Source organism: Anticarsia gemmatalis, chromosome 13, assembly GCF_050436995.1.
Source record: "Anticarsia gemmatalis isolate Benzon Research Colony breed Stoneville strain chromosome 13, ilAntGemm2 primary, whole genome shotgun sequence".
NCBI classification, from domain to species: Eukaryota; Metazoa; Arthropoda; class Insecta; order Lepidoptera; family Erebidae; genus Anticarsia; species Anticarsia gemmatalis.
In genome coordinates, this window is record NC_134757.1 from 10,173,151 (window position 1) to 10,245,071 (window position 71,921).

General features: G+C 34.0%; 1 protein-coding gene across 1 annotated transcript; it reads left to right on the top strand.

Moving 5' to 3' along the window:
* The first annotated feature begins 26,473 nt into the window (after positions 1-26,473).
* Positions 26,474-60,454, top strand: LOC142977782 (putative cytochrome P450 49a1). The gene is made up of 11 exons (XM_076121872.1): positions 26,474-26,732; positions 35,400-35,578; positions 40,320-40,453; positions 48,703-48,794; positions 50,693-50,803; positions 52,553-52,705; positions 53,098-53,307; positions 56,345-56,492; positions 57,888-58,124; positions 59,019-59,181; positions 59,698-60,454. Exons 1-11 carry the CDS (start codon positions 26,698-26,700, stop codon positions 59,850-59,852), a joined length of 1,617 nt encoding a protein of 538 aa, XP_075977987.1. The 5' UTR covers positions 26,474-26,697; the 3' UTR covers positions 59,853-60,454.
* The last annotated feature ends 11,467 nt before the right edge of the window (positions 60,455-71,921 follow it).

Sequence of the window (71,921 nt, forward strand, 5' to 3'; positions counted from 1 at the left end):
GGAATACAAATTTAGGGTAGTTTATACTCCCAAGTCAGGGGTTGTGAACAGTTGCGAAGGGTCAGACACCTTGTAGGGTCCTCGAGTGAGGCAAATGTTTTCTATTTAAAAGACAGATTTGGTATTTCTTTTCCCTTTTTTCGGATTGGTTAGCGGAAGTGTTTTATTGTTTCAGACGAACAAAGTATCAGTATGGATAAATTATTAACTTAAACTATTCAATACCAGCATAGGAGCAATGATAAATAAAGTCAATCCACTTCACGTGTCGGGTTTGAATTCCATCGTGGACATGTATTTGAGTAAGCTTGATTATCTATCTGGCTATGTGGTTGCTACAGTAAAAGTTTTGCTTGGTTTGGAATCGGGTTACCGTCTGAGTGGTCCAAAAAATACACTATATTATCTATATCGCTACCTCTTGTCACTTAGACCTTTAAATTTCTAACTGTTTGTGTCCATCCTTTTCAAAACACGGTCCGCAGCTTATAGTGAGAGTTTTATGCTAATTTCTGACCACATAGATAGTTTTAGGTATACATTGCGTAGTAAACTTCGGTAGTGATTGTTATTTTGCTAGTGTAAGCAGCAATAGTCGTTATTTTGAATATGTTTACAGGTTTAGAATTTTATTCTGGTGAGTAGACAAAATTCAAAGTGATTTCATAAACAATTTTTAACTGTACATTTACCGATTATGCTGACGACTGTGAATACAACTTTAGACCATTTTTAACAGAATAAAAACATTTTTTTATAAATAATACATTCAAAAATTCTAATTCGTAGTGGCTTAACTATTTTCTAGAAATATTTTTTAAATATGACCGACTAAAACCGAACATGAATAACTTTTACAAAAATTTCAAATGACTTCGCCTTGTCATACCAAAAGACACATTTAATATCTCAAAAACCACAGATATTTTTATTAAATCTTAAGCGACGTCATTTCTCAAGCATCTGGCAGTAGCTAGCGCTGCAAAACTCTTGAATCAAAATGATCAAACTGCAATAATGAGTATATAAATGGAGTAATAAATCATTTTCATTCAAAAGAAGTGTTCTAAGAGTTTTTCGTCGCGTCAGATGCAGCGACGGCAATTTGTACGCAGCGGTAAACTGGGGCTAGGAAAACAGCGATTTTGTATAAGAGATAGCGAGTCGCTACTCCCATGCAACATTTAAACGATGAAACTAGATTAAATCGAACTGCAGTAATAAAATCAGCCTTTTATGACACATTTAACGGCCTTCTTGACGCTGTAGTTTAGGTTGTTGCTACGTCCACCACCTACCAGTGCGTCAAGAGTGATCGTGGGATCGAATTCCACACGCATTATGGGTCTAGGTGTTATTTGAGTCCACAACATAAAAGCATTGTAAGTGCAGGAGTGGTCTTTCGTTGTAATGAAAATGAGAATAAGCAGATTTGATAACACGACAACATCAGTCAGCTTCAAGTTTTAGCTTTGTGATATTATTATACATATAAGCCCTGACACATGTCTACTTAAACACCCATAAATTTACTCAACTTATTATTTCAAACCAGATCAATACAGCTCCACTAACTGCACACATGGCTCAAACCACATGACACGCTGTACATGTCTTAGTTTAAATGAAAACAATCTTAAACTCGCTTGTCTAATGGCCCATGTATCATTCAGTTTCACGGTTCTCGCGTTTGATTAATCGCTTGCATAACACTTCTGTCGTTAGCTAACTTTGAATCCTTCTAAATTAAGTGCTTGTTCACGTTGGAACTCGCGGGCGCGGTGGCGGGCGCGGTCGCGGGGACGTGGCGATTTGTGTTCACGTTGGCCGCCAGGCGGGCGTTTGGCTCAAACTGGCTCAAACTGGTTGATCTTACTTGACATCGCGCCCGCCACCGCTAGTTCGACGTGAACACACACGAACATCTTCACTTGTTTGATATTGGCGCGAGCGCGCCACGCGGGCCGCGCGCGACGCCGCTAGCTCGCCCGCGACTTAGACCGCGCGAACGGTTTGTACGTGAACACTTCGGTACATCGCCATATGTTTGATATTTCGCGACCGCGCCCGCCACCGCGCCCGCGAGTCAACGTGAATGAGCACTTAGTATAAGATGAGACTTGATGTGTTTTTGCGCGTGGCAGGAATAAATACGAGTGTAATGGTGTTTTGGATAGAGACTATTCTATAGAGACTGTTATAGAGACTTTCGAGTAATTTTGTGATTGTTTACTTTATAGCTGTAATATGGAAAACATGTAGGAGAAGACGCAATAATAAATACATGCATTGATTATATCAGTGATGTTCTTCTAAGACATTATTTTAAAAAAGCAACATGCGCGTGCTTTTCATTTACGTGTTCATTTCTTTAACTATGAAGACATTAGGAAATTTATTACGCTACTTATTACATGGTTTTCCTAAATATATTTTGAAGTTTCCCAAAGATTATTTCAAGCATATTTAAGAAAATTACTTCCATAAGAAATGCGGAGTTTATAATTATGCCCAAAGGCCCGATTTCATTAAGAATAACTTTAAAGCTACCATGGCTTCACACATGAATTAGAAGTTAGGAAAGTAAATACATGGTATGGTATACATTCAGTACCGTCGCTGTATACATATATACATTATAACATGTAAGTATTAAGTAACTTAAGTAAAAAAGACAATCGCTTATCGGGTTAATGTCCTCGGGAAAATAGAAAAAAGTTGTGACGTCAGAACTAAATTATTCATAAACAACTTTTGTATGGTTCCATCAAATAATCTTTGCTTTATTATACAAAGCATTAGACAATAACAATTTTTGTTTTAATTAAGCATACTCGAGCTCTTCGCAAAATAAAATAAAACTTACGAATTATCATCTTGTTTGTATATTTCCCCACGCCCTTCTTTAATCCTTGTCACCACCATCGTTCTAAAATAATTTACAAAAACATCGTTTAACATTCAATTTACCGCAAACCAAAATATTTTGTTAATAACTCAAGAAAACTTTCTCAGCAAATCTTTTGGAAAGCATAAGTTTTTTTCAATGAAAAATCGAGTTTGAAAATTAAAGTAATTAGTTGTTTAAATGATGTTAAAAGTACTTTATCAAGTGATAACGATTAACTTAGAATTAAAAGTTATTGAGAGGTTAAGTTATTAAGTTAGTTTGTTAAAGATAGATAACCATTTATCGTCAAGTTTGCAAAGTTAAAAGTGCGCTATTGAATTTAAATTGCACAAGTCTGTAATGTACTAAGAGAACTTTATCTTTGAGTTTTTCGTTGAGGTTATTGACCCCAGGTTTTTTAAAATAAGTTTGTATTTAAATATTGTGACTTTATTTTTATTAAACACCATGTTAGGCCTTATTAGTGTGTATGGCGCCTTTACAAAATATAAAATTTATAGTCCTTTTAAAGGTTAAGTTTTTATTAATTCTGTACACTGTGAGTTTCAAAGATCTTTTAAGCCATGTTTCACTGCAGGGCAAGGGTGTCTCTTTAAGTAAGGGAAGAGTTGGACATTGAGACTACCGCGCTGACCCAGTGCGGGTAAGTCTTTGCATGCCCTTAAAAAGCCCTTTTTATCATAAAAAAATTAAACAACACGTTGTTATTTGCAGTCTTGAGTTTGAAAAAATTGTGTACAATTTCCACAGGACAGCAAATGCATATATGTAAATGTAGATACATACACTCAATACTATGTAGTATAGAGGTACAGCTTTGCTTCATCTATTCTATGCTAACAGTCCTTTGACAGTGTCGTCCAACGACATATTCCCGAGAAACCCCAGAAGGCTTGCTACTTCAGAATGTACACGAGTTGACAAGGCTGTGCCTAACTGCACGTGTCAGCTACGTTTCTCAATCAAAGGAGATCATCCAGGTTTCATACATTTTTGGGCCTTTTTTCAAAGTGCTTTTTTTCAAAGTTATTTTATGTTTCACAGCACTTTTAGAAGTGAATAAATGTTTGAATATTATGAATATTCAAACTTCTATAACTCGGTTCAAAGCGATGCTACCGGTTTCGTGCCATACTAACTATTGCTTCAAATGGCTTGCTCTATCGATATATGCCACTTTTTTTTTGTTGGCCGACACTTTGAAAAAAGGGCCAAAATGGATGATCTCCTTTCTTAAGAAAATTCTCATGAATCGTCAAATAAATAGATAACTGGCCAAGTGCGAGTCGGATTCACGCACGAATGGTTCCGTACCAAAAAAATACGAAAAGAACACGTTTATTGCATGGGGACCCCCCTTAATATTTTTATTTTTTAGTATTTGTTGTTATAGCGGCAACGGAAATACATAATTTGTGAAAATTTCAGCTTTCTAGCTATCACGGATTATGCGATGCAGCCTGGAGACAGACAGACAGACAGCGAAGTCTTAGTAATAGGGTCCCGTTTTACCCTTTGTGTACGGAACCTAAAAAGGAAGTGCATGTAAAGTCAGCGGTCTTGAAACTGTTTTATTGATAGTCATGTTAGATACATAGATAACGCGCCATGTATAGCGCAATTCTCTGCAGTTGATGCTATCGAGTGAGTTTGACATTTAAAATGTACTGCCAAAATAGTTCTTACGAAGCCCCCTAGAGGCGCTATACAGATTTTCTCTAATTTCTCGATAGCTAGCCGATTGTCGGCGGTCGGTAGTAGTAAAGAATCGAGATACAGATTATTACAGCAAAACAGTAAAGATTTGAGGTGCTAAAAAGTCGGTTCCGGTTATTATTAAGATAGACTTAAACGACTTTGATACTAGAATGACCACTAACCATACGATAAGAAGTAAAAAGTGCCTTTGTATTGTGCACATACTCGGACATATTATTATTAAAGTAATTCTTACACCGTCTTCTAGTTTCAATTAGACTAACCAGCTTCTGTCCTCATCACTGTTTTATACAAATAGCCGTCTCCCGTCTTATATGACTACTAGCTGACCCGCGCAACTTCGCTTGCGTCACATAAGAAAGAATGGGTCAAAATTTTCCCCGTTTTTGTAACATTTTTTATTGCTACTCTGCACCTATTGGTCTCAGTGTGATGATATATAGCCTATAGCCTTCCTCGATAAATGGGCTATCTATTACAGAAAGAATATTTCAAATCGGACCAGTAGTTCCTGAGATTAGCGCGTTCAAACAAACAAACAAACAAACAAACAAACAAACTTCAGCTTTATAATATTAGTATAGATTCTGCCTTCTGCTTAATTCCGCAGGGTAGCCCCTCTACGAAATTCTCGTAGCATTCACCTGTAATACCGTAGCACGTGGCGCTACATATTATGCACATTTCGTGTTATGTAACTGATAAACGGTATGTTTATGTTATCAGTGTTGCACTGTGTAGTGTTATCGTTCCGTATATCCGTTGATTTGTTGTTCAATTACGTCATAAACTGACCGTGAAGATTGTTTATTGGACTGTTAATGTGTTTTGGAGCTTGTGTTTATAATAACAGCGTTATTTTATTGTACTGTTTTACTTAATTCTTCGTGCCTTGTTAAGGGCATGGAAAGTCCCCAACCCACACTTGGCCAGCGTGGTGGACTCAAGGCTTTTATAGACCCTAAATTCGGGATTGGCCCTTGCCCAGCAGAGGAACAGTAATGGGCGAACAAAATCTAAAAACTGATAAAATGCCGGAAACTGTAAAAAAATTTAGTAACTGGTTAATATAATAGGCTTTGTTAATACTCTGAATTGTCAATATCCAAATTCTTGGAGTATAAATATCACGATAACGAAATCATTGGCCTTATTTTGCATTTTGTGAAAAACAGACCCACATAACATATAACCATGGTGCAATCACACGAAATTATACAACTTTTACTTCTCGACAATCAAACTGATACTATCAGCATAGTCTCACCAAGTATCCTCGCTAACCCAACTTAACCTCCATATAACAAATGCTTACAAGATGTGTCAGGAAAACCAACGGTTACGATAACAAGATCCCCATGCCAATCCTTCTGCTGACTTGTGCTAAGATACCGAGAAGATAACGAAAGAAATGGGGCTAATCCTGTGTAATTAATTGAAGAAAGGAATATTGCACGTATTGGGTATTCTTTTTACAAGACTATACTGCCTCCGTAGCGCTGTGGTATAGGTCGCCACGCCGCTACTATGACGTTGGGAGGTCGTGGGTTCGATTCCCACACGGAATAATTACTTATGCGATCCTCTAATAACGATTTCGGGTCTGGTTATACTTTGTGTCCGTTGTCTGTATGTTTGTTAAAGGCCCAAAGTCACAAGGGCAATTCTTAGTGTGGAAATTGTATTTATAAAAGCAAGAAAAAAATATTTAGACTCGATTTTCTTACACTATCCCCTAAAGAGCAGATTTAGGAGGAATTTTAAATGTAAAATTATTGCATTTATTGCTATCTTTACAGCCTTATTATTTTTGTAACGATTGTACTCAGTGTGTTAAAATACGTTTCTTTCATCTTATATCTAATTGCTGGGCATAGGATAATACTTTGTTACTGAAAAGAGGTTACTTCAATATTGTACGGAGGGTTAGTAGTAGATCTCCCCACATTTGGTTGAAGACCACACCATTTTTCGCATACGGTTTTAAAGCCTACAACAAGATTAGCACACTACTAGTACATCAATGCATATTATTTATTTATTAAAAAACATCTTCAAACTATTAGAATAAATTTACTTTGATTCGAAGTCATAATTCGTAGAATAAAATATGTTTATGCAACCAAAACTGTCACCCTGAAAATGGTATATAAAAAGTAAATTGCATTTATAAGGAAAACCGCTTGGCAGTATTTATCGTCCGCTTGTGCCTCATAAAAACGTCAGAAACGATCATGGCGGACAGAAATGCTTATCAGTGTGCTTCACTGCATGCATAATATGAGATCTACGATTAAGATATAACTGAGTTCTTGAATTTTTAGATGACTTTTTTCTTTACTATTTATAATTACTACTTAGTTTAATTACTTTTGGCTCTATTCTGTGTTTGTTTAGATGAAACTTTTTGAGGTTTTCTTTTTACTTTTTATATTTACTATTTAGATCATTGTGGGGTGAATTCTGTCATTTTTGTAGATGAATAACAATTATAATCGATGAAGCATAATTACGTTTCTGTTATTTAAGTTGAGTTTTGTAAACTTATAAACGAAACAGCTGTCGGTAAAACGAGTGTGATGCTTTTAAAAATATATCTAGTCAAGAAACAGTTACTATTTTTCTAGATCAGGAAAATCTTAGATAAGATTGCATAATTTGATAAATTTTATAAGGAAAATGATATCGTTTTTTATAAATATCAATTGAATTAATTATCTCTGTGGAAATCCCTAGAAAATAAAAACATATATTTGTTTCCTTGTGATTTATTTGCTAGAAAAATGTAGGTATTAGTTATCATGTATAATAAATTATAACCTAAACTATTTTAATTACAAACAACATTGTTTTTCTATCACGATTCATGATAAAATAATAGTCCAACAATACCGATAGATTCGTATCATTCCTACTTATTAGTAGTTTATAATTATTTTTCATTTTATTCATAACATAACACGTATTTCACACCACAGTAATTGCTTTTCAAAGTATCTTCTCTGTAGCTCTTGTTAATATAAATAAATATTTATATGACTTCCACTTTCTAGTGTTCTCTGACTGCATAATTTTAATGCTTTCTTGGCCCATTAAGTTTAAAGTATTTAACATACATAAAATCACGTTTTTTTCCTACAGGCGTAGGCCTGAGAACGCCCGAGAGCATAACGATCCCACCAACTACTTTTGCTTCATTCACATATGTACCTACATAAATATTACAAGTACAAGTCATATTCTTTTACATTTCTGGACAAAGAAAAAATCCACAATCATTTACCATTCAACAATTTAGCCTCTCCGGTATTTAACAATGAATTTAGACCCATGTTTTGTTCTGATTCAGCAAACAATTTCAGGCCATTCAAAAACCCTTTTCAATCAAGCCTATTCCGGAGTTCGGAATTCAGGGTAACATTTCTTACGGAATTTAAATCAAGTTTGAATTACGTCGATCATTTTACAGCCTAGTTCATCTGTGTTTTGAAGTTTGACCTGAATATTGTCAGTAGAAATACTTTCGATAGGTGACAACAATTTTATTAACATTTTGATAAAATTCCAGTAGGCATTAGGATAAAACCAAAAAGTGGGTCGGGTACCAAACCCGACACTGCTAAAGTTAAGCTGAAAGCTTTAACTGCTAATTGTGTTAAGTATTTAATTTCAATAAAATAAGTTTTACATACAACTATATAAAAAATATAAAATTTGATAAATTGACGGAAGCAAAAATTAAAAAGGCCCACAAAAAAGTTTGATCACTAATAATTTTTTTCAGAATACCATTATTATTATAAGAATTGAGACATCCTAACAATCTCCAACATTGCAGGAACACAGTTTTTGCAAACAAAAAGCTTTCCAGAAAACACAGATGCTCCATCGCTCAATGAACCTCTAAATTAAGTTTGCACCGAAGCTCGAAGGTACACCAATTCTTTTGTATCTTCCTAATTCACTCAACAAGAATGTTTCTCATGTGTACAAAAAACATTTCCTCGAAACATCTTCACTTAAACTAATTGGAGAAGAAAGTTCTAGAAAAAGTTGAAGTTTCCTGACGATAGATGGCGTTGTTAATCTGACAGATAGATTGTCAACGGCGCGGGTAGTCCGCTATGTTTCACGCTGACAGACGTACCTACAGATGTGACTTTGTGAGGGAAAGTTCTTCATGTTTTATGAATATATGTTCGTTTCGTTACGCAATATACTGTTCTACTGAAGTCTTCTTATACTAGTTAATTAAACAAACTAAAGTGAAAACAGTTTGGTTAAAAAAATATGGCATTGCTTAGTTGGGTTAAAAAATATTAAAACCCATTAATATTTTTTCCATCATGAGATAAATTATCTTAAAAAAACGCACAAGATTACAAAACATTTAAACTAATACTTAAAGGTAGATCTTTTAATTTTTAATTAACGTTTAAAAACTTATTTTGTACCGTCAAAGGTATAATTTAAACGCCACTTCAATTTAAATTTAAACTCATTGCACACCCGTATCATTCACATTTAAATAAATAAGTAAGGCCTTATACACATGTGTATAAATTACTCGTGCAGTAAACAGGCTCTGTACAGGCTGTATTTACACTGGACACGATGATTGAAGGCTGCGACGTTCCCACGTGTGTGTTCCTGTCCTTTGTAAGTGTTTATTGTTAGCAGAGAGAAGGTTTATAGCAGACGTTTGTATAGTTGTGCAAGGGTTAATAGTCGTATTGTTATGTTAAGTACCGCTTGTTGTCCCGGAAATCGTGGGTTAATTTGTAATTTTTTTGGCAGTTGCTACAATTATTTTGCGATCTGAAATTTTCATAAAATTTTCAGCATGTTTGATGACACACATTACACTTTTCATTCAGAATGTATTAATGGGCATTTGATTTCGTTGTCTTCTTTAAAATTATCTGCTGGTATCCCACGCAAACATGAATTTCTCTCGATACACGCATATCACCTCAGCAAGACATAAAGTAAGTACCTATTTATAAAGTAACATCTCCACGAAAGTATATCACGTAAAAAAATACAAACAACCGCCAATCTTACCCTCTTAAAGTAAAAATCCAACTCCTAATTCCACAGTTCAATCTCTCAACAAAAACAACACTTATTTCAAAACAACATTGGGCTCAACAACGTAATCTCAATTCACAATTTATAAGAAAAATCTCCTCAGAAAATTATCAAACGCATCAGATTACATTGTAACTCAATTTCAAAAAGCCGGAAAATATAAAACAAACTTTCCCGAGGTCCCGCAGTTATCCTCGAAAAATGGAAGAACTCGAAATAATACAAATATCAAAGTGGCCGAGTCAGACTCGCGCATTGGGTTCGAAGTTCTAAACGAAGAAAAAATTATATAACATTCATATTTTTGGTCCTTTTAACAGTACATAATGAATGAAGTGACTTCTTAAATAATCTCAGCTTTATTATACTTTAGTATGTTAAAAAATATTGTTTTTGTAACGTTATAAAGTATCGTTTATACAGTTCATATGCGACTAATACGCATTACGCCTTTTACCTTTTTTACATACTTTTTTACAAAAACCTATTGCTATAATCTCCATTTATCTTTCAATCATCTAATTTTAAAAAGTTATTGCTCATTTCGTTTAAAAATCGCTCACGTTCATTAAGTGCCTAAATATTTTGTTCCCCTAAAAGCGAAGAATCGAGAATCCAGACCTGATCTCAAAATCAGTTTCCTGCTACTAGAGACCGGATCTACATCTAGGCAATAAATTCTTCTTCTGAGTTACATTTTAGCTAAAATATTTTAATAGAAAGACAAAATTCAAGGCATTTGGCTACAGAACCCCGAAAAGGGCACTTTCAAACCGCATTACGGTCTGTTATAAAATTGTACAACTCAATTTACACTCGTATAAAACTTGTTAACAGCCGAAGTGATGAATGCATTTAAGATGTCTGTAGCAATTTATCAAAGCGCTTTTCGCAGTTAAAATTTTATTATTTCTTTACTACAAGTGTCTAACATTGCAGTGTTAAAGTAAAACGATTTTATTTCTAGAATATTCTAGTTTAACATTTTTCATTCTGCGGTTAACTGCAAACGACAAGCTTAAAATGGTTTTAAATGTGTATTTTAGTGTCAATCTTTATAAAAGTTTGTGATTTTAATGCTTTTATTTCGCGGCCATCAATCTTGAAGTGTGAATTTTGTTTATTGTGCTTTAAATAAATAAAGATCAGCATTATGATCAATCATGACACCTGAAAGCCTGCACTTAAATTATTCTCTATTGTAAAGAAGATCGGACGATTGATGGCGTTCAATCATCTTACATATTAAATGAATATGTATTAAATATGCAATGAATTCTTATAAGTTTTGACGTTTCAAAGACTTTTCAGACTCTGATTTCTATTTAATCGTGTGGTCAAGCTGCGAAATAGGCTTTATTTATTCGTAAGAGTTTAACATCATTTTGACAAAACTTAACGACTGTCATCTTAATTGACAAAGTGCGGATATTCTTATAGATGGCTGGCCATCTATAAGAATATCCGCACTCAGATAGTTTAACCTACCGATCGGTTACCTCAATGTAACTGATAATTATCTACATCTGTCTATTCATATAAACAAAATGTAAGCGGAGTTTATGTTCCTTAAAGCATGTTGGTAACAACAACAAAAGAACAAAAACACGACGCAGTATAAGAGGCTTTTCTATTCTACCGAAGATAAATTTCCAGCTGTAAAATAAGGCTCAAAAATAACACAGTATTAACTTGTCTCTCCGTACTTTCGAAATAAAGTCTTCCAATAAAGGAAAAGTCTCGAAAATGAAGCCTTATCACACAATACTTAGTTGTACAATGAAACGTCTCATTTTTTGAAACCTCACACCGACTTGTGCCAATTTCGTTCATGTAACACAATAAACTTTATTGATAGCTATAGTCCGAGTTTTGTTCTGGAAATAGAAGGTATTTTTGTGTGTTGAGGTGTATGAGACGTAATGAACAAATGTTGAAAAGGATAGGGAATTAATGTAATGCCTGAATTTTCGTGATTTTTAATTAAGAAAATAAACAGGGTAGTTTACTGCACATTGTGGTACAAAACCTGCACAAACCAGACCATTTAATTATGGCTGCAACGTTTATTTAGGCTATGACAGTGTCCCACAGCTGGGCATCAGCCTCTCCCATAGTCTCCCCGACCTCCCCGTCACATGCTTTTCTTGCTCCTAGGTCCAAATCAAAATCCAGATAAACAAATATTTCGCATGGTTAACTCCTCGGGGTCTTAGTAGATTAATCAAAATCCTATTAATTTAGCCATAACCACGCACCTAAAAATGTTCTATGACAAAAATTACAAGACCAAATTAGGAACCGTTCTATGTCGAAAATTACTAGCCCAAATTAGGAACCCACATAACAAATTTACTTACATCAAGTTGATTAAGATGGGAGCACAAAAAACATCATGATTGTATCGTGAAGATAATCAGAGATACTAAATAGAACGTCAGACGATTCGCCTGAATCACTACAAATAAAGAACATTCACTAATAGACGGCTTGTTTAGGGTTATTGTACACTCACAGGTTCCCTACGAGAATATAAATAAAATGAAATTTAGAATTTAGTTGATGTGTGTTTTTGCATTTGGAGCCAAACTCCACTGTTTCAAGATTATTTACAAAGATAATGTACGAAAGTACGAGAGAGAATCTGTTAAAACGCCACAGTGATAGATCGAACAGCTGTCTTGATATTTTTTGCAATTCTGAACCAATATTACACACTAATACGTACATATCCTCATTAATCCTACATACATTTTTGACGGAAAATCAATAGACTGTAGCTAATGATAAGGCAAGTCACTTAAAAAAATTAATTCGATGTTAAGAATGATGAACAAAGGTGCATCATTAAATACAACCATATAATCACGTCTTTTTTCCATAGACACAGGTAGAGGCCAAAGAAAGCCACGTAGTACAATCCCTACAAACTTCACTTCATTCACACAGTATCGCGAACTTCATAACTATGCATATTATGTCACTATACTAGGCTCTCGCGTTCCACATCAGCAAGTCTACACAGACCCTTAGAGTGAGAGCAGACAATTCATCCGAGAAGCAGAGAGGGCGATAATTAATTAATGGCGCGTAATTACGACGCGAGTGGCGGCCACAGTGTCATCAGACCGACTAACAATCTTATGTTTTGTAAGGAAATTAAGAGATGTCGAGAAGAACGCTGAATGAAGATTGTGGAGGACTTTTGTGACTTGCATTGTGATGGTAGATTGGCGCGAAAATTTGATAACACGTAGAATAAAGTATGGATTTATATTTCTTTGTGAGTATCACTTGTGCCGTTGGGTCTTTAAGTTACATACGTATATGTATATGTATGATGCAATCAAAAGCAACAAACTATAGTACAATTAAAATAATTTAACAAAATATTGTTATTACAAAATACGAGATAGTGCTTAACCTTTTCATATTTAAGTCGAAAGCTACATACTGTAATGCTATTTCCTATTCTGGAGACTATTGTATTGTCTTTATTTCCAGCGTTTGACATTTAAAAATTGCTCAAAAACTTAGTTATTTTTAATCAGGCTAGGGGCGCTAATCTTTTTAATTGATGACGAGATAGTAATGTGTATGACTAGAGATATAGTATAGAAAATCGTTCCACTAGTGTTAGATTTTGACCTTAACACTAAACATTTTTCCAATCGATATCGTCTGTACCCAAAATAGCGAAACAAAGCTAATATTATAAATGTAGTTCGTCTATTTCACTTCTGTTTACATGGTTTTGCACTATCCACAATGTTTGTACTACTTGACAGGCTAGATTTAATCATTTATAGTAAATCAATTGTGTAACAGAGCTGAAAAAACTTTTTGAGAAGGTCTAAGTGTGTTCTTAGGTAAAGGGAGCACGCATATACTATTAATAAGATTTTAGAAATTAAGGTAGTGATAAGAGAATACGTACCTAGTTTTTTTTAAAGTATTTTATTATTGTTATATCAGATATCTCTAGAGGTACATGCAATAGACCTATAATTTATCATTAACAATGCTAGTCTCGTGTAATAGGGGCATTCTTTGCATAAACTGGACATAATATAACCAAGCCCTAGCCTTATAACTAAGAAAAACCAAAACATAGTGACTAGTAGTTGCATACTATTGTCCAGACCACAATTAAGGCAGACTATAAAAAAAATATGACACGTAAATCGTTCTAAAGTTAATTGAGATACTCGAAACAAATACCAGTAAAGAGCCCAGTAAAGGGCCCGGGTTAAAAAAGCGCCCTAAGGGCCCATCGGAGCTCGAGCCCTGGTAATTCCTAATTAACATCCCTGCCCTTTCAACCGCGTAATTTTTCCTATCTTTGGACAGTTTAGCTTGGATTGGTATATGTTGGAATAGAATAAAGTTTAAGTATTATAGTTGTTCCTTCAGCTTTTGCTTTTGCAAATATCTATTTGAGATTAAATTGTGTAACCGTAATAAACTGTATCTACATAAGAGATAATTGAACTACATTTACTATTTATTAGTCGCTGACAATACTCTACACTGAAAAAAACTGAAACTTTACATAGCCCTTAAGTAATTTACGAGAAAGTTTTGAGCATTTTTTGAAAATTTATTGATGGAAGGTGTCTTTAATACTGAGAATTATACTCTTGTCCAGAGTGCCGCTAGTCTAAGTATGAAAACAAATAAAAGCGGGCAATAAAAACTGAAGGCATCTGGAATAGCGACGCAGTTGTAGCCGCGGCCTTATTCCTTTAAATGTATCAATAAGGCCTTGTGTACACTGTGCTAAAAGAGTAATGTCATGTTTACTCTTTATTTCATTGCTTTATGAGAATGGCCTGTAGTGGCCAAAAAACGGTTGAAGTGTTCTTTACTGGTAGTACTGCAATAAAAAAATAATTACAATTATTTTACTTATGATTTTAATTGCTATCCTCAAAATAACTGAACAATGTCTTAGAAAAACAACAGGTAAAAATCCTTTTTTCAATAATTATTAATGAATCCTAGAGAGCCTACCAAGTTGCATATGCATATTTTTAATTTAATATAACAGGATCCCAATGCTTAAATATTATTATCAAAAAAGAAATCCCTGCATACATCTAATTTAAGGAATTTCAAAATGTTTACATGCAAATAAAGTTACATTACGTTTGTACAAATAAATTTACTAAAATAACGAGTACGATTGTCCTTGTCAAACTGCCACTAAAACAGAGGTCCCAAGTATCAAGACCGTCTATAAACTGTAGTAAACACTCAATTTGACAACTCATTAAAGCGAGTTCACTAATCTGTGCGTAGAACCTTGAAACTTTGAACTAAGTGATACTATTAACCAGTCTTGATACTTTAGTAGTTTATACGAGGGGTGATGGAGGAAAAACGTACTTACATGACAAACTTAAGAAGAGACATTAATACAACACATTGATAAAATCACTATTTTTTCATTAGATTACACAAAGATCAAATAATGCTAAGATCTATACAAACTTCGTTTGCTACGTTCTCACTTTATTTACCCATATCTTTTGTCACACAGCTAGTTATGAGTGAATAACTACAATGGTTATTTAGCACCAAAAACCTTCGGTCCTATGCCTTAAGTACGGGTAGGTATAAGAGTAAAGGGATAGGGAGTGCACCTAAGTATTGTGCATAACTGCATGCACAGCTGGCTGGTTTCAATGAAACTGGCCGCTGTAGCTGAAAATCGGCCAGAATGGAATGGAAATGAAATGCAATGGAAAAAATAGTCAAACGAACTTGTCGTTTAACGAAACTTGCATTAAAAATAGCTACATGGATGTCTTAAGAGCCTACCAAATGTCCCTTTTTCTTTTTTTATGTTTATCAGTCCATTTACTTTCCAAAGCGTTCGTTCAGAAACTATTCAGGTAACTATAACGAAAGAAAACACCTTCACCCTATTGACCTAAATCGCCTTGTAATCCAACACCAATTGGGACCAGGAAATTACATGAAAAGACCTTAGAATACACAATTAACTCCTACCTTGGTCAATAGAGTTCTTTCAAAGAATGAACACGTAAGTAGTATCTTTGTTGTATGTTACGAAGCAAAGATGCAAAGGATAATCCGTATAAGCAGTTCCATTAATTGTTCATATACAAATATTATAAATGTGATTCTTTGTACAATTCATTAAGGCTTAACTGATTTTAATGATTACATTCCCTATAGGCTCCGGTCACTATGTAGTCTGCCTGCGTTCCGCGCTCGCTCCGTATGCTGTATCTTATTATTTAGGCTTGCACTCAGACATAAGTGTGCAGGACCTATCTATAACTTGGACTGTTGCGGTCAAAGTGAACGTAAATGCATGCAGAGCAAGTTCTATCAATCAACCCTGTGGTAAAGTGTTTAATCCTTGCATCGTTTCATACATAGAGAAGTAAGGTTTCAGTCACCCCTTGACTATCAAGGGTTAGGTTCACAAAAGGAGGGGAGGACATAGGCTACATATTTTTACCTGTCAAAATGGTGATTACAGGTGAGTCTGGAAAACTTCCGGATTTTACCTTCCACGTATTGTCTTGTGAAATTTAAGTTAGCGCTTCCTTCATTACTATTTTATTATATACTAGATTTACATTATATTATATACCATATCCATTATTTTAATATTTTCTTAATGATAGTAAGGGAGACTACGTCGAGACAATAATTAATTGTTGTAATCATTTGTGAACCCCTTCATAGTAAAGAGATTACAAGGATTAAACTGCACGTTTGGCGCAGTGGTTTAAGCGGTCACCTCGCCGCAACAACCGTAGCGCCGCGTGTGGTGGGTTCGAATCCCACCCGGGACAAATCTTTGTGTGATGAGCACGAGTATTTGTTCTGAGCCTGGATGTTAATGTATCTATATAAGTATGTATTTAGAAGTATATAAGTATGTTTATCAGTTATTTGGTTACCATAGTACAAGCTCTGCTTAGTTTGGAATCAAATGACCGTGTGTGAGTTGTCCAATAATATTTTAATATTTATTTAATATTTAAAAAATATTTTAATATTTAAATCCTTAACCACAGGGCTGATTGATAGAACTATGCTTTAACCGTGACATACCTGGATTATTTAAACAAACACTCCTAAATTAGTCTGTTACGCTTTTAGGATTAACAGAATTTGATGAAATAGCACGGAAAAGAAAGAGAGAAAGAATATCTTTTAATTTAGAAAATATTTGTATTGAAGGTTTTGTACAGAAACTAGATATCAAAGCAGAAGTAGTTAGTTATTTATAATTCATTTATCATATCCAACTAGTTTCAAAAAATTCAAACCGAACATAAGCCTGAATTAGCTAATTCTTCTCTGACTTTCTTCTGACAATACCCTGGACCTGAAACCTTTCTTACATTCAAATTAACTAATTAGTAATACGTCTAACATAGGATTCGCGGCAGTAAATTTTCTAAGAAATGATTATCATAACATAGAATTTTTGCTGTCTCTATTAAATGCTAGAACACAATCAACCGTGAGAAATGCCAAACAATTTTATAAAACGAACATAGAAGAAAAAATATTCAGCAGCCAGCATACAGCCAGCAATCTTTAAAAAATACATCACAATAAAAAAGGAAAAAGCCGTCTGTCCGTCACCTGGCTGTATTTCGTAAACCGTAATAGCTAGGAAGCTGAAATTTTCACAAATTATGTATTTTCGTTGCCGCTGTAACAACAAATACTATAAATTAATAAAAATAAAGTCAAGTTGGGTCCCCATACAACAAACGTGATTTTTTCCTATTTTATTGCTACGGATCCCGTCGTGCGATAGACCGACCCTTGCACTTGACGTTTTTTTGAATTTTCATGATGAATGCGTGATACAGGGTTGCTTTGAACAATAATATGGCGCCAAAAATGTTATACTATTTTTTTATAGTTAACGTAGTGAAATATAGTTATGTCTCTATTATTTAGATGAGTTGCGGTTTATTATTTTACATTATTCAGAAAGCTACGACGCCACGAGCCTTGTTGACACAAATAAATTAATATGAATAAAAAGTATTTGTATTCATCATATTGTCTATTCATGTCAAGCGACATTTCTCACTGTCTTGTTTTGAATTAAGAAAAGAGTTTAAGATATATTGTTCAAGAAACTTTTTGGATACGTTTTTTGTTTACATCTTATTAATATTAGGCTGACCGAAGAGCATAATAAAATTGTGGCTAAATGTAGTCATAAAATAGACCTTTTTAAAGCATCATAGACCTGATTTAGGACCTGCTGATACGATAAACTTGGGTTTACCATCATAGCCCAATGGAGCTATTACGTATCTCAGTTGACAGCTAGTGCACGTCAAATTGATGGTCACTATACAGTACATTGCTACTTTGACGTAACATGTCAGTCACTATAATCTAAGAGAGAAAACAATGTACAGCATAGTGGCTTGCAAATAGTTTCCAACAGTCTCCCTACAAACTTGACAACCAAGTTCTAACATATGAAAAGAAAACGAAAGATTGCATGGGGGCTGTAAGTCATTATTTAGTGCAAATACTAAAGAATAGATATTTTGACTGAATGCTGGCACAGACACAAGTAGTTTATAACACATTACATAGGTATAATGGTTTCTACTTTAAGTTTTATTAATTAACATGCAGGCAAAGTAACAAACAAAAGCTAATAAGTCCATAAAACCTACCTATCTATAGTTTTTTTGTTTCTTGCCATTACGATGCCCTGTCACGTACAATCTAAGGTTCCGTATCGTAATTTCTAATCAGGGATGGGACAGTCGTAATTTGGACCAAGTATTTATGAGCACTCAGCGTCACTGAGGGGAATTCCTATCTGATTTCACAATGCCTAGGAAGCCTTAGATAAAAAATTTGATTGTAACTGTAATTTATTTTGAGACGGGACTATTTTATTAAGGAAGTACTGGCAGCTTAAACTTTGGTGACATGAAGTAAAGTACTAATAATAAAAAAATATATTATTTAAGTATGTTGCGAAAGCCATTAGCTATGTTGCAGAGTATTTCAAAGTTGTCAACTCAATTGTCTGTTCTTTCTAGGAATAAAGATATTAGTAGTATGTTTTGGGAAGCTAGCATTATGTTATGAAATCTAAATAAGCTATCACTTGAGAGACTAGTTCCCACCCCAAAAAACTTAAAAAAGAGTCTCCATTGGTATTATTTTCTAAGTTTCTTTAAATATATTAAACGTTGTACATTGTCTTTTAGTCAATCAGTCACTCAATAACGGAAGAGTTTTATGTATATTGATTGATTACTAGTATTTTAACAAAGAGAATAGCTCCACATAATATAAATTGTGGCCTTTTCCCTAGCGGTCGCCGTTTATATAAATAAAAATATTTGTCGGTCGTTCTGTTTGGCGTGTTGATTGGCTCGTGAAAAATATCAAACGCGTTTTACATACGTGTGAAAATACAAAAGAAACGTGAATGTGTATTTCTACAATGTACTTTTTATGTTTTTAGTTTGTGATGCATAGATCTATTGCGGTTGTGGAAAGATGGTAGATATATACATATCATACTGCAAAATTGTTGTAGGTTCCTATGGTTTTGTTGAACTTATTATTAGTTATAACTCTACACTTGTAATACTGAATACATTCCGATTATATCAAATTCTAAACGGATAGCTTTTGCCTCATCTACTCTTAAATTCCAACTAATGCATGATCAGACGCAATTTTTTATGTGGAACTATTAAAACTGGATTCGAATTGTCTTAATTTAAAATCAACGTTTACTTATGCGCTGGTTAGTATTAATACGAACTGTAGTTTCGGGAATAAGCTCGCTTGTCTTTTTTTATCGTGAAAATATAGGCTAAATATATCATCATCAATATCGCATAAACTCAGCTAACTTATATCTCTAGATCTTCTAGTCTTTTCCATTCACCCGTACTTTAAAACTTAAATGAGACATTAATTCGATCTAACGCGACTTCAGTCAGGCCGTATAAGTTTAACATGAATATAATAAGCCAAAAAGCCTTATTCCCCACTAATATGAGAATAAAAATACCTTTAAGCCGAAACATTTCTCACAAGAACGAGACAGAGACATATGAAAAGAGATAAAAGTCTAGTCAATTCGGCTAAAGTCGGCTGGAGTCGGCTGAAGTCGGCTTTAAGAGATTGCCTACAGTTTGTAATAAGTTTGAAACAAAAATAATCATGAAAGCATTGTCGTGTTGCGATGAATTCGACTCAACTCCTTAAGACGGCCATTTTGTTATTGCTATATTTTTTATTTGTAACTTGCGCGGGAAAGTTGTTTGAAGGTTAATTTTGTTTTGTGATTTGAATGAGTTTTGATGTGAAAGTGTGTTCGTAAAAATGGTGACTTATTTTCAAGTGGAAATAGCGATAATTCAGATTTGTTTCGCAACAAATTCTATTATTATAGACAATATTATACCGTTACTTTGATCAGAGAACATAATGATATTGTAGACAAAGTTTTTATTTTGAGAGGAAAAGGCAATACAAACGATTCAGCCTTAACCTTATTAATTTAAAATTAACGACCGATACACTAGAATCAAATGGCTCAGAATATATTTTAATATACAAAATTTGGAAATGTTATTATTTGAGTGAAAAGTCAATTTCCTTGGCACAGTTAAATTGGGATCATTTAAATGCATTTCGCGTCCTTGCCAGTATAAAATCAATTTGGTTATAAGGTTATAGAAAACCGTCTGATTTTGTTTTAAACTGTAGATATTTAACTGAAACGTTTGATTTTATTAAAAGTAACTAACTATTTTTGCATGGGTAGCGAACATTTTTGTATATTTCGACCGTATTTTTTATTTAATTTCCTATAACCCGATTATCGGATGACCGCCACAAGTTTATAAATATTAACTACATCATTTCGGGGAAAAATGTGCAAACGTAAATTATTTGTTTATTTACTTGTATTTGTTCCATTCCCGGGTCGGTACTGCTATATATACTAATGTTTTTTTCCCAATTTTGTCCCTATGACATATTATATGATCTATATAATCTTCAGCTATACCAAAATTTTGTGTTATGTTTAATAAGACATGTAAAAGCTAAAAATACATATTTAGCAAGAATTATCATGTTTCATACAAATGCGGCTTTCCTTATTGATTGTAGCTGGGGATATTACAGGGATTAAAGTTTATTATTTACAGGATAAATAAATAATTCAATGAATGCACATTTAAATAACTAAGAGTCACTGCACACGGTCCACCGGCTACAACCACAAAACGCAGCCAGCGGTATATTTGTTAGCGCCTAGTTTTACCGTGCGGTACCCACTAGCGTTAACTTTATGCGGAGAGGCTATATAAAATGTATGAATTTATGAAAATTTCAGGAAATATGCCGGTGGCGGCCTGTGGTCAGTGGCCCGTGTGCTGAAACTCTGAAGCGTTAAATATCATTTAAATAAGACTGCGAGTTTATCACATCATTCGGTATATTTAGGTAAAAAGTATAAGAAGGTAGTACAATTCCACAAGGACAAAGCCACGGCGGAAAGCTAAATACATATAAAAAAATAAAATATAAGTACAAAAATAATTAATAATAATTTATTACCAATCCAGTATTACAAGATTGTATTTTTAGCTTTGGCAACCCCACTAGCCGCAGCCTGTATTGTACCGATACATATTTATTCATGGCTGAAAGGTTAAAAGTTCAAGCGTTTCACCACAAATGCATGGTCGTAAATGGTGACCACGATCATTTATAACGTGAACCACGCGTTAAATCATTAATATGCTGCGAGTACTACACTCTATTCGATAGAGGTGACTTGAAGGAGATCGAACAAGTAAACGAATAGAGTAAGATTGATTTTTGATGTTTAGCATTATTGACACAATAATGTTTTTGGCAAAGATCTTTCTAAATGCTGATTTTTTTTTCATACTTTGTTAGAGATTCTCTTACAGTTTTTCCCTACAATAACAGTCTAAAGGATTCGTAGGGGTGGTAAGCTGAACACTGACTCAGAAGTCAAGCAATGCGAGAGATTACCTTAGGAGGCAATATTTATATAAATATATTTTTTTACTTCCAAAGTAAAAAAGCTGTATCATAACGGCAACCATCAGCTACATAAGCATGTGGGTCACTAATGCTTTTAATTCAAAATGTTATATAGCCGCAAACTTTGCATGCTTTCTACTAATTTATTTGGCTTTAGTATATTTTAATAATATGGTTGTCCCTCAGATATCACTATTTTTTTGAGATTTTGATTAGAACAAACCCAACTCATACTTTATTTCATACCACTAGTCTGAATCTCGACTCGAACACACTTTAAAATTTACTACTGTTACTCACTCGACTCAACAACAATAAGTAACATATTCCTACATAAAAGTATTGAGTAAAAGATAAAGGTTATTGGTGCATGGTGATACAGCACGTAAGCACGTATGCACTGTTTGTACAAATGGCGTACATTATCACTGCTACAAGCTATAAATAAAATATGTTGTTATGAAAATACCTGTGATATTTTTCTTTTATTATGAATCCTTAGAAATGGGCAACATAGCAATCATTTTGTATTATCAACATATCGTGTATTCACAGTGAGTAAATTGTCTTAAAACGGGCAATAATAAAATGTCCTAAGAAATTGGACATTACTTGATTGATTTCAATACAAAATCGAACCAAAAACATATTATCAGCGGTTACATGCACGTGACCTTTTTTAACCCACTAATAAGGCTCTTGACTTGAACAATAAAATTAATCTTACTTCTAGGACATAACTAAATACTTTTGTCACCACCTATCCTGGGATTTCTACTGAGAACTATAAACCAAATGTCTCGTTCGTATTCCAACATACGCAACTAACAGTAATCTATCTATATCAAATTCTCCATAACAATATTACCACCTGTCATAACCACATAACAATATTACAAAACAAACTACACCATAATCAAAACCATTAATAAAACTGAGCACTTACAACTATGATCTATTCAAATACATTTACTTTCACTCCTCATTCCCTCACAGTGAGACACGTTGAACGAATCACGTAGGCCCAGCGACTGGCCATGCGCTTCCAAAAATTGTGCCGCTACAACGCGACGGAACTCACGTAGTTACTTTGTTCTTACGATATTACTGAATATGGACTTTAAAACGTTTCTAAGAATATTAGTCATGATACTAATACGGTAATTGACTACCAGTGATTCTTTATGTTTGACTGCCTCCGTGGTGCAGTAGTGCAGTGGTTCAGGTCACCACGCCGCTACCATTACGTCGGGAGGTCGGTTCGATTCCCACACGGGGCAAGTATTAGTGCGATCAACTAATAATTGTTTCGGGTCTGGTTAAACTTTGTGCCCGTTGTTTGTATGTTTGTAAAAGTCCCCGCGAGCAATACAAGAGCATTTTTTGTGCGGGAGTTGTCTTTTGTAATAAATAAGAAAAATAAGAATAAATATGAAATGTCAAAAAAGGTACAAGAGGTTTTAGAAACTGTACAGAACTTATATAACTAAATATTTACATTAAATTATTAAAATTAAAACTATATATACACATTGGCGAAAAAAAAAAACAAATATATAAAAAAAAAATTAAGAATATAAAAGAAAGGAAGCGCGCTACGCCTCGTAGTACTCCTCCACATCGCTGTCCATCGGGAACGTTCCCAGAATGCTGGCAGCATTGCCACGTTGTATGGCAATGCTTAACCTTTGTCCCAAGAAAATGCCAGCATTCTGGTCACGGGAACTGTCGACGAGGCGTTTGTCTTTGTAAAGTAAGTGGGCGCTCGGGCCCCATGGTCCCAGCGTCTCGACCCCAAACGGCTCAAACACATAGTCACCAACAAGACTTCTGTATTTGCGCCGCTTGAGGTCTTCGGCAGCCGCAGCAGCAGCTCCAGAAGCACCGGCCGTCCTTGGAAGATGAGACGGCGCAAGGGTGTCGACGCAAGTTGCATCCCACACCAAAGGCCGTCCCATCCTCCAAGGCATCAACGACATACCGTCCGGCCTCTTCCCGTCATCGCGCGCCAGCCCATTGGGTTCTAGGATGGCTGGCATTCCAGCGGCGGCAAGAGACCGGCGAATGATGTCGTTGAGGTGTGCGTGTCGGGGTATACGGCCAGAGCTCCTACTGCAGGAAAGACCATGGTGCCCAAGGCGGTCGACAGCTTCTCCACAGAGACAGCGATGCGGAGAAACGCAAGGAGCACCCAAACGGAGGCAAGTGGCGATGCGAAAGGTAGCATCATCCATCATCGTGCCCACGTTAAAAGATGGAAGTGCTTGAACCCAAATGTTTCAGTCTGTAATAATTACAATTTCAACATTACACGGAGTACACGAATGTAGAAAATATGTTCAAAATTTAAAAATCGTTTACTTTGTCATCCTGCATTCTGAAAATAAATGAATGCGGTGTTCTAAAATTAAAAATAAAATTAATACGCCGTAACCAACTTGATCCGGCACTCACGTTCCATATTTGAAATTTCCCAATAGGTATGGTCCACACTCCACGTACCTATTCATAGAATTTAATTCATTGATAATGTCAATCACATTTATTTACAGAGAATTAATTATTAATATATTAAATTCTTTTTATTACGAAATAAACAACGAGAGGGAATTAGGTAAAGGGTTTTTTTGTCAACGTAGTTCTTAGGGTTCCGTACCCAAAGGGTAAAAGTTAATGAGACTTCACTGCCTGTCTGTATCTTAGAAACCAATATGTTTTTAACGGTTTTTGTAATTCTGTTGCCGCTATAACAACAAATACTAACTAAAAACCAGAATATAATTGCTCGAATAATATATAATTGATAACGGCAAAAAGTAGATGCATGAAATATTCACAGAATATGCATTATTTTGTGAAATAACTTTAAAAATATGGATGGTACAGAACCCGTAGTCCCAAGTCTGACTCGCATTTCGCCGGTTTTATTTAAAGTTCTATTTCAGAAAAATTTAAGTAGTATAGAACTAAGAAAATAACACCACATTGTTATCTAACGGTTAGTAGTACATATTCATTATTCAATACATTGCCAATTGATATCATCCTTGAATACAATTTTGTTCAATGAGTGAATCGTAAACAAAGAGGGAGTGCAGAGTTCGCCCGCTAGTGATGTGCTTGCACCGTCTGGGATGTTTACATATCGATAGAGTTCACTGCGAGTGAAGAATTATTATAAATATTTGAAATATACAAACGCGCATAACTTCTGAACGACTTGAAATATTACTAGATTGAAATTGAAATTGAAAATATTGAAATAGAAATTAGGTTTTTTTTATTTGTTTATAACTGTAGGGACAAAGTTTGTATGGGAATGATGGGATTAATATTCCCACGTGAATGAATTCAACAAGATTAAATAGTACTATTATTATACCCGGATGAAGTCGGGTCAGTCTGTAATTTGTAAATAAACATCGTTAATTTCTTTTGATTATATTTTGAATAGGTGTTATTAAATACAAATATATTTTGAATGGTCGTCGTTGTTAATTGATGATGGCAAGTCATTATTAAAGTTCAATAAGTCGTTCAAGTCGTCGTCTTAATCGCGGATTAATTAACAATTAAGTAATCATAAAGTATAATTATTAATTGCACTATGAGTATTATGTAGTTTACACGATAAGATACCATATAAGATGATTAAGATAAACGCTTGCTTCTCTTATCTTAATGTAAACAATATTGTAATACTTGCTAAGGTCAATTAATTATTGTGGAACTGGATTTTGCTCGTAAATGTGTCATTATTATTTTATCTTAACTATGTATGTTTGTTACACATTCATACTGGATTTACAATCTTAAAACATCTTTTATTAATCTTTCCCCATCTCATCCATCTGCAGTATAGATTTTTTTTATCCCAGTATATCTTTACTCGCATATAAATTTGCAAAAAAATACCTATATTTCTTCTTACTATCCATTTATGCTGTATTATAAGTTTAGATTACAATAAAATGAAAAAAATACACCAAATTATTTTCCTTGTCTGCATTCATGACTCACACACTCATGACCTTTAAATTTCAAATGGCAACACGTGACGGCTAGACTCAAAGAACAACAAATTCCTATTTTTAATCTCCGATTTGTACTGATAAACAATATCTACTACAATAAAGGAAGTAACGATTTAAAACGGGAACAATGAACTCAAATAATACCTTGTTTTGGTCTGCCAATGATCCAAGACTAGACATTTAAATGTCACTGTAGATAAGAAACTGCAAACGGCTTATCACATTCAGAGCAAAATACGATCAAATGGGCATCACGCTAGATACAAGATATCGCGTGACTTTGCCCCTTAATCATTCATATAAATTCTGTTATTGAACTAATTAGGTCATGATTCTGATACATTTACATTTTTAATATTCATATTCAGGTAAACATGCCTTGCCATTTTTTAAAATTAAACTCAACATCTTTAGTCAAATTATCCTTTAGTGAGCACAGAAATAAATAAAACTTTGATTTTTATTCCAATCTCCTTCAAATTACCTCTCTATATTTAAAACCGCACCCAAAAAACATAATAGAAACTAAACACAACTGAGTGCAAAATAAAACACAAACATTTTATTATAGGTTTAAAATTAGCAGCACAAAAGTATAAACACAGTCGATATAAATTCACATCACTAGCGAAACCAGTACCGTATAGACGGCGGGAGTACAATCTCTGTATGCATTATCGACTAGCCCGGCTGAACGGTAACACTGTCCTTCGACAAATTAAGAAATTAACTTTTTTTTTTATTCGTTGTCTGTGTCAACACAAAATGCGCGCGGTTGTGAGAAAGTGATTGTTTTTCGACAATTTTTGTTCCGTTTTTTTTGTTATTTTAAGTGAGTACTGGTGAAAAGTGTTTAATTTCAAGATGTCTAAATCAACTCTTTTGATTCGGCAATCGCTGTGAGTATTTTTCTTTTATTTTTTATTTACTTTTGTTCGTTTTGATTTGTTTTTTTTTTAATTTTCTTAATTGTTGTTTACTTAGTTGCTAAGAATTTGTGCAACTTAGTTACTATCTAAGTGGATTTATTTCATAAAAAATATATTAATAACTTAAAAACTAGTTACTGACTGTCAGATTCGTTCTTATTTAAACAAAACTTTCTACATTTCTTATGTTATGGGTTTTAAAACTAGGATCTCGATCGTCTACAATTTACTTACTTTTTAAATGACATCATAACCGTTAAAACGTATTCAGGCCAGAATATAATCAAAACATTTAACACGGTAGTTCTTTGAACTGTCATTTCTAGGTACTTGTTGAATATTAGTAGATAAATGAAAATAACATCGGAATTTACTTGGCAATTTGGCATCAGATAAATGTGTTGACGATTGTCGTAAAAAATAATTATTTTATTATCACCTACCTGCCTTAACTAACTTAGAAAGTTGCAATAACATTTGAGTCTAACTTTTTTAATGAAAATATACGGTATTTGAAAGATCGATCTTTGTTGTTTCGAAGTTTAAACCATCTTTATCGACATCAACTTTGGTATTTATTTATTTGTATAACTAATTAGCATACAAAATACCTTAATACTTTCGCTTTCAAAATAAGTAAACCTACCTACATAACAAACTACCCACATTAAAAACCACATTTCATACAACTACATTAAACATACTTAGCAAATCATTTTCGGCAATCATCCCACATTATAATTGCAAAGATAAACACAACAGCTAATATCAAATGTAAACATTTTAAACAGTAAACTTATCGGCCCGGACACCCAGTCTTTTTGTTGACATTTTGGTCACGATGTAAACACGCTAAAAATAGCTTTGTTGATACCAAACTGGCTTTTCAAGTTGCCAGTCCACAAAACTGTTCAAACAGTTTTGTGGACCATAAGTATAAGTTTCATGTAAGAAACACTGTTTTAATAATAATAAATAAATAAATAATAAATAATCATAATAAGTTTTTAGTTTTTCTTTTTTATTAAACATGTAGGTATGTCTAGTCACATGATAGAGTAATAAAAATGCTATAAATTTTGTTTTCGCGTTTCGTGAGAGAATTGCGCAGTATCTTATAATTTTATGCTCATCATCCTTAGTAATCCTTGCATCCTTAATAAATTATGAAGATAAAAGGTAATCTGTTTGTGTTTTGCGCTTTTGCATAACAGCTGCAACAATTTAAAACATTTGGCGGGATGTTAGATTACACAATTAAATATGAGACATTTTTTTCCTTTAAATCCAAAATGGGACAATGGAAAATATAGTCCGCCAGTAATTATAACGGTCAACATTAATTTCTTTATCAAAACTTGAAGTCTTAATTGTAAATTAATTAATTTGCATAAAATTGATAAAAAAAAACACGCCACATTTTCTATTAATAATCCTGGCACCTTAAAGTTAAATATTCCAAATTGGCGAAAGTCACCGCCTCAAAATAAATTATTCGCATTGGCCTTCAATCTAAGCAAATTACTAGCTAATATGCTAGGCTGTTAGCTATCTTTTTAAAACTACCGTTCCGCTAGTCTGACGTATCTCTACATCACGCACAAGACGAGTGTTCACCGTGTGCCCGAAACATAGTAATAATGTGCAAATATTAAAAAGATATGTGAACCATGGTGTGAACTGGGTCAGTGCTTGAATAATTCAAAGTTTCACAACACATTCGCAAAGGAACGTTATAAAACTAACTAGTTATAGCCTTAAATAGCTAATTACTTACCTACTTTTAGGATATAAAAATATTTTATTGGTACTAAACCTATTTTTTTACTATTTTGAACCTTTTAGCACGCTCTTAGCCTCTTATGTATATAGATTCCTATAATGGAATAGGCGCCTTTAAAAAAGATGTTTGAATAATTTGTTATTATTTTTAGCTGTATGTCGTATTTTGTTAGTTTGCTGTTCATGTAGTAAACGGATCTCGTGTGATAATTTTGTCGTTAGTTTAGTGATTCAACCCCCGGTTTCTGAGGTACATTGAGCGGTAGTTTATCTATTCAATAGTGTTTTAGCTCTTAAAAACATGACAGTTTGAATAGACAAACTACCGCTATATAGTGCCTCAAAAACTATTATTCCTTCTGTTTTCTATGATTCGGACCAAGTGTGTATTCAAAACAAAACATATTGTGTCATTTTTGGAGGTTCAACACCCACTGCATATCGATATTTGAATCATCTACACGAGACTGTTTTTGTTTTGGTTTAACTCTGAAGACTGTCTTGGTACGTAAATTTAAAGCTCTCGCAAAGCGAAGTTAGACTTACTTCCAATTTATTATTTGTAAACATAAACACCTCATAAATTTAAGGCCAGTATCTAGTTCTAAACTTTATTATCCCTAAACTGTTTGCTTTACAAAGTAATTCAACGCATACTGAGTACTCATCAATATTCATAATGTTACACGAGACGTGACGTCACGAATAATCGAATTTCAGGTATTACAGTGACCTAGGTTACTGGCAATGTCAATATTTCGTATAAAAGACGTTTCATCATTTTACTTGGCTAAGAAATTACAATTCTACGCATATAATACGTACTTATATAAATACCTGAGAGTGTAAGGAAAAACATCTGTAACTACTGATTCTGAAAACTAATTATTTCACGTTAGAAAACTACCGTATTCTTTGTTAATATTGGAGATATAGAACCAAACCAATAAAAACTAAGACGAATAGTAAACTTTAATAAAGGCTTTGAATAAGTACTTTTCGAAACAAAATACATATCTTTGCTCAAACAAAATATTGTTAGCAAAGTGATAGTTGTATCGTAACAATTTCTACACTGCAATAACAATCACAATACACAGTGATTTATTATTTGCTTAACTAGTCCTTCCGGCTGACTTCGCTCGTCTGGCTGCGTAGGCGCTGACGAGTCCAAAGTCCAATCATTCTGTACGAGTGACATACATATGTACATTCTATTAAAGGTTACAACTACATGTCGACGTACATGTTTCTAGTGATATAAGAAAAATCTTTTGTCTTTTTTAAGAAAAAGCCGAGTACCTATTATAATGGAATAGTATGGAAATATTTAAAAGTATATTTAACACACATTTCGAAAAGAGAAGAATAACTTGTACATGCTACGATTGAAGCTTATAGCCCAATTTTCAACTTTAAATGTTGCGCCAATTCCGTCAATTTTCATAACACTAAGTTGCAGATAACATACTTTGTAGATAAAATAGTAAGGTCTGATAGACCAACCAGATTCAGAAGTTTTGAAACCATGGCTAAGCCGTATTAATTCTGGAGGTTAATGGTTACAACACGTACCTAGTTGCCAATATGTCCCATAATATATGGGGTGTCACGTAGGCCTAAGGTCTTTACTTCTATTGTTGCCGATCACTGCCTAATCTAAAACTCTAACTTTTTGTTCTACTTATTTTGTATGCTGTTCACATAAGCCTAGTCTTGCCAATTACATAAATAATATCACGTGTTGTCCTCTTAAAGAACGATATAAACATTGATTAATAGTTAACGGCAATTGTAAAATTAAGTCAATTTATTTTTTGTCTTGCACAGTTCAGCGAATTTTATTTCTTTAATAAAATGTGCATAAAATCATGATTAACCTACCCGCTGGAATGCGACCATTATTGCAAATGGCGAAGCATACGTATATTTTATACATTCATGTCTATGCCTTCGGGTGGAACCGTGATATAAAACCAATTCTAAAGATAGATTATTACATACATAATTGTATACTACATTTAGTAATTATCTACACTGATTAAAACTGTACGAAAAAAGATTATATTCTTAGAACAAGATCTATATGGACAAACACGCTATCGTGCTCAGCTAATTTATAACAACGGTAATTGAAGCCGGTATTCGCAACTAGTTTACTTTCACTCATAATTAAGACGATTCGTTTGCTTTCTAAATAATAAACACTATTGTTTACCTACCTAATGATATAAAAATGTTATTGAAATGATGACAAGTTTCGCTAATATTTTGCGGTCACTGCTAGTTGTGCTAATCTCTCGGTAAACGATCAGTGGGTTGAACAATGCCCAACTTTAGCGCGGAGTGCACGGACATTCCATAGATGGATCCCCATCTAGTACTATTTAGGTTCGTAAAATTTCGGTCAAAGTTGTTGTCAACTAAAGTAGCAGTTGTTAAGCCGTGAAAAATGCCTTTGTTGAAATGATGATAACAAGTTTCGCTCATATTTTGCGGTCACTACTAGTTGCGCTCATCTGTCGGTAAACGATCAATGGGTTCAGCAATGAGCAATCCTAGCGCGGACATTCCATTGATGGCCATCCATCCATGCATTTGGACTCGTTAAATTTCGATCCCGGTTCTAGTCAACCAAAGAAACAGTTAGGCCATGGCAAAGGCCTTCGGGTAAAAACTTTGACACTTGGTTGATCAGATGACCAATAACCATATAATGAATCAATAAATGATTTTTATTAAGGAATCCAATAGAGAGAAAACATGGATGCGTTCAAAAATAGACTTGATTTTACGCCTGAGAAATATGGCGGATAAGTCATAAAAGATGTCGATATTAAAGTATTTTTAGCAGTCTAAGAATCATCTAACGAAAAACATGCTAAGAATCATTTTCGCTGATGCAATAAAATTGACTACAATATTAAAAAAAAAAATGTGTTTAAAGATTCGCACGTTACATACTAGAGTTATGATAAAAAAATATTTTAACTATGTATGCCTTATGCCTGAAACCTAAGTTTTATTTGATCAACAAAGAACATTATTCTTAAACAAAGAACTCACCGCATCATAACTTTACTACTCAAACCATTTTTAATCGCAAATCCAACATTACAAAATTTATAGTCATACGGAAGATATAAAATTTGAATTATACAAAATATATTCAAATGATCATGCGAATTTTAAACGCTTATGTAAGTTATCGCTAGTTATTTTCGTACCGCTGTTAATTTAATTATTACTGTAGTGCTAAAATTCGTTATTTATATAGTTAATCTTTGTATATTTTCAATCACGGTCTATAAAACCAAACAAACGAGATTTCCTACTTAGATAGATGTACGTGCTTTTAAAATGCTTAACCAAATAAGTATTTAATAATTCAATACTGTAACTAACAGAGGCCGAAAGTGCTCAACTGCCAAAAATACTTCGTTAAATGTCTGTGTGGTTGCCATTGGGTGCAATGACATCTTGGATCAAATTAAGAAGAACTTTATACTAATTACTACGGCATCTTCTCCTATTGAAATCATTGAAAAATTTATGTGATATTAAAGTTAATCCCTACAAATTATTTTTAACTTTCTCTTAAATATCAATAGATTAAGTGTATACTGTATAATAATATAAATTTAAGAAAAGACTTAAAATTGATAAGACAGTATTACTACGATCCCTTAAATACGTAGTACTTCAACTAACAGTACAAAACATCAGTAGCATATTGCATTTCGTCTTTATTGCGACCATAATTACTTAGCCCTTGAACTTGATGTAAGTGCGTATCGAGTTCGCAGTCACCCTAACCGCATTCTTCGACAATGCACACTCAGACACAAAGAGACTTAAGCCTCATCAAAACAAAAGCAACCTTAAAATATACCCAATAAGGTATATCTTTTGGTTAGTAAAATATAACACGCATAAAATTAAACCGGTTTATTAATAACAAAAGTTACTAGTCGCAAATCAATAAGGAATTGATAATCACACGCGATTTTTTTTCAACTGCCTACGTAACTAGTTAATATGACTTCAAGGCTTTGTGCTTCAGACAAAGAATTTGATCATATTTAATCCCAGAAAACATCGTGATGCAACCTTGCATGCCTGAGAATTGTTTAAAACAGTTCTTGAAGTTATTCTAAGTCCCCAACTCTCTTTGGGAAGAGACCCTTGGCCAGCAGTGGATCATCAGTGGGTTACATTTTTTTTTATTTATGAATCCTTTCTTATTAAAAAATCCTAGAAGTGTCATGAGGCGATAATCAAGTAGAAAACAGTCTTATTACTTTCAATACTTTTGTAGTAACTAACAAGAAAATTTAATCAATTCTTATATTATGCTGTACTTGCCGACCCGCGCAACTTCGCTTGCGTCACATAAGAGAGAATGGGTAACATTTTTCCCCGCTTTTGTAACATTTTTTACTGGTACTCTGCTCCTACTGGTCGTAGCGTGATGATATATAGCCTATAACCTTCCTCGATAGATGGACTATCTAACAGTGAAAGAATATTTCAAATCGGACTAGTAGTTTCTGAAATTAGCACGTTCAAACAAACAAACAAACAAACTCTTCAGCTTTATAATATTAGTATATGTAGATGCTCATAACGCGTTTCATTACAATGCATTTTCGAGCTAATTTGGTATTCGTGTAACGTATGTAACTGTATGTAACAGCAAGCATTTTTCTTACTTTAATTATAAAGTACTTCTTTAAAGTCGACACAGACGTAATGATAGAAGTTAAAATAATATAACTCGTTTGTTATCTTCATTCTTGATAAGCAAAGTCAGTCTGCCAAAAATTAGCGATTACTTTGACTCAACACAAGCTTAAACATCACCTAACTTTCTTTCATTTAGTTCCTGTGGGTGCAATGCCTGTATTATACAACAAAAAGTCGACTAACTGTACCTACCATAAAGTGCATTTAAAGTTTATATTTAGCTCGAAATATACTCCGCACTTTAATGTAATGAGTGTACATTGTATTTTGGGAATGGTGACAAAAACACCGGCCTAATTTAATATACGTTTTATAACATGTAATTACTTGTCTTAATTTTTGATGACTTATAGAAATTATAAAATGTTATTATTTTAATTATGACCGAATATAGTTAACATAAAAAATAAAATTAAGATAGCTTAAGAAGGTTTTAAAAAATATTCACTCATCTATACTAATATTATAAAGCTGAAGAGTTTGTTTGTTTGATTGTTTTTTTGTTTGTTTGTTTGTTTGAACGCGCTAATCTCAGTAACTACTAGTCCGATTTGAAAAATTCTTTCAATGTTAGATAGCCCATTTATCGAGGAAGGCTATAGGCTATATATCATCACTTTACGGCCATCAGGAGCGGAGTAGCAATGAAAAATGTTACAAAAACGGGGAAAATTATAACCCAATTTCTCTTATGTGCCGCAAGCGAAGTTGCGCGGGTCAGCTAGTCCTTATATAAGCATCATGTACCTATAAATGTACCTATGTTTATTGCAAGCAAATGCATAGACAAAACAATATTTCATGTTTTTTGTTGACTTCTTGTTTTTGTGATTTTAGTCGTTAATTCTACGGTTATTAAACACAATATCTATACTTAACATCAAATCCAATTTCTTTGAACATTCATAAATAACTTTTTGTATGAGTACTTCTTTCAAGCGTTACATAAAGTACAGATAATTACGATCTGCCTGAATTTATATCATAAAAAGAAATTGACGTATTGGTACTTTTTTATTCAGGTAAATTTATACTGAACGTATTTCACATACCTTTGGATATAACAGCCTTGACAATAACCAAACTAAAATTCATAAAGTATATAAAATGTTTAACTGCACGTTTGGCGCAGTGTTAAAAGTGGTCGACTCGCCGGACGCCGAGCCGGAACAAATCTTTGTGTGATGAGCACGAGAATTTGTTCTGAACCTGGTTGTAAATTTATCTATAAAGTATGTATTTAGAAGTATATAAGTATGTTTATCAGTTATTTGACTACCATAGTACAAGCTCTGCTTAGTTTGAAATCAAATGACCGTGTTTGAGTTGTCCAATGATATTTATTTATGCTAGGTATTGCTAGGAACCACCTAAACTTTATACAAGTTCAAGAAAACCACATCATACTGAAAATAAGTCAATATAAATTACAAAGTTATTCAACTAGATTATTCGTATATCATAAATTATACTATTAGCGTGTTCACAAACTTGATCTAACTTGTTCGTGTTTGTAACTCGAGCTAAGCTAAATTATATAGAGTTACTTTCTTCGAGAACTTTCCACGGTATTATAATTCAGGCTGAACTAATTTGAGAAATAGGATGCCTACTTGTTGTTCAAAGTGTCATGGAATGAGGAAACTTTGTGAATCTAATCAAATGCTTGAAAATATATTTTGGTATGGATATATTTTTACGCTTTCCGCAATACAAAAGTTACGCTCGTTTAAGTTATTTTATGTAAGTTAGTTACTACTCATCATTCAGATTAGTTTCGTTAAGAATTATCAAATATCAGTAGGTACATAGAGATCGGGCAATTCTTATAAATATTTATAGAATTCCAATCAAATTAAGTGGACGAGATAACGCCATGAACTTCTACGGTGGACGACAATACCAAAGGACATGTAAACAATGTTCACGATTTTCCAATTAAAAGAATACAAGCTACCTACATAACACTAACATCAAACTAAATTGAGTCCAATGCGTTAAAATCTAGTATCACCAGTTACCTTAATTTTTAAACTCACTTGAAAGTCCTTCACAGCCTACAAATAAAAAATCTAAATTTGTAACTAAACAAAGTTCTTTCTTCAACAGTTTCCACCGTCCTCGCCGCCACATCACCGGCTCCTCATCGCAGCAGACGTCGACGTCACCACAAAGGAGGAATGCTGCTGCACCAGCTCTGGCGACCAGCGTGAGACCCTTCAATGAGATACCGGGTCCCATCGCATTGCCTATGTTGAGGCACTCCGCTCATGTACTGCCGAGAATCGGTATGTAAACATTACTATAGAATTGTTGATACGTATGTCTAATACAGAAAAATAGTAGCTATGATAATTTTCGCGAAAAGTAAAAATGTAGGTACAAATTACTACGATACTATCTTCTACGACCGGCTGGTTACCGACTTGGCATAAAATTCTGGTCGGAGCCTCTGACGGGCGCAGTAGAAACTATTCTTCTTGCACATTTTAAATGACAAACTCTCGATGTTCTATAACCGACTGTAGAAAATCGCGCTTTGGGTTCTTCTTAAGTTAGATACTAAGTTCAGGAGATTTTATGCCTTTACTATTGGCCATGTCGTTTGGTGCTATAACATAGTGTCAATTGTTATACTTTACTTAATTGACTTCAAAAATCTTTTATCGAAATTAATTTTACCCCTTTTTTAGTAGCTAGTACCTCCTTCCTTCCAAACCTGTCTGTCCTATGCCAAGCTCCGCCGCGATGGACCTGCAAATGCCGTAATACCCCTTACAATATGGAAATCGTAAAAGAACGTCTCTTTTCACACAGTACATTATTTATGTATACAAAATGATGTAAGACGCTGATTATCGTGTTTTCATGTTAACATATTCATGAATATAAAGGTGCATAATAAATTATAACTGGCTAGTAGAAAATAAGCAGTAACATACACTATAATTGGCAGGCAGTCTTGGACATGCTTGAGAACACTCTTTAATTTCCTTTGATTGCAGTAAAGCTATAGACTTTTTATTACCGAATAACTGATAACTTATTTCTGACTGCTTTAAATTTTAATAGAAAGATAGGCTTGACTGATTAATTATATTAATCAACCGATTTGTAAGGTTAAGTGCCAAATAATTTTGGCATTGGGTTGGTAGAGTACTACGCAATTATTTTTAACCCCTTACTGTCCCACTGCTGGGTAAGTGTCTCCTCCCAAACGAAGGAAGTGTTAGGCCTGGAGTCCACCACGCTGGTCAAGTGCGAGCTGGGGACGTTAGATGGGTAAAAATCAGATTCGATGCAGAAATGTAAAGAAATTCAAAAAAAGATAGGCTTGACTGATTAATTATATTAATCAACCGATTTGTAAGGTTAAGTGCCAAATAATTTTGGCATTGGGTTGGTAGAGTACTACGCAATTATTTTTAACCCCTTACTGTCCCACTGCTGGGTAAGTGTCTCCTCCCAAACGAAGGAAGTGTTAGGCCTGGAGTCCACCACGCTGGTCAAGTGCGAGCTGGGGACGTTAGATGGGTAAAAATCAGATTCGATGCAGAAATGTAAAGAAATTCAAGTATACTATGATCCCAGCCGCGGAGTGTATACTTCTATAGCTAATAATAGCGATACTAAATTCCTGGCCTTCAATTTACTACGGGCCTTACTGCAAATTAGCCATTAAAACCTGGATCGTCTATAAATAGAACGGCTCTGACTACCGGTTATGCACACGAAGGCTCCCGAAGAATCCCGATCGTGCACGAAGCCGGCTTGGAGGTGTATCCTTTTACGGAGACTGGCGCCCACGCACATTATGCAGCTAGACTTCCGTTATAATGGCGAGACGAATAGAATCGAATTAGAGTTATTTGATTAAACATGTCAAGTGAATAAAAGTATTCGGAAATTTCTAAATCGAAAAAACATACATACACAAAATCATGCCTTCATAGGGGTAGGCAGAGACTGGCTGGCTGGTAGAATCTCTACAAACTTCTTTTGTTCCATTCACATAGGGCTGCCTGTTACGAGTACCTACTATGAAATTATTTTGTCAATATGTAATCATAGGTTTAAATAAATAAGATTTGGTTGTGAATCTATGACCAGATACCAACAGCTAAATATGCTTCTTCTACATATATTAGCCATAACCTATCCTAACATTTAAGAAAAAAAAATCAAGTAAGTAGATAACAGAAAATTTTACAACAGGCTTATAAAATATCATCTTAAATCAAAGCATTTGAAGCATTTGTAAAAATAGCAAATTCGCCTACATAATCTCTCCACAAATTAATCTAAAATTCAGTATCAAATTATCTTGTCATAATGAAATCTTCAACTTAATTAACTCTAAGCTAGTAAGGTCTCTCGTATGAAAGCGCTAATAAATGAACAAATAGCACTCTTGGGGCTTCTTAACGTGAATCAGTCTCATTAAATTTCATTACAGAATAAAACCGTGTAGAAAATCTTGTAAATATTTTTAGTACATGCAGTTGATAGGGTGGTATTCCATAGGGTAATATAAAATAAGAACGGTTTAATTGGAAATACGCCTTTTTGTACATGTTCTGATCAATTTTACTTTTTATCGAAAAACTATTTCTAAATTACGGACTTCTCAGCTCTTACTTTTTAGTTTTTTAAAAAAGTACTGTTTTAATACATGTGATTGTTTCATTATTACTGTTAATAATTATTCGAATTAATATTTTTTTTTAATATTTCCTTTCATTATTATGTTAGGAAAACAAGTCCCTATCCTGATTAATACATTACCTAATATAGCTTTGTGGTTTGGAACCGAGGTTTATAAATGCATTTTAAATTAAGTAACTATCTACTTTGTCCTATCAGGAATATGTTTAATTTTCCTTAACAATAGTATTTTTATATGGTAAGGCAGAATAAATCAATACCGACATATAATTTTACCAGCTTGTGCCCGCTAATTCGTCCGCGTGAAAAGATTTCCTGATGAACTGTATCGTTTGCAAAAAATCTGGTTATAAACTAGCTTTCATTAGCTGTGTACCAAATTTCATCAAAATTTGTTTCGAAGTTTTGGTATAATAAACTAACAAATATTCATCCATGCACCCATACTTATACTGCGAAAGTAGTAAAGAGATAAGCGAATAAAATAAATATCTACTAATGAATGTCTACATAAAACTACGTAAAGGGCTTTAAATCTAGACTTTAGTAAAAGCAGTATTAAAGTTGAATCAATACATCAAGTACGGGGCTAGGTGCACTTTCGCCTTATCTATTTATAGATTGGGACCCAGTTCGATTCCGGTTTTATGTCGCGTTTACGACATCATACCTTTCCGATACCCCACCTTAAACAGTATAAACGTATCCTAGCTTTATCTAGTTTCCTATCAGAAAGTTTAATTTAAAACTATAGAAAAACGAAATTACTACCTACTTAAGACATTAAATCACACACGCTTAACTAATTGGAAACTAAGCGGGCCTATACCATTGATATGTCTCATTAAATGATACAAGAGACCCTTTGTATCTTATGGAACAAACTACATCAGATTTTTTGATGCCAAATGGTCTCATTGGGTAATAGCATGGCACAGTCGGATAGACACAGCTTAGCAAACCATAGTACTAAGATAACCACACAACTAACTAGATAAAGAATTTAAAAAGATTCCATAAATATAATTAGTTATCAAATACTGCACTCGAAGCTGGGATTAAATTACGATTAGTGTAAATTAAAAGATCATGACTGCACATTCTTCGTGATATCACGATTCAAATCACAAATATATTTTCTCTCAGATTTATTAGACATTTTCTATTTGATGACACGACTAATTTGCAATGTCTGATCCCTAGAATCTGCACTGAAGCGTTAATTTAATCTTTTTATAATCCGTATTAATAATATCTAATCGAGTCTAATCATACTGTTGATGTCAAAAAACCGAAATAGATTAAATCTTCAGTGCATACTAATTATATCAAAGCTTAAAGTCACATTATAACTACTTGTTCACGTAGCTCTTCGACAGTACGAATATATTTTTTTCCAGAATACTTCCTATCCTTTTTTATTGGATTTGCAAAATTTTTTGCCAAAACCCCAACAAAACGGGAAACACTCGTAAAGTAAATTATGTAGTCATTATAGAATATTTCGTACATTATATTTTATTAGATTTCTTTTAATCCTATGGCGTCCACAGTCAATCTATGAAACCACCAACCACCACACAGCAAACACCCATGATGTTCGATTAAGAAGTTCATCGTATTCTTCTTTTTATATTCATCAAGATTCTTCTCGAAAGAACATTCCCGACCTACAAAGACGTCTCCACTTATAGTTACATAAAGCTATCAAGTGAATACGCAGCACCGCAGCGTCTGTAACGAACACTAATAGCCCACTACTAGCTCTACTGAGTGCATTGATATCGTTAGAGCGTATCGCGTTGCGTTAAAGGTCACTACTTGATTGCTTCTGCGGTTGATGTTACATAAATGTATGACGAACGGAAGTTCTATTATCGCAGTTTTAAGCAACTATTTTGGAATAGTAATTAATGTCTATGCAGATGTGCCAGTTACCCGTAATACCAATCTGGAGTCTTCTTCAGATATTTACAGATCAATTTTCATACTAATATGGTCAAATACCGACAAGTGTGCTTATGAAAGAACATTTGACATTCCATGTAAAACTAACAATCCATCTGACGAAAGATCATTTTATTCTTGTAGCGTAAATGCAACAAAATATGGAATATCTTCCGTAATTAAACATCGAGGGAAAATTTTAATATTCGACTATCTAATACTCATATGCATTCTGCTTTCATTCATCACTTCTGAATAAGTATCGGATAGATCTATCAAGTGTAACATTTTCAGATCATAAATCAATTTTTAAAAGTATGACATTTGGTGTCACCTTATCTATTGGATAGATTACACCTATCTATAACTCTGCCTTGAGCTTTTTAAATCGTAGTAACACTGTTCTATTGTCTGCAGGGAGCTACCACCACACCGTAGGCCTCGGTCTACTGGAAGGTCTTCGTGACAAGTACGGCGACCTGGTGCGCTTGGCGAAGGCCTCCAGAACGAGGCCTGTGCTGTACGTGTTTGATCCTGAGATCATGAGAGAGGTACGTGGTTTTTTTTTCATCATTTAAGAATTTGACAGCAGATATTTTTTTAGTTTTCGACTGAATTCCTTAATGTTATGAATAGTTCTCTGGTAACCACAGCGAAAATTAAATACTTAACTAAACTATTAAAACCAAACTTCTGCGACACAGGCTGGCTACAAAAACGTTATTTGCAAAGGCTTCCTTCGGAAACTGTTTTATTTTGACTTACCTCTCGGGAAGGCAAAACATGTGCACTGTGCAGGCAAGTCCCACTCATAATGTTAAGAAAAATGGCTGATTTGTGCATTTTTTTCACAAGACTGTGGTTCATAAAGTAATGAACATTAAACAATCAACATAGCAAAAGACTCATATCAATATTTGTTAGCATGATACATCAATACATTCAGTACACATCTTTTAGAATACACAAACAAAAGTCATTACAAAAATGAACTACATAAGGTCAAAATACACTAAAGTTAATAAATGAAAGGCCTGCAAGTGTCAATATTGGCGCAGTGCCACAACAAACTAATTTAGTCAGAGTACCTCCACCGTCAATATTGAACAACAGGCCTCTGTAGCTCGACGCATTTTACACACCATTTACATAGCACAGTTTAATATATTGAAATTGATTCGAGAACTTGCAAACAACATTGCATTATAAAGGCTGCTTGTTTTTTTATACAATGGTAGTTATAACTATTTTTTTACCCACGAATATCCCACTGCTAGTCATGGGTCTCCCGTACGAGGGAGGGTAAGGTTTTTCAGTCTAAACTATAGCAAAATTAAATACTTACGTTATGATATACTTACTTATCTTATACTGTCCAAGGAACATCATAATATGATGTAAACTAAATATTATTTAGTTAAGTTTAGTTTATGTATTATTCATTTAATACGAAAGCTATTTATATAACTTTTACTATAACTGCAGTTTTGCATCAACACATAGCTCCGTTGAGGCGTCTATCCATAATTTTCATTTCATTTTTCATCATATTAAAGTACAAAACTTATTATTCTCAAAAATATTATACCTAATGACGTCAAAGTAGTTTGTTCAAAACTTTGGATCTCCTACTTTTTCAGTATTATCTGATTTTATTACTCACTAGCTGACCCGCGCAACTTCGCTTGCGTCATTTAAGATAATCATAATTTTCCCCGTTTTTGTAACATTTTTCACTGTTACTCTGCTCCTATTGGTCGTAGCGTGATGATATATAGCCTATAGCCTTCCTCAATAAATGGGCTATCTAACACTGAAAGAATTTTTCAAATCGGACCAGTAGTTCCCGAGATTAGCGCGTTCAAACAAACAAACAAACAAACAAACAAACAAACTCTTCAGCTTTATAATATTAGTATAGATATAAAAGCAACACGCTGTATACTGAAACATTGTCCGTCTCTACCTACAGTAGGTATACTTATTGCAATTTTAATTAGTGCACTATGTGTCACATTTGTTTATATACTGCGCAATATGTATTTAACGGGTAAATAGATCTGTTTACTACTGGTTGTATGGCGTATTTATAGAACAGGTATATAAGATAAATAGAGGCTTAGAAAGTACTAGAAGAATTACACTATTATTATTAAAAAAAGGGTTTTGTCTTAATGTAATACTGCAGGCAACAGGCTGCAATATTACATAATTACGATACAGGTTTATTTAGCTAATAATAATTGGGACTAAATAACCAATGAATCAATCAGCATAGCCTTTCTTCCAACTATGTTAGAGACGGCTTCTAGTCTCACCGGATGCATCTGAATACCTGAAACATATTTTAATATACAAATTACTGAAACACAAAAAAGCTTAAAACCATTTTCTAAAATGAAATCGGCCGCCATTCATAAATTAACGTATGTTGTAATAATGTTGGTTAAAAATGAAAATGACTAAGTTATAATATGTGTTGTTATGCTCGGAAAAAGCCTTTCATTGTAATTTCAACGTAACATTACGTTTCAATTGATGTGAAAACTGGAAAACTCGGTAAAAATGTTTTGTTTCCAAAATGGCACATAACTTTCCCGTATTAATTAATAAAAAATACAGTAGTTTTTAATCTTTTAGATACTTTTTTATCTGTGTATTTGAAAGAAATAGGATACAACATTTTCCCTGAGATCAATTTGAGGTTATGTAATGTGAAAAAAAATGATAGGGATTCTTTTGCTTAAACAATATTTCATTATAAGGTCATTTAAAATTAAAAAATAAAGTGCAACATTATTTTTGTTAGTATTCTAAAGTAACAACTATTGCATTTATTTTCGCACAAAAGAACAGTGTCACAGAATTCACGCTAAATTATTGAACAATACAAAAGTTAGCATAGTTCTGTAAACTCTTGAAATATTTCGTAACTGAACGCAGTTGCATAGAATTGCATTGACTGACCGAACAACATCGACAATTAGTCACCGTAAGTATTACGTAATAACGATTTCGTGTCTTTGAACCCTAGTCGAGCCAACGCATTGTACAATGCTATAATTCTACTATAATTATAATACTAATAGTCTATCTACATATCTATCGTACGGCTAGTGGTCAACCTAGTGTCAAAGTTGTACAAGCCGCCCGAAAGGCCTTTGACATGGCTTAACGACTGTTATCTTAATTGACGCACGGAGACGCTCAGTTCAAATCACACTATGCGGTCACCCATCTATAGAATGACCGCGCCAACGGTTGCTTAACCCACAGATCGTTTACCGACCGGTGAGCACAACTGGCTATGAATGCCTCATTCTAATAGCGTCTTTTGCTTTACGCTTTTGCTTTATTGTTTTGCTGACATTGCCGGCAAATTCCCTTGCCTTAACTGTCTTCCTTGTATGACCACTAATTGTGCAAAAGTTAATAAAACACAATTTTGCGTAATAAGGGGTGAGTGAGTGGAATAGTTGCAAGAGCGGAAGAAGAAAATAAACATAGAAGTCGTCTAAACACACGTTTCAATAGTCAAAATAATATGACTTATATCTGTTTTATATAAACCTCAAAACGCTTCCCAAAACGCCAAAAATGTGTAATTCTTTAAGAAATACCTAGCCGCTACAATATTTCATATCTACTATTAGATAAATGTGTCTACTTCAGCTAACTAACACTCGGCGTGTTCACTCTTCGTGAATGTATGATTATAATCCGCGCAAAAACTAGCGCCAACTTTCTATTGAAAGTAAACATTACACGGTTACATTACCGCGAATTTTTACATATTTTGAGGTCACTTACCGAACAGTATAACAACACTTTCAAATTGTATCTGGCATTCATGTCAATAAAGTGACAGATATCTAAGTTATTTATGCGAAAGTTAAAATGTAATCCACTTTCTCGTATTAGTAATTAGTACTTAGCGTGTTTATCTGATGTTTTTACATTTACCGATATTTTTAGAACACTAAAACATAGATTTGGATGCCATCTCAAAAATTGTTGTTCTCATACTTAAGTAAGGCGAAAAATATGAACGTCTACTAGTACTATGTGTGGGGCTTATTATTGAAATAACAGAATACATTAAAAATATGTATAAAGAATAATAATATGTTTAATCATTAAAATAATTTGTTTAACAACTTTATCCGATAATTAATTAATCGATTTTTCGATATACCGGACTCATAGGACGCGATGATACTCTTCCACAAATACACCGACATTCCTTTCCTCATATACTAACGCCATTATTAAGAGCATCAAAACAAACCATCCAAAAGAGGCTATTAGGTCACTTAATACTTAGATATCAAAAGCATAAACACGAAAATCTCCAGTCATTCTTATCAACTTTAAACATAATAATGAAAAAGATAGCATCTGTCAAACAAAACTGCATGAACTATTAATATTATCAAAGACACAGTAGCCGCTTACAGATAAACATTGTATATCAAACAAAATAATTTCCTTCTTACTTATTATCCGCATTTATTTGCTGTCATTGGCGAGTACTTTAGCTGATAAAATTAATGTATATTGTTGTAAATATCTCGATAATAAGCACGTGTTCATCACGCTTGTGGGGAGTGCATTACACTGTGAATTAGACCCGATAGTAGATACGATAACCTTTTGAAAGTTACCAAACGCCTGACACATTTTTAAGGATTTAGATAAGGAGCAAAAGTTGTCTATTTTATAGAATTTTAGTCTTCTTCTGTCTCTTAATTAGTGGTCAATCTAATGTTAGTCATAGTGGTTCAAGGCATCGGAAGGTCTTTGACTTAGCTTGACGACTGTTATCTAACATAATTGACAACAACCGATGTCGACTTTTTAGACTGTCCTCCGAAGCATGGAGATGCTCAAATTAAATACCTCTAAGTACTTATGCATATGGCGTGTATGTACAAGGTTCCGTACCTAAAAGATTTAAACGGGAACCCTATGACTAGGACTTTGCTGTCTTACTCTCTATCTATCATACATGTATTTTTTAAATAACGATAAAGAACTTTAGCCGATTTTTACGAAGTAGTTACGTCTTACTTTTTCCACCACCAAAATTCAATCCATTATTTATATGTACCATAACTCGGTTTATCGGTAGCAATCAATCAGTAGAACGTAACGTGTATTCTTCTAAAAGCTATAAATATAAAACAATAAACATTGCTATCTGTGTGACGCACGCAAAGGTCAATATTACACGGTAAGTCGATACACTCCAATAATTTTATCGTAAAAAGTAAATAAATAATTGTTATTATCAAGAATATACACTATTTGTAACTGTTCTCACGGTTTTTGGGACAGACAATAATTATACATACATAATTATGTACATAATATCACGCATTTACCCACAGTGGTAGGCAGAGATCAAAGAACGCCACTTGGTACGATCCTTACAAACTTCCATACAGGAGCGCCGGCTACAATTTATTTATGCATTTAAATATGTATTTTATACTTTTAAATAATGCACACCATAGTTATAACTCTCGTTTAATACCTTAGACACTTTATTCTAGTCACACGAACTTGAACTTTATTCAATCGTATTTATTATTTGATGTGTTTGCTTGATCCAGTCCACACATTGACTTTTACTCATGTTCTTATGAAACTATCAAATAAAACTATATATTAGTTTCCAGCATTATGCGAAGAGTGGCAAATAATTATTAATATATGCCATATTATTGCATATTTAAAATTGATTATAAAAAAGAAGATATATGATAATGCACTCCGTAGAGTCCGTAGCTAATCGTTAGTAAATTACTGGCTATTAAGAATTATTACATCTACAATCTTCAACAATAATCAAAGGATTACAACAACAAAGTCGTTTTTTGTCAAAATAAATTCGATTGGAAATCCCTCTACGTCAAGATTACCTAATCAATTTTAATTCCATACATTAAATTGCTCTCAAAACTCGAATTTAGCTACAACATATGTAGTAGCGCGATTTTTTACTCTCGATACTATCGAATCGCTTTCGTATTGACATTTTGACAGGTAAGAATTACTTGAAAAAACTTAATACTTGAGTACAGTACTTTTGTATCCACCCTCGAGACAAGAAACAGTTTTTCATACAAAATATTTCGATAGCTATTCGATATTCTATAATCTTTGGTCTAAGTTGGAGCAAGTCATACCTAATTATTTCTAATACACACATAACTCCGAAAAATCATTGTTGTGTAAAAATCCTCGACCACTGACATGGCAGGCGCAACTTAAACCTCTCAGCTTTCACTGCTTTTACATCATATCCCTGCTTAAAAGCATAATTGAAAATCCACATGAACTACTCTGACTAAGTCAAAAGTTGTATCAAACTCAAACGCCCACTAATAAGGATACAAAACGAGATATCAGCCATCTGTTTGGCTGAGTCGGCACATTGTTTGGTAAACAAGCTCGGGAACAATGACACATAAATTATGATAAGTCAACACTTATTACCGCACGCAAATGTAGCGTGCTCGTCTGGGGTACTGTCACACCGTTGTGTAACGAGTCCTGGGTCCTCATTTCGATTTAAAATGAGTTACTTCGTCGATTTTTAAACGAATAAACTACATAATAAGTACATTTTACCCACTACGGTGACGTGGCTGGGCAAGAGTCTCTTCCTGAAATGATAGAGAGGTTAGGCCTTGAGTTCAAAAAATGTGCCATAAGTACTTGTAATTTTATCAAGGATTACTTATATACGTTATTGCAAAAAACTAGGAGGACTAGTTTAGCCAGCCAGAGGCTTATGCAATTTATTGAATGCATAAAAACAGCGAACGCTGATAATGCTCATGTTTTCGTAAACCCAAATAAGCTCTTCGATGTTTTTGACTTATAGTAATAATTGTGTTATGATGAATTTCGACGATGAATAAGTGATAATACGCTCGTAAAATTGGACAATAAACATAGATAATTTTGTACATAAAATACTTTTATTACGGTTGATTATAATTTGACAGCTTACATATAAATTAAGTCTATAACCCGAAACAACCAGGTGTTTATAACAAAAAATATATTTAACTAACCACAAAATCCACAGCTTAAATACACGCATATTTTGCCATTAAAAATTAAGTCCCATGTAATAGTTTGCGGGCATATAAGTTTTAATACCGCGTTAAAAAACTCCAGGGTATTATTAAGAAATATTACAATATTCCTTTATTAGCAAAGACACACTCTACCCGACCTGGGAAACGAAATTGAGACCACGGGATCAGCAGTCGTATACGTTACCACTCAAACCACAGAGGCAGTTATATCAGGCAGTTGCATTACATTATCTTACATAGTAAGATGCAAGTCACATAACTAGATCATTAGATAATATCATATGCAGTTCATAAGTCACTTGCTGTTAGGTTATCTTAAATGATTTAATTATTATTATCAAGAGCACGCGAGCGTATAATCGTTATTGATACGCCACGGTGTGACTGAGTGATCGTTATGTCAACGATATAAATATAGGATTTAAATTAAATTGTTTTATCGGGATATTATTAGCAATATGTGTAATATAAGACTATGTAGGGATTTTGCCTAGGTTATTTTAATAAGTACTCTTCAAGAGAAATCAACTTGCGTCTACACAACTTTGCTTAATAGTTGCTAGTATTCTTGAACACAATTATTTTGTTCAATATAATATATCATTAGTAAAACTATATATATTACTCTGGCACTGTTTTCCAATATTTTTCGATAAAAACATTTAAGAAGTACATGTACAAAATAAAATGTTAAATGTTACAAAGATAAATAATAATGATAGGTATATAATATCGTTTGTACATATAAAATTATTATTTAATGTGTTAATTTAATGTTTAGTTTTAATAATTATTGTTAAAATAGTTTATATAATAATGAATACAAATAAATAATATCAAATAGTAAAAAAAAACAAAAACTATTACTATACATAAATATGTAATATACATTAATGCTGTACATATAAGGTATCGTAATCTATCAGCGCATTGCAGATAGGCAACCGATACTATACTTACTTTAGGGAAAGCTCAACTAAGTGAAAGCTGAGTACAACCAAACGAGTAGTTCGTACACATTTAAACATATCAACTAATTGATTTGTTCATAATCATCATTTATTTTATTGTTTAAATATTCACTAAGTAATACACGTACGTATATAAAAATAAACAATCTTGCTAAACCAATCCGCATATGCAATGTGTTAGTATAAAGAAGTCATTCCCCTCATTAAAACTTAGTGCATCGACCAGAATGACCGGAGTCAAACGGAATAGGTGTATCAAAGTGACGTCAGCTGCCAATCAACTCGATCACTGCAGTTTGCAAGTCCTTTGATGCAAAACGAGACTGACTGAGACTGGGTTTGACATGCACATGGGCGTGATAAATTACATTTTGACAAAACAGAAAATTTTTCGTGATGCTAGAAGTTTTATCTATACTGGTATTTAACTGCATCTGATCAGACTGAAAGCCATTAACATAGTTTGAAGAAAGGCTGATGATGCACTTTCGTAAAATAAACCTTCAAGATTATTTGAACTGCTAAATAGCATGGCCGTGCGACTCTTTTATTCCTTGTTATTTTATTGTGCCTTGTAGTTAAAGTGTAAAGAGCCCGAGTTTAGTTCTTGCACCGAGGGCCCGAACTACCAAGCTACCTCAATGCGGCTGCCCTATCCGCTATTGTGTGTAGTGTGCCTTTACATTTAGTATAATCCAACCTATACTATTGTTCTAGGTATACGAAAGCCAGTCAACAGAGGCGCCTCGTTTCGCCAAGTCTCCTCTCTGTCACCACAGGAAGGGAGCGGGCCAATGTCCGGCGCACGGGTGAGTTTACACGTATACAGTATTACTTAACAGAGGAAATTGATGTTTACTACATTGTACATTATTGTTGTTTCCTTCCGATAGATAGGGAAGTTTCTAATTAATTGGATACAATTATCGGATCGATGAAAACGAAGCCGCGAAATAATCAATTGGAATATCATTTGTACCATCCGATTTACGACGATTTTTGAGTGTTGTAGAGCGTAATGAGAGAAAAGTGTGTGGTAGTATTTATTGACTGCGTAATCCGTTAAGGCTTAGTTAATTATATTATCATGGTTTAATACCGTATCGTATTTAAATGCTTAATAAAGATTACTGATTAAGTTAATCTTACTTATAGTATCACCGGCACTCACATGTTCGTCACTTTGGCACAGTTTTAAATGAGGACATCGATATCCCTAAAAAAAGATGAAATAAAAGGAAAGAAACTACCTCTACAATTTTGTCTCGTAAATACTTACGTTATTCGAGTTATTATTTTACTAACTTTTTTTGCTTTTCGATTCCTCTTTACTACTAAACTTAATTCAATCAAAATCAAGTTCTCTTTAGCTATCCTAAAAACGTGCTCAACTCTAAACAATCAATATAATAACTTCTAAACAGTTTACGACCAACATTTGCTTCGCATACCTATTTATGCATACAACCATTACAAATGAATAAGATTACTCGGTTCGTTCTTAAACATTAATTCTGTAACATGCACAGAATACGTGATACAACTGCGCAGTAGAAATAAATTTGCGGCTAAATGTTGATACCAGTTGGCCAGTTTTTTAACTGCAATTAATTTGCAATTGGACCCATTTATGGAAACAGGAACCACAAAAAAGAAATCTAGTTTTTATATACATGGCGCTCAAATTATGCATTCATATAATAAAAAAACTCTTTTCATTCACATAAAGGTAGTGTTCCAATAACGCATTCTACCTGAACAAAAAAATATTTATATTTACGGACTGATGAACCTAACTGTCACTTGCCTTATTAACCCATTTTAGCCAAAAAATACCTGTTGCGCAATTTATCTGCCACTATCGAATATCGAAACTTGGTTAGCTATCGAGAAATGTTGTATAAAAATCTAATCAGCATCAGCCTCTAGTGGGCGTCTTAAGAACAGTGTTTTTGTATACTTTAACCCTCTTATTCATAAACACACTATAAACCTATGTTGGTTAAAAAACTACTATAATATGTTTTCTCTTTTTCATTTCGCTAAGGAGTGAAAGAAACAAAACTCTTTATAAGCCTTTAATAACTTCATATATTTTTATGAATAAGAGGGTAAATCTATACAACTCTCGATACTCGATAGTACCGTCTGTAGACAACTCCACCACTGAGGTTGGTTCTTCATGCATAAACGTATCCAATTTAAAGATTATAATAGCTCTTTGGCAAAGTCATTAGATCGATGACCGCGCAGACAATAGGAATGATATTTTACGATTGTTTATTTCGTTTCTTAGGGACATAATAATATGATAGGTATTTTGTATTCCTTTATCGATTCGATGCCATTTATTTAAGGTGTTTAAATATTCATTTAAAATAATTGTCGTACCTGGCTTTGGCCGTATTTGTAGTATGAATTAAAAACTGCGTACTTACTTTTTTATTTTCCCTTCAACCATTGTCTCAATAAGAAAGTTCTTACTTTTTGTCTGTAATAATTCATTGGTCTCTGCCTACCCGTAAAAGTCCGTGGGAAAAGGGCGTGACATTGTGTATGTATGTAATTAGAGCAGATCTTGAGGTACTTAATCATTTTCTAAGAATGTTTTTTAATAGTTTTCTCATATTTTCCTTACATTATTTTAATGTCAAAAAACGTAAAAACTTTCGGATTTCAATGTAATTAACGTACAATTTGTTTACAGCGAAGAAACCAAAGCTATTTGGGCTGCAATTCGCGCTCTGCTACAAGATGGGACACTATTGAAAAACTATGAAAAAGCTTTCGATGACATAGCTGCTGACACAACACGCAGGTAACATAATAATATTATATCAATTATAATCCTACTAATATTATAAATGCGAAAGTTTGTGTATATGTATGTATGGATGTTTGTTGCTCTTTCACGCAATTACTACTGACTATTACGATGAAATTTGGTATGTAGGTAACTGAAGACCCAGAATAACGCATGGGCTACTTTTGATCCCGGAGTTCCCCAGGTATCGGGATCGATATTTTTAAATATACGCAATTGGTATACCGTCATTACCTACTAGACTAATTAGTCATAAACAACCTTATCTTAACCTACTATAAATAAACCGAACATTCAATAATAAGGAAACAGAGCGAACAAAATATTTGCACTACAAAAACAAAACATATTTATTAATACAAAAACGCAGACAAAATATAAACAAAACAATTCTAGGTCACAATATGACTGATAATAATGAAAGTAACTCACCTTAGCGGCAATGAACTGTGAATAAATATTCATAAATACAAAACATGTAGACGAAATTCAATGTTAAGGATCTTTAAGATATCATGTTTTATGTAAACAATTCGAAAAACCATTTTTAATACAAACCAATTTTTAATATTTCCATCTTCATTAAAATATATATAACTCAGTATTGTCCCACTGCTGGGCACAGGTTTCCTCCCGTAATGAGGGAGGGGTTAGTTTAAGTCCTGTCCCACTACTGGATAAGGGTGTACTCCTCTATTAGTGATAGAGGGGTTAGGCCTTGAATCTGCCACACTGACCAATTGCGGGTTTAGGATTTCGCCTTCTTACTTCATACTAATTTATAAACTCAAATGTCTGTTTCGCTTAAATGTTTCGTGTTGAGTCTCGATGAATTTTTGTGTGGAGATAAGACTTAGGGTCCAACGAAGGCTACTTCTTTTTAATATCAATGTCTAAATTTCTGAAAATCACTCAGTCCCATATAATTTAAATTCGAGCAAATCTGGGCTGGTTATCTATCAGAACAATAGGTACCTACAATATATTATTTCTAATTGAACTATATTTTATCACACATTGAATGCCAATAAAGAAATCGTACCGACCGCGATCGTTCACACATTATTTAAACATCACACCCATATGGTAACAGAATTTACTGGCACTAATATTTTTGCGGTCAAATTATTTCAGTCGTATTAAAATCAATAAATTTGGTTTGTGGTAGAATTGAATGTGTAAACGTGATGATTATTTGTGATCTTTTTGTTTTTATTCAAAATAAACCTCAAATATTACTTCTGTTAGCTTAGTTAGTATGTTTGTGTATTTGTCATAATATTTGTATTTATTAGAACTAGATTTCGTTGAATTCACTTTAGAACAAAGAAGTGATCTAATCACCGGATTGTGATAACATACATTTTTTAATTAAACTTGTCGTAAAAATCCTGCTGGCTTCGGCGTCACGCACTCACAAAGATCCGAAACTCCAATAGTGGGACTATTAGAGTCTCGGAGATGTGTTAGAGACTTATATATAACTAGCTAACCCGCGCAACTTCGCTTGCGCATAAGAGAGAATGGGTAAAATTTTTCCCCGTTTTTGTAACATTTTTTACTGGTACTCTGCTCTCATTGGTCGTAGCCTGATGATATAGCCTTTCTCGATAAAAGGGCTATCAAACACTGAAAGAGTTTTCAAATTGGACCAGTAGTTCCTGAGATTAGCGCGTTCTAACAATCAAACAAACTCTTCAGCTTTATAATATTAGTATAGATAATAATAACAATTTGTCGTAGGCTGGGTGATCTCCGCCACGCAGAGAATGCTCTGAACGATGAGCTGGAGACGGAGATCTACCGCTGGGCCATCGAGACCGTCGGTATGATGATCTTCGGCATCAGGCTCGGGTGTCTGGATGGAGCCGTGCACAGACCTTGTCCTGATAGCCGGTAAGTAACAGAACCGTTCATTTTTAAAACATGCTTATGTCTTAAAATGTTCCACATACAAATAGAATTATCTGAAGTTTGAAACTAGGATAAATAGCTAGTAGAAAAGAATAAGTAAAGGAAATGGCATCTCCCACTCGTCTCAAAAAAAATGTATCCCCAAGAAGCAAAATTTCGTGATTTCTTTAAGATGTGTTGTGTCACAAGCGGCTCTGAAGTGATATAACGAGCTTAAACAACTTATTTTCCATTTTTACCGATATTTGGGAAATAAAAAAATCTATACAGCAGAATCAGGTCAAATAGAGCACAAATGGACCAGATCTACAGTCCGATGCAAAGAAGCAACCAGATTGAAAAATCAACTAAATTCTAACAATATTCTTCAACAGGAAACCAGAAAAAACCTCCCTAGACGATGAAATCCACGACCTATGCTCGTTATCCAAGCGTTCCCTCGAGGACCTGACTCCAGCTGAACGTCTGGTGCGAGTGAGCCGTGACATCGCTGACGGTAGCTACCTCGTGAGGAGTGAAGCTACTCTTAAGACTGACAACCCTACTTTTAACAGCGCTTTGAAGGCCTTTGATAGACATTTTAGGTGAGTACGTTATATAGTTAGAGTAATATATGGATTTTTAAAGGATAGTTTGCTAGTCTGTGAACCAGTATTACCGAGGGGTAATCGTGTTATAACCCAGGTAACCGGGTAATGGAGGTCCGATAGGCAGTCGCTGCATATTGATATTCTTTCTCTAATTTATTCTGGTAATGGTACACTAGTATTCAGCTACATCATAGCATACTTGGAAGAAAGGCTAGACTGATGATGACTGCGCATGTGTGCAACGGTCTATAAATAATCTTTTTAATTTTGAATACAGGTTTCTGTACATATTTCTGTTTAGTTTTGAATTCTTCAACAGACTTACGTTTAAGTTTACAAAATCATGTAAACTTTTCTGCGCTACTATGGACTTTATAACCGTACCCCTTAGCTGTTGGCTCCTTAGCTGTCAAGGGACTAATAATATGACTTCGTGATAGAAGCAACAATTAACGTTTTGAATAATAATTTATTAAAGGATCGAAACAAAAGGATAGCTAATAAAAAACCTGGCAATTATTTAAAAAACTACATCATTGTTTCCTCCGAATGGATAATTACGCATCTTCAACCAACTTATTTGATAACTCCATTTAAAAACAGTATCCAACATTCAAAATATTTGCAACAGACGCAACAATTACAATTTATTTACAAGAAACAAACACAATATTTCTTATTGATCTGCCACAAAAGAGATACGTACTTGATATCACTAGTTAAATTCATGATACGCTAAGTCACGTTGCCTCGTGGCCTTAAGATTAGCATACAAGCAAAACATTTACTCAATTTTATATACACGAATAATATTGATACTGTTTACTAAATCATTATACGACAGCTGATATATTATGTGAGATGCCGTTGAAAAAAAACGTATGATTAAGTAGTGATTTAATAAATCGACAAAGTTAAGTTTCTGTGCACGGGTTTAGTGTTGGATGGGTGACCATTCGCCAAAATTCACTTAAATTTTCATTATAATTTTGATAGATTGTAGTCATTTAGAATTGGTTTTAGATTATCTGGTGGTATTTCGACAGTCTTTATCACATATTAGCTGACACTTTATTTATAGGATAACTTACCCGGCACTTATCCTTAGACCCTAAATCTAATAACAAAAAAATAAGATACGTTGCAACGTCTAATAACGAAAATGTACACTGCGAGACATCAAAACTACTCATTTATTTATAGGTATACTTTTAACTCAAGAAATTCTATGAAAATAGCTATTAAGAAACTTAGATCGTCTTGACCAAAATTCTACTTAATTTAATACTTATTATCATTCTAAATAAATCCTAGAAAACTAAAACCTGACCTAAATAAAGCTTCAAATTACTAATAAAATATTCTAAACTCAAGCATTGTACCATTAAAACCGACTTTACAGTGGCCAGATGTTTTCATTCCACTGAAAAACAAATTAACATTCAAGTACTTTCCGCCCAAGTACCGTGGCCGAGACCTTTACAAAAATTACACTAACCTCTACCGTTTCAGACTATTACCTTAATTAGACTTTTATTATTAGGTTTAGTACGCATTATGCTAGTAGATCTAGCTGAACTAGGGCTAGATTTAAACTGGAAAATCATCGAAACAAACAAATTCTAATGGTCAAACCGGTCAAACAATTGAAAAGTCGCCGATTAGTACACCTTTTGTAATGAAATGGGTAATTATTATGGCATTACAAATGTAATGTGCAGACGATGGAATTTAGAGGGCTAAGTATTAAACCCATAATTTTAGTAATCTCTTGTTATAACTGATTTTTGTTGAATTCAGTGACCAAAAACCCATGCCTGGAACAAACTTTATCTATGCATAACTGGTATCGAATGACGATTATTCCAAAAATTGCAGTAGTTACTATGATATTCTTGAAACTGCCCGAGTTTATAAGTTATATTTTTCATTATTATACTTTTGATTCCATAATTCAGTTAAAAACCTGGGCATTTTTAAAAAATCTATACTAATATTATAAGAGCCGAAGAGTTTGTTTGTTTCTTTGTTTGAACGCGCTAATCTCAGGAACTACTGGTCCGATTTAAAAATTCTTTCAGTGTTAGATAGCCCATTTAACGAGGAAAGCTATAGGCTATATACATCACGCTACGACTAATAGGAGCAGAGTAGCAATAAAAAATGTTACAATAACGGGGAAAATTTTGACCCATTCTCTCTTATGTGATGAAATGCCCTGTTTACAGTCCAGTTTAACATCAGTTTGTAGTTGTAGTTGTTGTCGTCTAACTTGAATAACGTGAACTAGACACTAGACAGGTCTAATACTCAGTATCGATTAATGAAAATGGTTCCAAATTGCTCTCCAATTGTTCGTTGCATCTAATAGGAATAGACGTATGATTGGTGGCCGTTAGAGCTGGTATTCATCTGTGTAATTAATCCATTTCTACCACAGTGCTCGGTTGATAATCATCTATAGACTAATTACTACACGACTCAATGGTAATCGATCTACCTAAACATATAGGGGTGGTTCCAAGACGCCTGTGTATGTCAAAAAACAAGGACTAACAACCTTTTACGCCATGACATAGCTTGTTTCAACGACATTTTATTTTAGTAAGCTTTCCTATGTATGAGAAGTCTCGAACCTGCACGTGGCCAGCGTGGCCACAAGGGCTACCCCATCTCTAATTACGGGAGGAGACCCTTGCCCAGCAGTGTGACATTAATGAGTTAAATTTATTCATTTTTATTCAAGCCCAACAGCTTTCTACAGGACTAAGTTTATCGTGTACATTTAGTTTCTCACGCGAATTATTTCTTGCTCTTCATCTAACAGTCAAAATATCTCCAAGTTAGCAGACTGAATATACAATATCATACTTAAACTGCAAGGTCAAACGAAAAATACAATATAAATAAAATAAATGTTCCTCAATACTGCCACACTTAAGGGCAAAGATCTGCCAGAATTAGGGAGTTAGGTCGTAAGTCTTCTCTCTTGTCCAAGTTCCCAAAAACTAAACGAAGTCTCTTATTTCAGTCTCACGGAACATTTTCTTCTGAAAGCGCTGAACGAACTGAATTCAGGCGAGTTGAAACCAGAACAAGTGCTGTTGGACAAACTCAGGCCGTTGGAGAGGCGGATCTTGCCTCTTGCTGCTGATATTCTTCTGGCTGGAGTGGACCCTGTAAGTCTTAAACTTAATCATTTATTTATTTAATAATTTATAGAGGTCTTTTTAAAAAAATGTATGAATTGTATCTCTGGGTCAATCAACCTGAAGAAATGCGAAAGTTCAGATGCTTAGATTAGTTACTCAATGACGCCAAAACTGCTGAACGAATTTCAATGAATTTGGTCAATTAATATTTTATAACCCATCTCAACACTAGGGACTCATGAGATAGGGATTTTTCGTGCGGATGAAGTCAGGGAATCTTACTTCTATCCCGACTACATAATCAATAGCTAGAAATAAATTAGAATGTTTATGATTACATAATAATGATGAGAAAATAATAAGGATCCTCTGTCAATGAAACATTGACATTTATGATCTATATTAATCTAAAACATTAGAATTGAACCAGCAAGTCATCGTTAGTCTTATAAGTCTTTACTCACATTAGTTTTTCATTAATTACGATTCTTGCTGACATAGAAATCTTATCTAGTTTTTATTTCTACTAATTATAATAGAAAATTTATGGATTTTTAAAAACAATAGAAACAAAACAATTAGTTAATGCATTTTCAAAACAAGCTACGTAAATCTTTTACATTATTCAAACCATTTAAATACACTTATATTGTTGTAAACTATCTACTTGAAAGTCAAAAAGAACAAGCAATATAAATAAACAACGATATCAAGTGTCTTCATCATAAACAAGCAGAAAAAGGTCGTAAGAGACTGAACAAAATATTTACTTAGGCCTTTATGTTATTGAAAAACGATATTAAGTAAATCCTATTAGGATTTAGCGAAGAGTAAGTAATTCATGAATCGAGTCGGAGCCTCTCTTAAAACGACGTTAAGTATTTCAAACAACTCGACCGTTTCTTAAACTATCGGATTTTCACACTTTGTTATGTTTTGTTAATCAAATAATGGTATTGCGACTGATATTGTAGAATGACATAAAAACATAAAGTGAATGTATCGACTGAATTAAACTGCATAGTTAATTAACATGAAAATAATTAAAAGAAAACAATCATTCGAACATAGTACCTCCTCCTACTAGAAATCTAAAAAACTGAATTTACATACATGAATTTATCATAGTCTGATACTGTGCATCAGACCAAATCCGTATTTTTAAATCCAGAAGTGGGGATTAGTCTTTACCAACTACGCATTCTCTCTTTAACTATGTATTGTATAGTGATATCTTCCGTTCTCGCTGGTAAAGTCAACTTCAGCATATACTACGTTATTCAGTGGTTCCTTTTTAGTATAATCGGTGACTTTTCATCCTTTACGAAAACCAATACTTTGACAACCAACATCAACATTTCTCTTCCTTGAACAGAACCATACGACTTTAAACAGCTTCTTAACTCCAAATCTTTCTTCCAGCTGGCCCAAACTGCCCTACACATGTTCTACCAGCTATCTCTCCACGCGGCCCGCCAACAGCGAGCTCACGACGAGGTCCACTGGTCCATAGCGTCCAGGAACGAGGGAGACTCGCCGGAACTGCCCTACGTCGCCGCCTGCGCTAGGGAGGCCATGAGACTACATCCAGCTACCGGTGGAGTGGTCAGACGGAGCCGGGAGGCGATACTACTTGCTGGATATGAAGTACCTGCTGGGGTAAGTCACCATATGTTATATCAGTTTTAGATAAAGGAAGACTCGTCAGAATTGAATTCAAGGTAATCGGGGCTAGGAACCCTATTGGATCGCATCAGATTTTTAATTAAGAAGTCAGATAGAGCTGTCAAGTCAAGTTCGTATCGCCAACACACTCCTTTCTCGGTAAATTTTTGTTGTACGATACAATGTGAAATTCCACAAATGCGGGGACTGTTTTACCAAGGAAGCTAACTTTACTTTAGATAGCAACAACTTACATCAAAATGTACTGTAAGATAGAAAGCCGTTTGTTTCAAAACAGCAGCAAAAGATACTAAGTATTCTTTCAAAACAAATGTTAAGATAAAATAGAATTATTATTGCATGTCTTTGTCGTTGTACTTGGGGCTGCGTGCAAAATGGTGCAATCTCGGTAATTGTATGAAAACAGAGCGGCCTTCACTTTTCACAATCTTTGTTCAAATTACAGGCCCTGTTTCTTGTAGCTTTTTCCTTTAAGTTAATGGAGTTTGGGAAAAAATTGTTGTCTTTGCTGAATTTGATGCGAGGAACGAAAATTGAGATGATTATTACTTGGAGGAAGGTCGCTTCCGTCTTGTTTTTATTTTTAACTCTTGTAACAAAACGAAATATAGAGTTATATTATTTAGAGGAATTAGAATTCTTGAACTGTGGCACAGACCAACAATATTCATACTATACCGCTAACTTGACGTCAAAACTACTTATATTTTCTACAAAAATACTTTTCGGCTACAACTCGAATTCTACACGTACAATTGACTTTCTTTTGAACAATGGAGGGCAGCCTAGTCGCATCAACCAAATTCACCATATTAATTCCTGTAAAATCTTACACCCAGAGCCTAATTCTGCTCCTCCATTCTACAGGTGGACATAGTTCTAGCCCATGGTGTAACAAGCAAGTCAGAGAAGCAGTGGGGCCGCGCGGAGGCTTTCGTGCCGGAGCGCTGGTGCAGCGAGGGCTGGCAGCCGCTGAAGGCGAGCAGAGCACATCCTTACGCTTCCATGCCTTTCGGTGAAACTTGTCCAGGTAAATACAATAATTATTTGTTATATGTAGTTGCCATGTCAAAAGCTGTTTGAAAGGCCATCTTTTGATGATGCAGGATCCAACCACAACGCTGCGCTATAAGTCAATTCTTACATTTCTAGGTTGAGAATTTACGTTTGAGGTGTTTGCGTGCAATTTTTTTGTTAATTCTTATTCTTTCTTTCATAAATAATGACTAAAACAATGAAGGTTGATCATCGAAATGATTCTTACCCCCGGTTTCTGTGGTACATTTAGCGGTAGTTTATCTATTCAATAGCTTTAAAACTCATATGAAAAAGCGCTATCGAATAGATAAACTATCGCTAAATGTACTGAGAAACCGAGGGCTAGTGGTTGAAATAGCCATGCATATTTAATGTTGTTGCATGATATTAGTTTCATGAATTTCTGTCAGTTGCGTTGTAGTCCTAACTATTTCTTTAACTTTATAAAATAAAATGTGAAAAAATTACCGTCAATTCTTCAAAATCTAATTAACTCTTCATTCATCAGGTACGGGAGTAGTAGGCACGATGCTATCAGCTCTAACGACGCGGGTACTAGACAAGTACCGCCTAGAGTGGCACGGGCCTTCCCCCAGTGTTGCCACGTCCGGAGTCAACAGGCTCCACCCGCCTTACTACTTCGTACTGCAGAATGCCGCCTGAATTTATTGTGATATTTAGTATAAGGACCAATTGCTGTTTGTAGAAATCTTGTGTATTATGTCTGTTGAAAAGGAGAAAAATGTAAAAAGAAAATGTAGCTTTGTCTGCCAAAGTGCTTTAAATATTTAGCCATATCATCGTTTAAGTTCTATCACCACGTATGTAATTTTTAGCAACTTTTTAGGAAAGACAAATTTCAATTTCGTCGTTCGATTCTCTAGCTAATGACATCAAATGTCAAAAGTAGTCAAAACTGCCAAAAATGACTTACCTATGTGGTGATAGAACTTACGACGATATTTCAAAATGTCTGATTCATGCGACTATGTCTCTCACTATAAATATTTTTCATGCCCACGGATTATTTTTAACTTGATTATTCTAAGGGCTAGAAAAAAATTGGCATATTAACTAAAACTCCCTCAATTATGGCAAAGTTTAAAAAAATTGTTGAATTTGTAAAAATTGCAAGATTTCTACAAACAAAAAGGTATTTAGAATAAGTTACTGTTATGCCTATTTCGAATAAATTATGTTATATTTTGTATTAAGACTATTACACTCCAATTATTATTGAAATAAATAACCAGTGTATAAATTTATTCATTTTGTTTTTATTTTACCTTATTTTTATATATTTCGCATGAGTAACAAACTTGTAACTATTGTGTATGTGTAGTATGAAGGCCTATGTCATTTTTAAATACACTAGTCCCAAAAATTAAGGGATATAAAAAAAGAATCCAAATTTTTGGGTGATTTTCAACAAGTTGTAACTCCGAGGAAAATGGTCGTACAGAAAAAATAAAAACAACAAATTGTAGCTCCAAGTGTCTAGTTTTTAAATATGACCATGAAATTTTTTTGTCATCGCCAGGTCTAGAGAAATCCTACGAAAACTACCAAAAAAAAGTTTTTCCAAATTTTTTCCCTCCTAAAAAAAGGTCCACGGGCTTCAAACATTTTTTTTTATTCTTTCGTTCTAAAGTTCTTTTAGAAAATTTAATCCTCTTTAATTTGCCGTATTCAAAAAGCCTGTACGACGATTTGCCACGGAGTTATCGTCAATCAAAACAAAAAAGTTATTTTTGACTTTGATATTCAATAACTCCGGAAATAATGATTGTATAGGAAATCAAAGGAGGGTTTTGAAAACTGCACAATATTCTCTATAAGAGAATGTAAATATCTTTTAAGAAAAAATTTTTTTTTGAATTGAAAACTCTGACTGAAAAAAAGACAAAAATTCGCAAAATTAAGGATATTTGGATAACTTGGTATAACTTTGGATAAAATGGATGAACGAAGGATATCGTCGGTAATTTTTCAACCTCAAAGTGTCCCCTAAAATCCCTTAAAAATTCAAAGCGCTGCGAATTTTTTTTCATTGTGCCCCGAAGCTTCAAATTCTTTGTTGTTGCAAAAATCACCATTGTGAGCAATTTTGTGATTTTTATTCATTTTTTTAATGAATTTTTTTTTTCTCTCTAAAATCTTTATTTTTTCGATTAAAAAGCAAATCGCGTGCCTATGCTCACTCCACGACATCGTCGAGCCAGATTGGCTTATGCGCATGACCATAACGATTGGGGTCGTAGACAGTGGACCAGTGTCTTATGGACTGACAAATCTCGATTTTGACTTCATGGCAGCGATAGACGATCTTTCGTTTTGCGATTTGCTTTTTAATCGAAAAAATAAAGATATTAGAGAGAAAAAAAATGTTTAATTAAAAAAATGAATAAAAACCACAAAATTGCTCACAATGGTGATTTTTGCAACAACAAAGAATTTGAAGCTTCGGGGCACAATGAAAAAAAAATCGCAGCGCTTTGAATTTTTAAGGGATTTTAGGGGACACTTTGAGGTTGAAAAATTACCGACGATATCCTTCGTTCATCCATTTTATCCAAAGTTATACCAAGTTATCCAAATATCCTTAATTTTGCGAATTTTTGTCTTTTTTTCAGTCAGAGTTTTCAATTCAAAAAAAATTTTTTTCTTAAAAGATATTTACATTTTCTTATAGAGAATATTGTGCAGTTTTCAAAACTTTCCTTTGATTTCCTATACAATCATTATTTCCGGAGTTATTAAATATCAAAGTCAAAAATAACTTTTTTGCTTTGATTGACGTTAACTCCGTGGCAAATCGTCGTACAGGCTTTTTGAATACGGCAAATTAAAGAGGATTAAATTTTCTAAAAGAACTTTAGAACGAAAGAATAAAAAAAAATGTTTGAAGCCCGTGGACCTTTTTTTAGGAGGGAAAAAATTTGGAAAAACTTTTTTTTGGTAGTTTTCGTAGGATTTCTCTAGACCTGGCGATGACAAAAAAATTTCATGGTCATATTTAAAAACTAGACACTTGGAGCTACAATTTGTTGTTTTTATTTTTTCTGTACGACCATTTTACTCGGAGTTACAACTTGTTGAAAATCACCCAAAAATTTGGATTCTTTTTTTATATCCCTTAATTTTTGGGACTAGTTTAGTTTAAGTAGTTACTAAATAATAAATAAATAAATGCTAACTAGAAATGTTGAAACACTTAACAGAAATAATTTTCACGGAATCTATAATCGGCCTTTAAAATAAATATTATCTTTCAAATACCTCAAAGCATATATCAAAAGGTTTCTTTTGAAAACAATTTGTAGGTAAGAACAAAAACATAAATACTTGTGAAAAACGTTTTTCAAAAAGAGTACAAAAATATTTCAAAGAAAATCGTATTTATATTTCATAATATATCTCCTACGAATTCATACTTTCAAACAAATAAATTGTGAATGAAATGATCAAAAATATACTTTTTACTAAGAGCTTATAAATAATTTGATTCACACGTCAATCCTTAATAATTACCCTTTAAAGACTAAAACGTTATCAGTATTAAACAATTTTTAGTTGATATTAAAATTCTTTAGGACTTTAAACACTCTTTACTGACTGATGTCACTCTTGACATATTTATTCTACGTCAAAAAAGATTTATGTCAATTATTAACAAAGGATTATATTTTGTTTGAGTTAATTAAAATTAAAAGTGCATTTTATGAAAGTTTACTCTTAAAGCTTACTTTGAAAAAATTTAATTACTTATACACAGGCTTAAGTAATTCAACACAAAATCCAGATAGGTATGGTCAGGATTTAGGTTTTACCCCATTACATGACCAACCGGCCTATTCTTATATTGTATTTACGTTTTCAAAGAACTTTTCGAATAGGGTAGTTGACTGGGTTTAAAAAAATATTTAACTTATACTCGTGAAAGGTTCATCAAAATTGCTAATGTGTTCATTATTTTTGGAAATAATTTTAAAATTGAAATGATTACAGACAAACATAGAATATATGGTATATTGACTGTAGTTTCTCGTATTTGTATAATAAAATGTTTTTGACATTTCATAAAGAGTAGCTGAATTGATAGGGATTCAACTTCCCTATTATTTAAGAACAGGCGACCTTACGATAGGTAGTTTACATTAAATGCTTGATAAAAGTTAATTTCATACCGCTTATTAAAGTTTTTATATATCTTTACCGGTAAGTAAGACCAAGAATCTTGCATAATTTATTTTTCCGTAATTAAAACCGATTATTCAATACAAACACAAAGTTAAACAGAACTCCATCAATCAATCTCATTTACCTAATACAAAACATTTGTGTTACATTGTTTGTTATAACGAGGTCGTTTTCTTTCAGCCATTTCGAAGTCCGACCAAAGCTTAGTGTGGATCGTCAACTTTTCACTAAAGATATTGATGTACTGAGAGAAACCGATTAAAGCTGGTACATGGCCTTTAAAATATATGTCTTTATATGTGCCGTAAAGATAGAAGCCATAGGTTCTTAATAACAGACTCTACTTGATCGCAAATTAGGTACTAACTTTATTTAATTCCTAGAAAATATCAAAGTGGGTATGTTCCGAATACCTATGCGGAAATAAATCAGATCAAAAAACACCCGTAAGTTAATCCCGGTTCGAATAATCATCGTGCCAAAACTGATCAAATGCATTTCGGTAGCACTAACATTGAAAAGAACCAAACATCCATACATCGATGCATTATTGCAATCTTTAGTCACTCTCTACATAATCCCATGTAAACGAAGCGTAAGTATAATAATCAAGTTTGCAATCCACGGGGATAAATTGCTGGTTACTAAAAAACATAACTGAAACTTTCAGTTCAAATATTTCAACTTACAATATGAATAGTTTGACCAACGAGGCAGGCAACGAGCATAATCTTTGTTAACTGAACCAGAGCCGTGTCAGTATCCCCTAGAGTCGTGAGTTATGCATTACACTGAATTGGCCAGTTGCCACCATTTATCTAGTTTTGTCTGGTTTACTGATGTTGTACAGCTTAATTTATGCAAGTTGGATGTTGAAGTCAGGAATGTTTAAGTTCTAGGAAGTTGGTGTAAAAATTAGAAGTATTGAACATTAAAAGGAGCTATTTTAAGGATCGCGATACGACGCTCTGCGTCAGGAGTACCTAGCTTATTAGGTATGGTATTTACATCAACGCATCGTCAATGAAATGTGTAAGTGAGAGTGAGTATGTTATTCTCTAGTTCTCTATTCTAGCGTGACACGACCTAATGCCACGAATTTTTCATAAGATATAAACCGACCCTAAAGTTAGAAACGAACTTTAAACACCAATGCCTCAATATTTATTGTGATGGATATATTTTTTTTGGTATAATAAAATCCCGCCTAAGAATCATTTTTTTTAATAGATAGGGTAATTCAAGAGGATCCAGTTAGCGTTGATTCGTGGCGCTTCGTCTTAGCTCGCTGCCTCGTGGTCGACATCGTTTATCTTCAAGCGACGCGCTCGTATAAACGATACTGATTTTACGTCGTCCGACGTTTGCTGCTCAGAAGTAATTGGGAGATGCAAGGAGATAGGTAACTTTATACTATTATTTTAGAACGGACAACTTTTTGATGTAACTGATAAAAAAATATATGATTTCCTTACTAAAGCACACAAACTATAATTTATGAAGTTGTCTTCAAGGTATTAAAGTCAAATTAACACCCCATATAATATGTTCTTCCCGTATTCTTGAAACATTTTTATGAGTAACAAAATTCATTATTAATCGACAGCAAAGCCGAAAGAAATATCGTACTCACACAATTACATAGTTAAGAAATCTGGAAATCAAGTTGTAAATGTTTCTAACAAAAACCTAACCAAATAAAATCTATGCCACAAGAAAAATCCGAGTATCATCAAATCCGTAAGATTCATGTCACCCAACGCACTTAAAAAGTCTCAGCCTAATGTATCCTTTCTCCCAAGAAAAGGGATTCTGCGACAATAGCGTCGGGGGCCATCAAAAATGTTAGATGTGACGTCATTAATCAGAAAAACTGCGCTTTAATGGATGACGGGCGTTTCGGAGGCGAGTGGGGAATTGGTTGAGACGGTTAGATGTACGACGACAGTGAATGAGATTCAATTATGAGGATATACCTGAGAATGGACGGCTACGGGTAGAATGTCTTTCGAGGAAATATGTGTGACACAATTTTGGTATATTGTTGATGATAGATTGTTTTGCAATTATTAATTTATGAGTGCTGACTCTACAAACTTTTAACGTGCATATTATGAAATCAATACGATACGATCTCTAAGAACACGAACAAATGTTTTTATTCTCGTCTTCGTAAAAACGATCAAACGACACTAAGTAGAACAAACAACGCTTGAAGCGATTATTAATTTTCTAGTATTTTTATCATCCACTTAGAAGCTGGTCTCTGAATCCCTAGCCACTTTGGGCCGTCGTAATTTTAACAGTATCTAAGTAATCTTCAGTTAAAATGTTTTGATAACAAACTAGAGTATTTAAAATGGCCGTTTTACTAGCTTACTGTACACCGGGCCTTAGAGAATCCGTCATGTCACAGCAAAGACAAATTGTTGAAAGATTGATATCTGTAGTCGGCGTAAAACGTAAGTTTTCACCAAAGTTTAATGGAAAGCCCGCAAAGAACTTATAGTGGGAAAATTAACTTATATAATGGAGGATGTTTTAGTGTTATTTGATAGACTTGTTTTATGACGCTAGCTTTTGAAGGCTTGAAGAAAGAGTATATTCTTTAAAAGTTTTCTAGGTTTACTTTAACTATTGTTTTATTTAATTACTATACAGCACAGAATTAACCACTTTAAAATATATTTCTGAACTTTTAATCAGTATTTTTCTCGCGGAACTTCCCCGTGTGACACCGCGATTATCTATTTCGATGTTCCCTGTAAACTACTCACATATAAGTACCGAACACATGCTTATTGTATGGTATCCGAGTTATAAACAAGACTACTTGCTTATCCTTAGTTATTGTTGCCTCTACAGCACAATAACAACCCAAAAACCTGTCCCCTTGTTACATAAAAATTACATTATTATATTATTATTCTCGTCACCTATCCGTCTCTGTCTTATAATAACATAACTAAATAATAATCGAGTTTGTTCACTTCACGCTGTACTTCTATGATCGATGAGATTTCGTGCCCGCTTCCAGTTATGTGTTATGTCGGGAATAAGATTAACAAAATTAGGTTGTTCTTGAACACGAGTGAAGAAAAGTTTGTAAAATCTAGGTTAAAGTTTCTTCTTAAAACCTAACCCCGTTTACTGACCGCAGGCAATTTTGTAAAATTTCGACATTATATTGACTATTGATTGTTCACACGAGATTAAAAATGATAAAAGCCAGTTACAGATCTTATGAATAAGTTTCAGATAACCTATCTGCTAGATAAAGTGACAGCAAGCTTATGAAAACAACTGTTAATAATCCAAAAGCATCAGAAACGGGAATAATTGTATAATAATGTAACGGGTCTTAAGACACTAAGGCGGTTCTGCACGGGTCGGTAAACAATCAGCAGGTTAAGCAACCTTGGCGCGGACATTCCCATAGATGGGTCGCCGCATAGTGGTATTTGTACTGAGCGTCTCCGTTATTCGGCAAGTACATTCAAAGTCAGTCCCGGTTGTTGTCAATAAGATAACAATAGTAAAGCAATGTCAAAGGCCTTAGGGCGGCTTGAACACCTTTGACACTAGGTTGACCACTAACTGTACGACGAATGAACGGCTCTTAAGCGCGAAAGAGAGTTAAAATTTAAAAGTTACAATACCTTATTTGTTAATCCGTTGGTTTGATCCAGTTAAACCCATCGTGGTCACAAGTACACGGGCTGTCTGATGTAGCTGCTATGCGTCCTCTCCTTGTGGCGCGATGTTCTACGCCTACCCTCACTTAGTCTTCACTATGTTTAAATTGTTCGAAATTATCGCTATTTTGACACAAAAATACGTAGACACATTAAACAAAAAAATACTGTTTTCGAGTAAACAACATAATATATCCGCTAAATTCTGATTATGGAGAATTTGGTTAAATTCTAATGACACTGATAAACGAAACCGCAGTCGCCATCTTGGGGTCTTCAAACGATGACGTTTGTCGAAAATGTTGTTTTTGACAAGTGTTGCAATTGCTGTGATTGCCGTAGCAAAAAAAATTGTGTATGTCTGACTGACATAACCCTGAATAAACCAAGGATCGATATCGATAAACAACCACTAGTCCATTGAAATGTTACATGAAATTTACATTTATTAGAGGACGCAATTTTATTTTTGGAACATGTAGGGGGGGTCAATAGAAGCTTACCTTGAAGTTTGTGGGGTCGCCACCCTTGTCCCCCGGCCGCCATCTTGGAAAAGGGGGTGGAAGCCCTTTTTTCGCTATATCTTGGAAAGTATGCGTCTTACAATAAAATTGTAAAAGCATAATTTGTAGCAAATTATTTTGTCTACAAATATGTTCAATAACTTTTTGTCCTAAATTAACAATTAAAGAAGTTATAAGCAAAAAAGTGCATTTTTTTATAGTTATCTTCTTTATTGCTCTATAACTTTTTTTAGCGACAGCCGCGCGGATGGTTCTCTGAGGTTAAGCTACGCTTGCCGAGGTTGTTTGGTGGATGGGTGACCATCTTACACATATCGAGTTCCTCCCTATTTCGGAAGGGCCGTTAAATTGTGGGTCCCAGCTGTCTTTTTCGAAGATATTTGACAGTCGTTAACAGTGCTCTGAAGCTTGAAAGTCTGACAACCAGTCTTAACGAGGGGTATCGTTTTATATCCCAGGTAAATGGGTTGTGGAGGTCAGACAGGCAGTCACTCCAAGTAAAACACTGGTATTCAGCTGCATCTGGTGAGACTGGAAGCCGACTCCAACATAGTTTGGAAAAAAGGCTAAACTGATATGAATATATTAAAAAAAATTAACTCAGACCAATCTTGTAGAGAATTTTGCGAGGAAAATTTTGCCCTGTATATTTTTTTATTTCTTCAATTAGAAACTCAGTAATAGCGCTCCGAAATAGACCGGATTCGGAAAGAAAATTTTTGTAAAAAAAAGTTCACTATTTTGCTTATAACTTCTTTAATTGTTAATTTAGGTCAAAAAGTTATGAAACATATTTGTAGACAAAATAATTTGCTACAAATTATGCTTTTACAATTTTATTTTAAGACGCATAGTTTCCAAGATATAGCGAAAAAAGTGTTTCCACCCCTTTTCCAAGATGGCGGCCGGGGGACAAGGGTGGCGACCCCACAAACTTCAAGTTAAGCTTCTATTGACCCCCCCTACATGTCCCAAAAATAAAATTGCGTCCTCTAAGAAATGCAATATTCGGCCCTCAAATTGTAACATTTCAATGGACTACACCTTAATTTTTTTTTCTAAGCTTCCTTGAAAAATCTTGTTACATTAATAACTGGCTATTAAGCCAACTCAACTTCAAGTTTAAGTGACTTAAGTATCAAAATATTTCCCAAATGATAAATACACGAACAGAAACTTCTTAATTGGCGAAACAGCTCGAAAATTATCAAATAATTTACATTTGAGTTAATGAAGCGAAGATTATCCTCTTAATAGATCACCGTAGTTAATTACTTGGCTAAATTGAGGGAGAAAGTAGAAAAATGTAATTTATTTTGAGACGCTATCTGTTGCTGACGCCGCCCTTGAAATATTAGGCTAGTTATTTTTAAATTAACTTTAACGTTTAATTGAGTTGAAACAAAGGAGATTTAGCCTTTACTTTATTATACGTATCTAGGTATTCGCATTGCCCTCTTTTTTTACATGAATAGATCCTGAGGTCTTGTTTTCATCAGTATAGTTACTTCTGCCCAGATTACTAAAGCAGTCTATTTACTTACATGGCGAATTAAAGCGTCAAAATCGTAATTTTTAAGAAACGCAAACATACTTTGTGTAGCTATTCTACCCCTTGGTAAATAAATAATCCAAGTTACTTTCAGTAGTGAATAGTCACAAAAAGTTTTAAGGCAAATGGCGGAATTTGCTACAAGGGTCAGTAGTTATAGCCAGCCAGCCAGTTGTAGTGTTTGCCCTAACTATGCTAATCATTTAGGGTTTTTGCGTGGGAGAAAGGGTTTTCTAGACTGTATCTGTCTGGATGAAATAAAGGATTAAGTTATGGATGTATTATTTTTCAACTTTTGGGTACGATGCTGCATATAGACTTATCTTTTAAATTTACATAGTTTCACGGCTTATAGACCAGTGTCGGTTACACTATCTGGTGGATGAGGAGACCAAAAATGTATGAAAAATATTGCTAAAATATATACATTTAAGGTCAAACTAATAATAATTTAGAAGTGGTGAATCAGGAACTATGTATTTAAAAATAACTTAATAATATACGGAATATAGTAGCTATTTTCGACTTTAGGTAATCCAATTTACAACACAGCCTGTCACGTATCAAGCGTTTCAAGGGAACCTTAGTATAGTAGGTATTTCATACAGGCACAGTTTTATATCTTTCGATCTCTTGGGTGCTACAAATTTTATCTAGAACATAAAAGATACAGTTTATTACTTCAGAACACGAAAAATCTACGTGTCAAAGCAAAAAAAGCTCGTGATTAAAAAATCCGTCAATATTAGGTCGGGGAAAAAGTCTTTTCGCATTATAGTATGTATGAACTTGTAATAAAATCTCTTCGGCTTCAAGAATCACTAATGAGTACACGGTTCAATAGGTTTCTTTCAGTGAGCTCGTGAGTTACCCAAATATCGAGCTTTTTTGTGTAGAGAAAAGATTTTATTAGAAGTTCATACATACTATAATGCGAAAAGACTTTTTCCCCGAGCTAATATTATAGCATAAAGTACCTAAGTGTTTAAAATAAATAGGCATTGAAACTCTCGCCACAAAGAGACGACGAAGATTCAGCCCGTGACCACGGTCGATGTCATTCGATCTAAATCTATCTTAAACCTTTAAATTATTCACCTCGTTTAAGACCCGTTGTACATTTTAGTATTGTGTACAGACGCGATAGTTTAAAAACGTTCATAAAAAATGTTTGCACTTTGCAAAACATGTACAACATACACATATTTTGCGCGGAAAGGTAAGTACTTAAATATAAATATTACAATTAATTGGTATTTAATGATATTGCCTACCACTGTTTATTGTAGCTAATTTCAAAGTGAAATCGATTGACTGAGTACTTAAATGCCGTCGCTTCATTTGTCAAAGGTTCGTAACATTTTAATTAAGAGCCTACTAACTGTTGGATAAAAGATGAAAGTCCTAATTAAAATATGCGACCGTGAATTAAGTTTATTCGCGCAGTCAAATGAATCAAAGATATTATACACTTGAGTATAACTGAATGTATGAAAAGGTAAATTGAATGGGAAAAGTCATTCAAGCTTTAAGAATTTTCCGTAACGTGTTATAACTTAGGGGTCCTTTTCATATTACAGACAAGTGTCTTGTAGTTATTTGATAGATAAAGTGACAATTAAGTATCGTAAGAGATAGTTTTACAGTCATGGCATGCCTAATATAAGGATAGTTTTTCTACAAAGTCTTCATTTAGTCGCTAACTACAAATCACGGCGTCAAATATGACTGCGCTTCAAAATCCTGATCCAATTTTTATCACAGGGTGACGACACTTTCGGGGATAGTTGTAATGTATCACTAGATAACACAAAAAACCTTTTGGGGTCTAGTACGTAAAAGTCACGCGTAGTATTTGCGTATCCCGGTCATGACACGTCCCCGACCCGTAGTAATAAGAATAAACCCTTCAGTAAAAAAGCGATACAAACCAACCCTCTCATAACGCATCCTCACTCATTCTATACATCGTAAACAAGGTTTTTTCTTTGACCCTCCAAGACGACCGATGTCCGGTGTCCGGTTGTAAAATACTCTTGTATCGCGTATCACTTTATTCCGGGGGTTCTTTGACGAGAACTGGGATACTTTTATAGAGGTTGATCAATGTATTCAGCTCGGAATTCGACTCGCCTGACCGGACTACGGAATGAGGTTTATTTTGAGAAATGTAGTTTTGCATATAGGTATATTATCAGGCTACTGCCTTGGGAATTGAGTAGATCAATCTGTTATTTGGATGAATGTGTTCAATATGTGCGTGAGACTTTCTGAGATATAGATAGCTACTTGTCAGACAATTCAAGTGTTTCTCTTGGGACTGTATCCGTGACTCGCGTCAATGACCTATAAAAAAGGTTTACCTAAAAGATACTGCGTTACTTTTCGCGCAAGACATTGCCAACAAGGACAGGTGCTTAAGTTTGAGGATAAAGTTAGGCAGTACCTAGGTACGAAACTGAAAATCTAATTCAAAATTAATAAGCTACGCTGAAATTCTACGACCGCGCAAAAACTTGTAAGAACCCCCATTAGACCAATTCTGAAGGCTTAGGACGGAAATTAGTTTATTTTGCAAATTGCCATTTTTATGGCTAACTTTTGAGATTTCCTGGTGAAAAGGGAATAATTTTAAAAGGACGTAGCCATTAGATTTAGCTATTCGTCTAAAGGCTCAACTTCTTAAAGATAATGGTGTAACTTGTAAAGTCTTAATGGTCAGTCTTTTACGAATAAAAGACTAACAACTGTAAGTCGAAGT

Bases quoted from the DNA above. Each gene is read 5' to 3' on its own strand.
- LOC142977782 (XM_076121872.1), top strand. From the start codon at position 26,698: ATGTCTAAATCAACTCTTTTGATTCGGCAATCGCT. The intron at 26,733-35,399 runs GTGAGTATTTTT...TTTCTTCAACAG, and splicing joins CTTTTGATTCGGCAATCGCT to TTTCCACCGTCCTCGCCGCC. The intron at 52,706-53,097 runs GTAAGTAACAGA...ATTCTTCAACAG, and splicing joins AGACCTTGTCCTGATAGCCG to GAAACCAGAAAAAACCTCCC.